Source organism: Aristolochia californica, unplaced genomic scaffold (genome assembly GCF_029961685.1).
Source record: "Aristolochia californica isolate CCGP_79_NKW_82.1479 unplaced genomic scaffold, dmAriCali1.0.hap1 SCAF_11, whole genome shotgun sequence".
Taxonomy (NCBI): domain Eukaryota; kingdom Viridiplantae; phylum Streptophyta; class Magnoliopsida; order Piperales; family Aristolochiaceae; genus Aristolochia; species Aristolochia californica.
In genome coordinates, this window is record NW_027181782.1 from 9,334,516 (window position 1) to 9,403,058 (window position 68,543).

At 37.6% G+C, this 68,543-nt stretch overlaps 1 protein-coding gene across 1 annotated transcript; it reads right to left on the reverse strand.

The window, feature by feature from the left end:
• Positions 1-33,197: 33,197 nt before the first annotated feature.
• Positions 33,198-60,192, reverse strand: LOC137944453 (lysine-specific demethylase ELF6-like). The gene is made up of 7 exons (XM_068790139.1): positions 58,675-60,192; positions 58,496-58,574; positions 58,219-58,286; positions 57,842-57,992; positions 56,446-56,993; positions 52,156-52,527; positions 33,198-35,519 (listed from the first exon to the last, which is right to left on the reverse strand). Exons 1-7 carry the CDS (start codon positions 59,720-59,722, stop codon positions 33,433-33,435), a joined length of 4,353 nt encoding a protein of 1,450 aa, XP_068646240.1. The 5' UTR covers positions 59,723-60,192; the 3' UTR covers positions 33,198-33,432.
• Between the last annotated feature and the right edge of the window lie 8,351 nt (positions 60,193-68,543).

Genomic DNA, 68,543 nt, shown 5'->3' on the forward strand with positions numbered 1-68,543 from the left:
ATGCCCTTAGGGCTACAACTTGATAAAACAAAAGACATAAAAGGAACACATATTTACACCTCTATGCCATCTTTATGGAAAGTACCATATTTTACACATATGCCACTCCTTTGACGTGTGGGCTTGTTGTCTTGACCTTGTGGGCTTGAGCCCATCTTCCAACATCCTCCATCACGATGTCCCAATTCGGGCACCAACTCTCAAAGGTAGAAATGGGTGATAAGTGGGTCATGCCTGTCATTCACAAGATGGCGATAAAAAACCCACAGGTATATATAAAAAGCCTCAATGGACTTAAAACACCCATATACCCATATATATATATATATATATATATATATATATAAAGGTAAACCAACTAAAGCAACACACAAGAGGTTGGTCCAAGGTGGTATATGAGAGTAAAAAAAGGATGGTATGAGAAAGGTAATCGAAAAAGTGGTAAGTGATATTTTCCTAATATAGTTGATCAATAATAGTAACTTAAAAAGTGATGCAAAAAATTCGGTTTAAATTCTTATTTTCAATGCAACAGGATACCAGCATGACCTTTGATTCTTCCAATACGACTATATCCTTAAATATAGATAAGATTAACATGAAATTTTTTCCTTATAAAAATAAACTTAAATACCTTTCATGCAAGTATAACATATCTTCATAAAATATACTTAAGTTTAGATAAATAATCTGATATATTTTGGTCTTTGTAATCTGCCGATTTAAGTAGTGTTTCTCCTTTTTGCCAGTATGACCATTGACTCTTCCAAGATCAATATCTCCATATAAAAAAATCTGATCAAGAATTGGTTGAATCGGTAAGAAAATAGACATAAATATATATATATATATATATATATATATATATATATATATATATATATATATATATATATATAATTCTTCATATAAAGTCTCGTTCTTAATAGCATAAAATAGCTCGGAAGTTGAAGTTTTCTACTATTGCTCGAACCTCTTTTGCAATCTGACATTTGCTGCTTCAAATATTGATTTCTCTTTGTAAAAAACTCTGATTTCAAAAATTCATTTTTCTTTGGAAATTAGACACAAATATATTTCCATAAATATATAATATGTAATATGAAAATCTAATTATAGAGGTGAAAAATCAAAAAACATTGGGTAAAGGGACTAAAAAAAGAATAAAAAAAGATAGATATGAACCTAAACTTGCTAGCGATAATAGATCGAAAAAGGATCACATTATCTCTATGGGTTGAGCTAGTCAACCCACAGAACTTGCTTTGATACCATGTTGAATTTATGAAAAAGATAAAAACTTCATTGACTTATTGTAATCCGAGTACATGAACCTTTATTTATAATTGAGGAAAGTAGTAGAGTCCAATTACAATTAAACTACATTTTTCCCAATTACACCCAAATTCTAATACTTAAAGATAAGTCCTACCATAATTAAATAACTTAAAATAAATAGAAGACTAGCATAAATAAAACACCTTTAAATTGAAACTCTTTTGTGAGACCTCATTCCATAATAATTGTGGCTCTGTATAACTTCTTATTATGAGATCCATATAAGACTCTTTCATATTTTCTAAGGTTCATCACACATGCTAAGGTTCATAATTTTTTATAAAAAAAAAAAATAGAGAAAGGCAAAGCTGAAAGAAGAAGATTGTTTTTTGTGCAGAATGTTGTGCAGAGTTTTGGCTACTTGTTCTTGAAAAATCAAGGATGGAATATTGTTTTTTACATACAAGGAAGCAAGCACAATATAATTAAAGAAGTGGTCCTTTGGAAAGTCTAGTTGGCACCAATCTATTTGAAGAAAGATTGTTTTTTTTAGATCTCACATTCAATCAATATCTTCTTGATTAGGCCTGATTTGTTTACTTTTCGATCAATCATATCTTGCCTAACCCATGAGGGATTGAATTTAGATTGGTTTATTCCGTTGGAGTCAAATATATTTTTGGAATGATCTTGGAAAGATCTAACTCGAAATGCCAGCTCACCTTACTTAATTTCATGTTTATTGATTGATTTTTGTTATTTTCTAAAAGGAAGATAAGAGAAATAATTATAGAAATTTTTGGCCAGCAAGTTTACTTGCCGAAGAGGGTTCCCTCCTTGCCATAAAAGTCTTCATAAGCTCGAGTTCTCCTCCCATATACATGAGCGAGTCTTGGCTTCATCTGATTCTACAAGAAGCTTACTTAGGCTACTTCACATTTGAGTACACTATTACCCTTGAATTGCCTCTTATGGCTGAAGAATACATGGGTAGCAAGAATGATATTCTCAAGATTACTACCATACCCTTGTGAGGGATATCAAATTACTTGAGCTGGTCCACATCGGTTCAACGGTTCCTTAGTACAAGTGACCTACTTGGTTACCTAATCAAACTTGGGCCACCTATTAATGAAGAAGATGTTGCTTATGCTGAGTCGTTAAAAATTGACACTTTGGTAAGTTTTTCATCTCAACTTTTCCAAGCAAATTTATGAGTCATGTTCTAAGTTGTACTCTAGCTTCGATAACTTACAAAGGTCATATGATATTCTCCAAAGTATGTTCAATACTAAACAAGGAGAAAATATCCATGCATATTTGGCTCGATTTAGAGTCCTTCTTCAAGAGTGGAAGCTAGCTCAACCTAACTCCATTGATGTATGTGTCCTAGACAAGCAAATGGCAGCTTTAGCCATTGCCATTGCCATTGCCATTTGCCTAGCAAATATTGAGCCATATCCCGAGGTTGCTAAAAGTCATCTCCTTAGCGCATTGGCTATTCCCACCTTTGATAATGTATGTGCCACATTACTTCATATTCTATTGAATTTAGGATCCCATGAATAATACCTCGAGCAAGGGGAGAGAGAAAGAAAAAAATGGAAAAAGAGAAGAGCTTTCGGGTAGAGAGAGAAGAGAAGGAAAATAAAAGAGAGAAGAGAGAGAACACTTCACATGAGAGAGAAGAAAAAAAAAAGAAACTTTCTAGATGAATTCTGAGTTACAATCACCTCTATTTACAGTTGAGGAGGTGATAGAGTCCATGTACATGTAATTTTAGGACTCGTAATTCAATTCCAACTAGAACTCTCCAAGATAAGCCTATCATGATAAGATTCATTATCTATTTAAGAGACTAATTTAACTCAACTACTAACACCTTCTTTAAGGACGTGAATCAAGCTAGAGAGCCAGCTCTTGGACTTATCTTGTAGGTCCCACATGATCTTCCAGCTCATGTAGATAGAGATATCAGTTCATGGTATCTTCGTGGGTCCCACTTGCTCTTCAAATCTTCTCTTTAATTCCAGCACATGTTCCTTATCTCTTAGCTAGAGCCACTTTGTATGAGGACACTTTTTGACACCTCTCAAGCCCATGGTGGGTCCCACCAGCTTGCGGGGCCATGGTGGGTTGCACATTGTAACATATTCCAGACTCTTCTTCCCCTGCTCCCACTGAAGTATCATCCGCTATGTACTCCAAGTATAGGGGAACATCAACCGACCATGACCAAGTCTGTGGAAAAAATTTAAAGGAGGATGAGCAAGAGTTGGAAGGAATGATTCCTCCAAAATAGAAGGAAAGGAATGTACCCACTGTGGGAAATATGGCCACACTATCGATTAGTGTAAAAGGAAAAATCCATGGCACGCCAAAATGGATTAAGGTAAATCAAGCCTTAGTAAGTGGTGCAAAGGCAGACAAGTCTACCCCACCAATAGAAAATAAAACCCTTGCCGATGATGAATATGACTTATTCCATAAAATGAAAACTTTGATGGTCTCTCCTCCAAGTTCCTCCTCCTTACTGCTGCCACCACCGCTTCAGGTATGCTCTCTACCACTTCCTCCTCTTCATCCTAGATAATTGACTCAGGGACCTCCGAGCATCTCACAGGTAACAAAAATGTACACCACTCTGTTTCTCCTTGTCTCTCGAAAAAATTTGTTACCATAGTTGATGGCTCCCAAACTAAAGTTCTCAGGAAAGGATCCACCTCTGTAATACCATCACTTTCGTTCACATATATTCTTTTTGTTCCTACCATTCCCTTGAATCTTTTATCTATTAGTCAACTTATACAACAATTCAACTGCTCCATTACTTTCTCACCCACTTCTTTGTGTGTTTCAAAATCTTACAATGAAGTAGGTGATTGGTGGAGGCCATGAACTAAGGGGGGGCTCTTCTACCTAGATGTGCCTCAAATAAATGCCGTCTCAACCAAGCACACTGAGACAAGTCTATGGTACAATCATTTGGGACATCCATCCGCAAAACCTCTTCATCTTATTTTTCCTACCTTTAAGGATATGTCAAGTTTAAATTGTGAAGTGTGTCAAGTGAGCAAACACCAGAGGACCACATACTCTCCTTGTCCTAAACTTGAAAGTGTTGCTCCTTTTTCGTTGATTCACACAGATGTATAAGGACCCTTGAGTGTCTCGAACATTTCCCAAGTTAAGTACTTTATTACCTTTATTGATGATTTTACTCATACCACATGGTTATTCCTCCTTAAAGAGTAATCTAAAATACCATCAATTTTTAAAATCCTTTCAAGTTATGGTGCTATGGTGGTCACTCTAATTTTTTTCAAAAAATAAAAGCACTTAGGTCTGATAATGCCAAAGAATATACTTCCAGTGATCTTGACTATTTTTGTCATCATAAGGGCATTATCTACCAAACATCATGTGTCTACACCCCTCAACATCTTGTGTCACCTTCTTGAGGCAGCTCGCGGCTTATTGTATACCACAAAAGTACCATACTTTTATTGGCCACATACCATCCTTACTGCATGTTTTCTTATAAATAGGTTACCCTCTTCCATTCTAAGTCATAGATCCCCATATTCCTTATTTTTTCCACATGGTGATCCTATTTTACTTCCCTTGAAAGTCTTCGAGTGTACATGCTTTGTTCATATTACCTCTGCACAACATAGTAAACTTGATCCAAAATCTGTCAAGTGTATCTTCTTAGGATACTCTCGCATGCAAAAGGGTTATGTTTTCTACAATCCTACTCTCCAAAGCTTTCTTGTGTCTAGGGATGTAACCTTTTTTGAAGACTCTTCATACTACTTTGAAAACTCCCCTCTAGGTCTCTCCTATGTACCAGCCTATCCTCGGCCAGTTGTACCCCGTGCTACGGAAACTATTCAACCCCTTGAAGCACAAGCAAACACCACACCTGCGGAGTTTGCGGATCCCATCGAGGTAAGTCCATCTTCTCCTTTTCCTTTTGGACCACAATATGATACTTGACCCATCACCTTAAGGAAAGAACCCAGAGCTTGCACTAGGCCCTCTACTTCTCTCCCCATATCCAATTTTGTGTCTCACCATCGTTTATCTTCTTCATGTTGTCAATTTCTTGTGTCTATCTCCTCCATCTCTGTCCCATAGTCGTATTAGAAGGCTCTGAGACAACCAAGGTGGAAGGCGGCAATGGAAGAAGAAATGCATGTACTCTATGAGAATTAGACATGGGATCTAGTTCCTCTTCCATCAGAAAAAATACATGTCAGTTGTAAGGGGTCTATACAATTATACACAATCCAGATGGGTCAGTTGCTCACCGTAAGGCCCACCTCATTGCCAAAGGCTATATGCTATGTTATGGGATCGATTATGAGGAACTCAGTACATATCTTATTTTCTTTTGCTAGTAATTCTTCTTGGCCAATCTATCAGCTTGATGTGAAAAATATTTTCCTCAATAGGGATAAAGGAAGAAATATATATGTAACAATCACCTAGATTTTTGGTTGAGATGGAGTTTGTATGTCCATTGAAGAAATCCCTTTATGGTTTGAAACAGTCTCCTCATGCATGGTTTAATAAATTTATCCAAGCACTGATACAATCACCTATGTTTCTTAAAGACAAGCCTAAAGGGAAAGTGCTTTTGGTCATCTATGTTGATGATATTGTCTTAACCGGTAGTGATCTCAAGAGCATACAGAAAACCAAGGAAAAGATATGTGAAGAGTTCAAGACAAAAGATCTTAGACTACTTAAATACTTTTTGGGTATTGAAATATTACAGTCCAGACATGGAATTATGGATCCAAATACAAAATTATCTTCAGTCACTGGAGAAGATGTGGATATCGGAAAATATCAAAGACTTGTGAGAAAACTCATTTATCTCTATGTAACAATGCCGGATATATTATATGTAGTAAGTGTGGTGAGTGCATGCACAAATCATAGCTTACTCATTAGAAAACACTAGAAAGAATATTGCAATACTTGAAAGGAGCTCCAGGAAGAGGGGTTATCTATAAGAACCATGGTCACTTCAACATAGAAGAGTCTTTAGATGCAAACTGGGCCAGCTCCCCAAATGATAGAAAATCTACTTCGAGATATTGTACAATGATTATAGGGAACTTGGTTACATGGAGAAGAAAGAAGCAAAATGTAGTTGCAAGGTCCAGTACATAAGCAAAATACAGGGCCATGGCACACACACACTTAGTGAGCTTCTATGGATCAGATCCCTTCTCACTGAACTAGGATTCTATAAAGAAGCTCCTATGGATCTACATTGTGATAATCAAGCGGCGATTCATATCACCTCAAATCCGGTCTTCCATGAGAGAACAAAGCACATTGAGGTGGGTTGCCACTTTATAAAAGGGAAATTCCAAGATGGCATATTATCCGTCAAACATATCTCCTCACAAGGGCAAGTTGTAGACATGTTCACCAAACCAATCACTCATAAAATCTTGTCCATCATCTGCAGCAAACTGGTCATCTATGATGTTTTCTCACCCCTAGCTTGAGGGGGAGTGTTAGAAGGTGGGACCAAACCCACCATTCCCACATGAGGTGGCATGAGGAGTCATCACAAGAGGTGGCATAATGAGTCATCACACGAGGTGGAATTCTCATCACATGAGTTGGAAGATTTCCAGGTGGAATCCTCATCACATGAGTTGGAAGACTTGGCAATCTTCCTTGATTAATATAATTGATTGATCTTCCTTTGATTGGTGTATTTAGCTAATCATGATTGATGTAATTAGGGATCGTAATTGATTGAAGAGTTTCCCTAAATATATAATGGAAATAGTATAAATAGGAGTCTTGGTTGAAGGCATCAATTAAGTTTTCGTCTTCTCAAATTCGTGGAAGAATCACTCTCCTAGCCTAAAGTCTCTCTTCTCTACCCGAGCTCTCTCTCTCTTTGCTCTTTTCTTCTCTTCTCTCTCCACTCTCTTCTCCCTCTCTCATCTTGCTCAAGGTTTCAAGCATGGGGTCCTAAATCTAACACTATGAAAGTTTTTCTTTTTTACTGGTCATGCCACCCTTACACACATGAGTGCCTTTTAACACTATTGTCACACACGCTCTGGTACGCCCACGAACTGCATAAGTAGTTTGTCACCTCTTTTCATAGTAAAAAACTTAGAATAAAGCTAATAAATCCAAGAAAGATTCTTTTCTTGAAGAATAATTTCTCGAGAGCACTCTATATCTCAAAAGTTGTCACAAAAAATAATTTGGTTACTTACATGTCCTTCCACACTACCCAAAATCCAAGACATAACTTGTAAATTTCCATCTCTCCATTCCATACTTATCCAAGTAGGTAGTTCCTAAAAAATAAATTTATCATTCATCCTAGCACAAGTTTTATAGAAATCCTAACGCAAAGTAGTTTCAGAGTTCTCAACCACACATTATCACCATCCAAACAAGGGAGAGTAAGAAGAAAGTTTATTAAGAGTCAAGAGTAAAATTCTACATGGATTCAAACATTCCATGAAAACCCCCTCTCTTTCCTTTTGTTTAAGAAACCACATCCACAAGGACTCCTAACCAAAGACAAACATCATGCAGCTGAATTCTAGGTGTCAGCTTCAACATCTGGTCTGGTGTAATTTAAAGCGAATAATTCAAGAAATGAAGACTTCTCCTTCCTTCATAACCAACAATATTCCAAACCTTAACTACCAATCCTCTGCATGAGAATTTTTCACACTACAACAAGCTGTAGAGTTCAGCAAAAGCAAGCTCCATGCTTGGCCTAATATATTTACCCTCCACAGGATAAACATCCAATAAACAAAAGAAGAGATAAAGATAAAACTCCTTACATGATTACTCTTCTAAGAAACTTATCCTTAGAAATAAAAATTTGACTTGTAATTGCTGGGAAAAAAAATAATTCGTGAGCTTCCATTGATGGTCCTTCTCCAATACCGTGATATTTTGGTCTAGAGAATATGTTAATCAACTCAGATTAGGCTCAATTTGAAGCTAATGACCATAAACCGAGGAGAGAGAGAAAAGAGAGAAGAAGAAAGAGGAAAGAAGAAGAAAGGGATGGAAGAAACAAGCTCATAACCTATCAATTCAGATCCCTTGTCCAGCTCAACTGCATTATCACTATTTAAAGTTCCAAATTACCTATTGACCATAATGCCCATGATGTGAACTGATATAAACTAAATGGAAAGTCACATCAAAGTTTATACCCCTAATGCACATAAGAACCTACTAGTCGTCTAACAACATCCATTGATCATTTGAGCAACGAATATAAAGAAAATTTCAAAGTAGTTCTATGAATATTAGTGGAAGAAATATGGAGCTAGGAAATTTATTTTTTTAGAAAAACATAAAACTAGTTATTCCCAAAAATAACCATGCCTTATTGGTCAGGCAACTTTACAAGAAAATGATGGGATAATTTTGATCATGATTCCCTTTCATTGGTAAATTTTGTTAGCTCAAGTAGCGTCTCAAGTGGGGTGCATTAAGAGCTTTGAGTGTGATAAAATTCTCTTTAAGCCAACAGTAGAATGCAACTACACTATTCTTATCTCTCCCAAAGAGATTCTCATAAAACTAGATTCTAGCTCTAGTTAGGAGTTCCCGTCTAGAATTAAGGCTCTAGAAATCCTCTTAATGAAAGTAAAAATAAAAACTTACAACTCTCTTTGGAGAGCTACCAAACTCCTAGTGAGAGCCAAGCTTCCAAATCATTAAGCATGAGCAACCAAGCGTAGGAGCTTGCTGGAACTAGGATCGCAACGAAGCAATGCTAAGATTTTTGAAAATTTGCAAATTTTAAGCTTTTTCTCATATAAGAGTCATAGTGGAACTTTGTGGCACATATATCCCGATAAAATGGTTAGTAACAACAATGAAGACTCATAATTATTTGGGATAAGCTAAAATCCCATATTTACAAATCTGGAAGCACAACTAGCCATTTATGATAGTTATAAAAAAGTTGCACAGAAGGGTAGATCAATCATACTTCTTTGTTGATGGATCTATCACTCTCCAACGACTATATTTTTTAGTTCCTATAGCCTTATGATCGATTATGGCATCAATCAACCACTTTTTAATTGTTTGCAAACTTGGTTGATTGATCATGTATTACAATTTTTACCTAACTGCTTATAGGATGATCAATCATATTGCAAAAGGAATGATCGATCATGCTTATTGGAAGTCTATAAAAATAAGTTCTAAGCATGATTGTGGCTAATTCTATGTGATTTAAAGTTCTAAAACATTTGAGTAAGCTTCAAAATCATGGTTTTAGAAAGCATTGCATTTCTTAAATGCTTGAAACATACTTTTACCTATGATTTCGAAATTGCCTATCCATTCCCTACAAAGCTAGAGTTCGTGAGATTTTCTATGACTTTGACTTTTAACTCTTAAATTTTTCGTGCTCTTCTTCTAGTAAGTTCCTCGTAGCATCAATTCTACAAAGTCCTCTTGCAGTCGTCTTGACTTGGAAACTTGATTTTTAATGTATTATCGTGAGCAGTTAAAATAGAACACCTATGCTTGTGCTACAAGGCATGTATTTAAAATACATTGATAGCGATCCACTTTTTTATCATTATAACAATGTAGGTCAACATGATTTTATCATTAGTTTAAAAAAATTACCCCTTCAACCACTAAGTCATCACACTTTGATTATTTCCTCAAAAGGAAGACAAAATTAATCCAATAATTCAAATAAGACGTCCCAACCTTAAGCATTGAGGTCATTCAACTTAAAGCTCGGGGCACATTGTTCAACCACCTTTGTTGGTTTCGAGATCCCCATTGAGATAAATGTGATGATAGCAAACACTTAAGTTACTAATTTTTGAATTTATGGAAAAGAGAAATACTTCATTGACTTCATTAACTTATCATAATCAGAGTACATGAACCTCTATTTATAATAGAGGAAGGTGGTAGAGTCCAAGTACAATAAAACTATCTTTGTCCCAATTACACCCAAACTCTAACATTTAAAGATAAGTCCTAGCATAATTAAATAACTCAATATAGATCAAAGACAAACATAACTCAAACTAGAACTCTTCTAGGATGTGACCAAAAGATAAAGATGCCTTTGTGAGTCCTTCTTGATCTTCCAAATTATGTGATAAGGATGACAACTCATGGTAATCATGATGGGTCCTACTTCTTGTGCTTGGGCCCATCTTGTGGGCCTTCCTTTGTCGTGTAGCCCATCTTATAATACTCTTAGATATATGGGCCTTCCTTGGTCGTGTGGGCTTGAGCCTATCTTCCAACACTTCCCCTCAAACCGGGGGTGAGAAAAAAACATGAACTCCCAGCTTGCTGCAAATGTTATATATAATGTTTTTGTATAAAATAACACATCTTCCAATATGACTTCATCTTCCAACACCCCCCTCATGATGTTACGTCCTTCCATGAGGCTCTGCTGACAGAATATAAGTGAGAGTAAAAATCACTCCTAGAAGTTAAGACATTGCTCCATACTCTAGTCCTAATGTTGGATGTAGGGCACACTCTGTCTTCTATAGGTATTGTGTCTATCGGCATTGCTCTGAAGTGTCCACCACCGTGTCCCTCCATAGGACAACGACTCTCAAGTGGTAGGAGTAATAAAAGCCATTACAGGAGGTAGTGGGTTTATTTATAATGGTGTCCTAATCCGGACACCCACTCTCATGGTATCCCAACTGTGATATTTTTTAGAGTTAAATTTATCATGGTGTCCCAATCCGGGCACTGACTCTCATGGTGTCCCAACCGTGATATTTTTGTACTTCTTCTACTTGTCCCCCTCAAGTTGGGACGTAACAACCGTGATCCCAGCTTGAACCAAATATCATAGATGTAGCAATAAACCCACATAACATAAATGTAGTATTAAGCCCTTAAACTAGGGAGAAGTGAGATATTTTCCTCATATAACAACTCAAATAGTGACACAAAACAAAGGGCATAAATTTGGATTTTTCAATACAACAGAATACCAGCATGAACTTTGATTCTTCTAATGCAAATATATCTTTAAATATAGATCAGATTGACATAAAATTTTCTCTTTCTGAAACTAGACTTAAATAGCTTTCATCCAAATATAAATTCAATTTAAAATATAATTAAAAAAAGATAAATAATCTGATAGATTTCGGTCTCAGTCATCTGGCCGAACTAAGCATTGTTTCTCCTTTTTTTTCCAGCACCATTGAATCTTCCAAGATCAATATCATCGTATAAAAAACTCAGATCAAGAATTGGGTAAATAGGTAAGAAAATATACTTACAGGTCTTTCTTTTGATATATAATTTTTAATATAAAGTCTCTTTCTTGATAGCATAAAATACCTCGAAAGTTGAAGCTTTCTGCTGCTGCCCTAACCTCTTTCACAATCTAACCTTAGCACATTCAAATATAGATTTCTCTTTGTAGATAACTCAAATTTGAAAAAAATAATTTTTACTTGGAAAGTATACTCAAATATCTTTCTGTCAATATATAATTTTCAATATGAAAATCTCAGTATAGAGGTCAAAACGGAAAGAAAACTACAGGTGTAGTAACTGGAAAAAATAAATACGGACCTATACTTAGGGTTTAGGGTTTAGAGAAAAGAACCTGCTCTGATACCATGTTGAATTTATGGAAAAGAGAAATACTTCATTTACTTCATTAACTTATCATAATCAGAGTACATGAACCTCTATTTATAATACAGTAAGGTAGTAGAGTCCAATTACAATAAAACTACCTTTGTCCAAATTACACTCAAACTCTAACACTTAAAGATAAGTCTTAGCATAATTAAATACCTCAATATAGATAAAAGACAAATATAACTCAAGCTAGAACTCCTCTAGGATGTGACCATAAGATAAAGATGCCTTTTTAAGTCCTTATTGATCTTCCAACTTATGTGATAATGATGTCAGCTCATGGTAATCATGATGGGTCCTACTTTTTATGTGATTGGCATCTTGCGGGCCTTCATTGGTCGTGTGGCCCATCTTATAATACTCATAGATATGTGGGCCTTCCTTGGTCGTGTGGGTTTGGGCCTATCTTCCAACACTAATGATGTATACTTAGAATATCTTAAAACTTAAAAATCCCCCACACAAATGTCTTGTTGCTCATATGTTCGATCAACAATGACTCAACCGAATGACCCATGCAAAAGGCAAGCAACTCATGCCAGAAACCACACTAGCCAAATGGCCTAACAAAACCATTTGACTAAGCAAGAAATCTTAGCTCAGCCCAGCACTACAAGCCCATAAAATCGACAAAGACATGCATTCATTTTTCCAAAATAAAGAAAGAGAAAGTACGACAAAGGCATCTAACTAGAAATCCCTCATCCAATCAAACAAAAGAAGGAAAGAGCCCAATAGAGGTAGGAAAAGAAAATAAGAAAAGAAGACAATGCAAAGAAAGTCGTCCGATCAAGTATGATCAATTGGACGTCATATAGAAAATTTTCAAGAATAATGTTGATGGCTGACCACTTCGTTAAAAGTCAACAAAATAGTTAGAGAAAGAAAGTTCTCAATTAGAAGAAGTATGCCTAAATGACCAAATGAGAAAACTCACGAAGGCTTGGAGAAAAAAGAGGCCTTTTAGAAAGACAACCAACCAAAGTCAAGTCAACCAAAAGAGATGAAATAGAAAAGTCTTTGTTTGAAGTCACGGTGGCTTAACAATTAGCGACGGGGTCCAGGTCAGCAGCCCATACTCCCTTACGGAGCCCGCGTTTGGAATTTGCGATCACCCACACCGGGACTCCCCTCGGGGATTCGAACTCGCGACGTGGGAGCCCGCTCTGATACCAAATGTTAAGCACCTAGCCAATACATCCCAAAAGACCGGCCTATTAGGAGTGAAGGCATAGGTACTTAACCCCAGGACCATAACATTCACCAAGATAGTCAAACGACCAGTTCAAATGAAACCAAATATCTAAAATAGAAGAATAGAGGCATCTAATGAAGATCAACTCTATCGACTGGCAGTCGACCGATCACGTTATTTTTATGCTTATCTATTGAAGTTCATGTTTACTTATTATCTTTCATTCCATGGTCTTTACTCTTACACTTAGAAATTATATTGTGCTAGCATATTGACTTGTTGGGGCATTTGAGAAAAAGGTATTATTGTATATTAGTTATTTTGGAGGAGAGCTTTTAAAATTCAAGTATCATTGAGCTTACACTTTGAAATTCTTGATTGGTCTTGATCTAGAAATTTTGAATTGAAGATACCTTACTAGTAAGTTTTTCTATTGCAATCAATTTTAAGTCAAGTAGCTTTATGATTTTCACCAATTTCAAAAACGAATCCCAATTTAATTGATATTTTCTTCTAAAATCAGGTCAATCAAGGACATATTGAAATGAAATTACATTATATAGGTACTTAGAATTCGTATGCCTATCTTGTTGTGCTTGAATTGTGAAATCTGCCTATTAGAGAGGCATTTTCATATGTTGAAGTATAATAAAGTGACCTTTGAAAGTCAAATTAATGATAAAAGCCTTCTTGGTAGGGACTTATCTTCTTTACCTAGTGTGTGTAAATAATAAAATGTGAGGTTTAAGAAAGAGAGAGGGAGGAGCTCAAACTCGTGCTCTCTCTTAACCCCTAAAGTTTCTTTCCTCAACTTGTGTTTTGCCTTGTCCTTCTCATCTTCTCATCTCTTCTTCCTTCTATCTTCTTCTTTCTTCTTCTTCCTCTCAAACCAAGTTATCCATGGATTAAAACCAATAATTCAACCTAGATATCCATGGATTAAACCCTATATTGACTCCACCTTATGTTATTAGGCTCATTTCTCTTTGCAAAGAACCCCCGCTCACTACAGTTAGACCTCCATCGACTTTGCACCCTATCTCTCATTATGTTTCCACTCACTATTTGTCTCCAAGTTGTGTCTCTTTTTTGTCCCCAGTGTCTTCTTCAACCATGCCTACTTGCCATGAGGAGGCTTTTACTAATCCAAGGTGAAAATCTGCCATGGATGAAGAGATTCAGGCTATGTACCATAATTCCACTAGGCATTTGGCACTCTTCCTCCTTAAAAAAAGGTAGTCAAGAGAATATGGGTTTTCTGCCTAAAGTATAATCCAGATGGTTCTATTTCTAGATAAAAGATTTGGTTGGTTTCTAAAGGTTATACCCAGTCCTATAGTGTTGATTATGATGAAACATTTTCTCATGTTTCCAAGATCAACTCAGTCAGAGTTCTTACTTCTCTAGCAGCCAATTTTAAATGGGATTTACATAAGTTGGATGTCAAGAATACTTTTATGAATGGTATACTTTCTGAGGCCACTTGGTTATGTGGTTGAGGGGGAGAAGGTATGTCAACTGAATAAAGAAATATATGGGTTGAAACAGTCTCAACGGGCTTGGTTTGATAAATTTATCATTGTGGTTACAAAAGTTGGATTCAAGAGTTGTGAAAGTGTTCACTCAGTATTTACCAGAAATTCCACTAAGGGCAACATTCTTTTGGTAGAATATGTGGATAATATTGTTATTACGGCAGTGACCTTTGTGGCATTCAGCAGGTAAAGCAGTACTTAATAAGGAGTTTCAAACCAAGGATCTTTGGCTTCTCAAGTAATTCCTTGAGATTGAAGTTATTCAAGCCTACAAACACACCAATGGAACCTAATGTTATGTTGTGTGTAGGAACTGGTAGTGATGTTGTTGTTAATCGGTTTCAACCGTTAGTTGGGAAGTTGACTTATTTCACATTCACAAGACCAGATATTTCCTATTCGGTTAGTGTTATGATCCAGTATATGCATCAACCACAACAATCACATTATGAATCATTGGAAAGAATCCTTCGGTATCTCAAGAAAAGTCCAGGTCAAGGGCTGTTATATAAATGTCATGGTCAACCACAAAAATCATATTAGGAATCATTGAAAAGAATCCTTTGGTATCTCAAGAAAAGTCCAGTTCAAGGGCTATTATATAAATGTCATGGTTAACCACAACAATCATATTAGGCATCATTGAAAAGAATCCTTCTGTATCTCAAGAAAAGTTCAAGTCAAGGGTTGTTATATAAATGTCATGGTCATACACAAATTGAAGGCTTTGTTGATGTTGACTGAATTGGGTCCCCTGATGATAGAAAAACCACCTCTGGTTATAGAACAACTATTGGGGGCAATCTAGTCACCTGGATAAGCAAAATACGAAAATGTAGTGGCTAGATCGAGTGTGGTAGTAGAATATTGAGTTATGGCACTTGTAGTAAGTGAATTGTTATGGTTAAAGTCGTTCATAATTGAGCTTGGGTTCTTGATAGCCAAGCCTATAAAGCTTCACTGTGTCAATCAGACAGCTATCCATATTACGACTAATCCAGTCTTTCATGAGACAACCAAGCACATTGAGATAGACTATCATTTCAAACAAGAAAAACTTCAAGCCAGAGTAATATCAATGCAATATATCTCTTAAAAGAACCAATTGGTGGACATCTTCACAAAGGTTATTTCTACAAAGTCACTCATAGAAACCTACTCCAAGCTGGGGAATATTTGATGTTTTATCCCCAGCTTGTAGGGAGTGTTGAAGTAGTTTGAGTGGTATTCTATGTAATTAAGAGAGGGAGTGGCATAAACTATAATTAATGGTTAATTTAAGTATTCTTTTTTATTCTTATGCACTAGGGCATCCATGGCCCACCTACATAAATTTGAAAGACTAGGGGAGGGGCTCAAATTCGTGTTCTCTCTTAACCCTAAAGTTTCTCTCCTCAACTTGTGCTCTTGATTTCTTCTTCTCATCACCTCTTCTCTTCCTCTTTCTTTTTTCTTCTTTCTCCATCTTCTTCTCAAACCAAGTTATCCATGGATTAAACCCTAGAATTCAACATTCCTTTACATCTATTACGAAACTCCTGCTTCAAATAGGATTTCTTATTACATCAATCAAGAGGAAATAGAAAGAAATTACTACATTGAAAAAGATCCTATCTCTAGAGAATAGAATAATAATTAGAAACTCAAGATTAATTTTTTTTTTTTTGCTTTGACCAAATATAGAAATCTCATCTTTACCGAAGAGTTCCTGCCCCCGTGAAAATTTACATTTTTTTCTAATTTATCTCTTAAGCATTCACCTCTCTTTCTTCTAGCTTGTTGCCCCTTCCACTTTCTATTTCTTGGTTGGCACTCTTCCATGTTTCAAATTTCTTGTTTTCTTCTTCTTCTTTTTTTTTTTTTTTTTGTTCTTTAAGGAGATAAATGAGTATTCTATCATTCGGCTCCTTGGATAGCAACCTTGACTTCAAGGTTGAAGAATGCAAAATTATTGAAGGCTTTCTTCTAATCAGGTCACCTAATATTATGCTACAAAGAGGTGGTGCTTGATGATTTTGAGGGCAACTACATTCTGAACTATTATAGTTCAAAACAAGGCAAAGATTTGTCCATCCTCGGAGGTCCAATTAGTTGAGTGCTCATTGACATTGTATACATGAAAATAAAGTTTAGTCAACATGGGTTGGAGGGATTTAGAATATGGAGGTGGTTGGTTGAGTGGTGGTTGTGGTGAATGTGTAAGGGATATAGGTGTGACATGAAGTTAATGTTGGAAGGTTGGTATGAGTGAGGTTTTATTGGTTGGAATGAATTATTTAATTGGGAAGAAGTGATAATGGCTGAGATAGGTGGAAAATTGGACTGATTTGGGTGGGTTGCTAAGGATAATCTTGGTTTAGTGGAGAAGTGGTTTGAGGATGGTTAGTGGAGAGGTAGGTCAAGAAGGGTTAGTGGGGTAAGGATGTGAAGAAAATTTTTGGCGGAGAGAGAAAATTGGCTTGGTAGGTTTGGGCAAATTTGGTAGTGGTGAACTTTAAAACTTCCCATAAATGAAACAACTAGAGTCTTATTTGTACAACAAAAGGTCTAAAGACCCTCTTCTTTATGAGCTTTTATAATAGATTTTTCAACAACAAAAAAAATCTATCTTGTCTCCTAAGCATGAAAGTTTCTCCACTTTTGTGCAAAAGAATTGTCAAATTTTAGAGACTAAAATTATGAGTATTATCAATCATATGTTTTTTTTGTTGTTTCATGCATTATATATTCACCATAGTGAAGAGGATCCCAAAAGAAATCCTATGTGAAGATGTAGTAGTACAGTTATAGTGTATTTTTTTTTATTTGGTATATGATATTGGAAAAAGGAGAGTGTTTAGGGAAGGTGGGATGTGATTTAGAAAGGTCTAGGGTCATTGGATTGGGTGAGAATAACTTTGAAGAGAAGTTAGTGAAGGTAGGAGAAAATATAGAAGGTGGGGAGGAAAAAAAGGTAAGAATGAGTTGGTATCTACAAACATGTAGAGATATAGATTTTTGTGGATGGATGTGAACCTAATGGACTATAATTTTTAGAATTTTATTGGGTAATGGGGTAGAGAAAGAGAGCTAGGTCGAGTGGGTTCATGGTGTTGGCCTATGTGGCTTCTCAAGAGCAGGTGGATTGAAATTTTCAAATTAAAAGGCTTAACTTAGGCATGTAATTAAAAGCAGGCAATATATCGAATTCAATGTAAATAAGCAATCCCATGCCATAGGAGACAAAAGAATTTTTTTATTTATGTATTTACTTCCCAAGAACCCGTGCTTGCCAAATTTCACTATTTTAAAGCTCTAATAGTTGGAATTACACAAAGAGAATTTGGCTCTCTTGAAGCCACGTGTAGCTCAAATACAATCTTGTTATAATTACAATCTCCCCAAGAGATTGGATGGATTCTAGCTCTAGTTAGGTCTTTCTATCTAGATTAAATAGGTTATAGATAAATCTTTCACTAATGTTGAAAGATGGGCCCAAGCTCACACAACCAAGGAAGGCCCACATATCCAAGTGTGTTGGAAGATGGTTCCAAGCCCAAAAGATATGGACACACGAAGATCACATGAGCCGGTGGGACCCACCATAATCACGTGAGGTGGCATTATGAGTTACACAAAAAGAAGTCTTACAAAGCCACAATTATTATGGAAGGAGGTCTCACAGAAGAGTTTCAATTTAAAGGTGTTTTAGTCATGTTTGTCTTTTATTTATATTGGGTTATTTAATTATGCTATGACTTATCTTTAAGTGTTAGAGTTTGGGTGTAATTGGGACAAAGGTAGTTTAATTGTAATTGGACTCTACTACGCTCCTCTATTATAAATAGAGGTTCATGTACTCTGATTACAACAAGTCAATCAAGTATTTCTCTTTTCCATAAATTCAACATGGTATCAGAGCAAGTTCTGTGAGCTGACTCAGTCAATCCACAGAGGTAATGTGATCTTTTCTGATTGATTATCTAGCAGTTTAGGTTCGTATTTCTCTTTTTTCAGTCCCTATACCCATTATTTGATTTACGTTTTAACCTCTATAATGAGATTTTCATATTGCATATTATATATTGAAGGAAAGATATTTGAGTCTACTTTCCAAGGAAAAATGATTTTTTTTAATCGGAGTTATCTATAAAGAGAAATCGATATCTAAATTAGAAAATGTCAGATTGTAAAAGAGGTTCATGTAGCAGCAATAAAGTTTCAACTTCTGAGCTATTTATGCTATCAAGAATGAGGCTTTATATGGAGAATTATATATCAAAAGAAATATTTGTAAGTCTATTTTTCTTACTTATTCAACCAATTTTTTATCTGAATTTTTTATTTAGAGATATTGTCTTGGATAATTCAATCATCGTGATGGAAAAAGGGAAAGAGTACTTAGTTCGGCAGAGATCGAAATCTATCAAATTATATCTCAATATAAGTATATTTTATGAGGTAAATTATACTTGGATGCAAGGTATTTAATTCTAGTTTTAGAAGGAGAAAATTCCATGTCAATTGGATTTATATTTAAGGATATATTCACATTGGAAGAATCAAAGGTCGTATTGGTATCTTGTTACATTGAAAATTCCGAATTTAAGCTGAAATATTTCATGTGTCCTTATTGCTCTTAAGGACTTTCATTATTTACCGGTTATCTACTGATATACTACTGCAAATTTGGTACATGTTATTTTGGTATTAACCCATTTCTGTTGTTGTTATTGTGTCTCTTAACTGAGATATTATTATGAAAGAAGGACTCCTCGGTTGTTATCTATTGTCAGCATTGGTTATCCTGCCCCATCATCTTATCTTCATTTGATTCCAATTATCATGTTATTGTTATTATTATTACTATATCTATGTTATTTGGTTCAAGCTGGGATCATTGCCATTACCTCCCAGCTTGAAGAGGAGAAGGACAAGAAGAAGTACAAGAAAGAGGTATTTTATATGTTGTGGTAATCTTAATGCGACAAAAATATTCAAGAAAAGGGGGAACGCAAAGATGAAGCTTTTGCATCTAAGAAGAATTTTTTACAGCAAAGAAAAATGAAGACCAAGAATCCTGACTCACAATAATAATTGTGGTAATTATTGGTGATACCTGACTCTGCTTGACTCAATTCTATTTCTCAGGCAGGATTATTATTTTGAGGTATTCGCAAAATATTCCTTTCTCAACATATTATTTTGTGTAGATACTCGCATCATATTATTTCATGGGGTCCTTCTACAAGGATTTTTATTATTTTGGTTCATGTTATATGGGCCTAGGCCCATTTCAACTACATCTATTGTGTCTCTTTGGATGAGACATTATTATTGAAGAAGTGGTGGCATCAGCATCCTATCTTCCTGGTTATTTGACAACCTTACTTCTACCATCCTTTATTTGACTCTGACATACATCTTTGGGCCAACCTTTTGCTTGTTGCTTGTATTGGGAGTTTAAGTCCATCACGTATATGAGTGTTTAAAGTCCAGAGAGACTTTTTTATGTACCCATGGGTCTTTTCTCCTCGTCTTGTGAATGACAAGCATTACCCACTTATCATGTCTTTTATCGCAGTCTTGTGAATGACAGGTATTTATCACGTATAATGTCACCTTCTTGTGAATGACAGGCATTTATCACCTATTTCTACCTATGAGAGTTGGTACCCGAGTTGGAACACCGTGATGGAGGAGCATATGACTACATACATGCTACCCCCCCCCCCCCCCCCCCCCCTACCCTTAGTTGGCATTTATTACTCCTACCACTTGAGAGTCGTTGTCCTGTGGAGTGACACAGTGTTGGAGGAGTTTTATTAAACTTTTGAGCATTGCTTATAGACGATGTCATACGGCTTAGAGTGATTTTACTCTCACTTATCTTAGCCCAGTTGGACCTCATGGAAATGAGCACCGACATGAGGGGGAGTGTTGGAAGATATGGAGAACTGCCATTTTATACGAGAAATCCTATACATCATTTGCAGGAAGCTGAAAGTTCATGATGTTCTCTCATCCCCAACTTGAGCGGAGTGTTAGAAGATGGGCCCAAGCCCATGGGATATGGACCTATATTGATCGAATGAGCTAGTGGGATCCACCATGATCACGTGAGGTGGCATTATGAATCTTACACAATAAGAAGTCTTACACAAGAAGAAGTCTTACAGAGCCACAATTATTATAGAAGGAAGTCTCACATAAGAGTTTCAGTTTAAAGGCGTTTTAGTCATGTTAGTCCTCCATTTATATTGGGTTATTTAATTATGCTAGGACTTATCTTTAAGTGTTAGAGTTTGGGTTTAATTGGGCCAAAGGTAGTTAAATTGTTATTAGACTCTACTACCTTCCTCTATTATAAATAGAGGTTCGTGTACTCTGATTAAAAATAGTAAATCAAGTATATCTCTTTTCCATAAATTCAACAACAAATAAAAACAAACAAAGAAAAAATCACTTATACCCAATACTTGGAGAGTACCTTCTCCTTGAGAGATCCAAGCATCCACTTCTTTTGTAGCACAATGTAAGGGAGTTTGTCTAATATGAAATACAAATAAAGGTGGATGAAAGAGTAGGAGGATTTACTAAGAAGTATCTCTCTTTCACTCAAAAGCACTTCAGAGAAGATTTGCAAGACTTTGAGAATAAAGGCTTATGGATTTGCCAATAAATGTTCATTAACTTCTCAATGAGAGGTTTGGTGGGGTATTTATAAATTCCCCAATCCAAACTAGCCATTTTTTTGCCCATTTGAAAAAAAATACATTGATTGATCATCGTTCAACCATGTATAACGGCACTTTTTCTAGTAGGATGTGACCGATTGATCGGTCAATATTTTATCGTTGGTCTTGAAAAGTTAAGTTCATCAATCATTACCAAGGGATGATCTATCAATCAAAGTTTCCTCTAGTAGTGCAATACAATTATGATTGATCAAGAGACTTCCTATGATCAATCATGCTTTTATGCCCTTGACTGGTAAATTTTTTGTCTAATCTATCATTTCATGTAAAGTTTTATTTCTTAGACACTATTGATCAATCAATTTTTTGACCATTGGTTGAATCCCATGTTTCTTTTGATGATAACAAAACTTAATTGATTTATTAATTTGCAAACCTAAGTATTTCAAAAACTTCACCTTCAAGAGACAATACATCTTAAGGTCTAAAGCTTCAAAATGATCAAGCCTGACTCAAGACCTCAAGCATCATGGAAGGACGTCTCAAGAAGAAGTACCCACAAGGAAGAAGACAACGAGAATACTAAAGTTCAAGTGTAATAGTCAAATGTCCAAACTAAGTCACAATGTAAGAGAGTATTCTAAACTCCCTTCTTTGAGTACAATTGTGATTTTGGAGCTTTAGGTCATAAATAGCATATAGACATATTTAGGAACATCATAAACATCATTTAGAACATGTTAGAGCACAGTAAAAATCATTCTCATCATTTAAAAGACATGTTTAGGACCATCATAAATCATTTAGAACATGTTAGAGCACATAGAAAAAAATATTCTCATAGTTTAAAAGTCAACAAAGTTGAACTAGCATTGGAATGATCGATCAACCATTGGCAATGATCTATCATCTAGAATTGTACAGGCAATGATCAATCAGCCACTGGTAATGATCAATCAACCATAGTCAATTGATTTTTCTTCCATAACATGGCCATTTTTTTATATAAAGCATGATTGATCATCCCACTTGGATTGATCGATGAATTTTGCCCAAGCAAGCAAATTTCACATGAAATGATCAATCATGCCACCTAATTGATCGATCATATAGGATCTTGCTATTAAGAGACATAAAGCATGATCGATAAAATCAAATGCACTAGTCGATCATATTTGGATTGCACATTTAGAGCGAATACTAATTTATCGATCATCTCCTTGTCTATGATCGATCAACTTAACTTTTTTGGACTAACGGTAACATATCGATTGATCAATCTATCGATCAATAAGTCCTTGTCTGATAGAAAAGATGTTATTATGATCAATTGATTGATCGATCAATCACTTTACAAAGATCAATCAATTAAAGTACTGACTTTTGCAAACGGGTAAATAACGGCTTATTTGAGTTGGGGAAGTTAAAAATACCCCGCCAAACCATGTATTAAGAAGTTAATGAGCATTTATTGGCAAATACTTCAAGCCTTTATTCATAATCTTGCACATTCCTTCAAAAGTTCTTTAAAGTGTAAGTGAGAGTCATACACATTGAAAATTCCACATCCCTTTCATCCAATCCTTGCATTCATATAATCAAAGCTCCTTCATGCTTTGCACATTGTGCTACAAAGGAAGAGAAAGCTTAAATCTCAAGGGGCAACATCCCTCCAAGTAAGGTTGTACTTTTTCCTTTCTTTTACTTAAATTTGTGAAAGGTTCATCTACAACCTATAGAATCCAGATAGAAATGCCTAGCTAAAGCTAGAGTCTAGCACCAAGCATGGTAAAATATGTGTATTGAGGCACACGTGGCTTAAAGAGAGTCGAAATCTCTTTAAGTAACTCCAGCTATTAGAACTTTTTTAAATAGTGGAACTTCCCAGGCAAGGGTTCTTGGGCGGTGAATACAACTAGGGGAACATCGATAAAAAAATTATCATTGACCCTATCATGTGTGCATGTTTTGATTTACTTTGAATTGCTTTTACGCATGATTTATTATTACACACATTCAATAATCTCAATTCACCCCACTCTTGAGAAGCCACTAGGGCACAATCCAAATGGAATGATTGATCATGCTTTATAGCATGAAATGACCATGTTCTAGATGATCGATCAATCTACTTAGGTTGATCTATCATGCTTTATAAATGTAGTTTGTGCACTTCTAGAGGATCGTTCATTGGCAAAGGTTGATCGGTCATTCCATTGTCAGTTCAACTAAATTGACTATTAAAGCATGGGTATGATTGAATCTAAATGCTCTAATCGGTTTGAAAAGAAGTATATGTAAATGCAATGAATGCCCTAAAACTCCATGTTTAACATTGTACTTTAAGAGGAGTTTTGAACACTCTTCTACATATTGACTGAGTTTTGATATACATCAATGAATCCTAAACTCTAGTATTCACATTATCTTCTTCTTCAAGGGTATTTTAATGATGCTTGATGTCTTGAGTAGGCTCAGTCATTTTAAGGTTTTAGACCTTGAGATGCATGTCTCTTGAAGGTAAAGTATCTAAAATACTTGTTTTGCAGATTGCCAACTCTATTAAGTTTTGTTATCATCAAAAGCAATAAGGGAGTCAACCTATGGTCAACAATCTCCCCCTTTTTGAGGATGAAAAAGATTAACTTGGAAAAATTAAAATACACTCAGTCCCTAGGTTTTTGGAATATTCTCCCCCTTAACCTTTGCATAGTTCTTTTTAGTCATTTGGTTTCATTTTTTTATTTCTAGAATGCATAATGAATTTTAGGTCCTGTTTTTCGTCATACTCAAAAAGAATGTTAAATTAGACATAGGAGTAAACAAAAAGATTGGCTCAAGGCTTACAAATGCTTCAAACAATACATGTGTATGAGCACGTATAAGTACAATGGAGGCAAAAAGGTATGCTCCTAAGGACTAGGGAGAGATATCTAGGCGGGAGGCAATAAACAGCTGAGAATAGTCTCAAGTAAACTCTCAATCCTCTGTTGACTCTCTCGTAGCTCGATTTGTCCTACCTTCAACAATTTTATCATAGCGAGAATCACTACCTGAGTAGTCTTAACATTATCTATAATATCCTCAAGTGCTGATAGCTTGTCGATGGAGACAGATGTCACTTCTTCAATTCTCCTCCTCCTCGCGAACTCCTATTGTTCCGCTTGAGGCTCAAGATTCAACTCATTGATAGATCCAACATTATGAGGTGCATCTATTTGTATGGTGTCCTTCTGAACCCATTGACCCTGCCATATGGTGAAGCCAAATTTTCCAACTTTCGTTTCCCCTATGACCATCTTCTTGGTGATGTCCACTGATTCTTTATCCGATAAGTCAACTTTTCATCGACATAGGATGGTTGTAATCTCTTGAGCAAAAGGAAGACCATCTGCTCTAGAGCTAGTGGCAATATCTATCATCCGACTAGCCATGAAATATCAAAAATTTAATCTTACCCTCTGGGTTAATTGCCCACATCTAGAAAATGTCAGTGGTTGTTGTTAAGAGAGAAATTTCATTAATTTTGATATTAAAAATTCCGAATTACATTATATAATAATTTAGGAAATTAATGACAAAAAAATCAAGAGATTGGTTTGCCATGATTTCCTAAAAAAAGAGAAAATCTTGATTGATTATTTATTTCTTAAATTAAGGAAATTCGAATCCTTAATTAAGGAAGTAAATAATCCCTCTTTAGCCTATAAATAGGCTTGTATTAACTGCAAAAATTCATTCTAATTCAATAATATTTTTCCCTCTTTTCATCTATGGATTAGGTACCTATGGCTCAACCAGGTAAAATTGGTTTGTGCTTTTTATTCATTTCATCTTCAATTTCATTTTTACATAGAAATTCCTCATGATATCAGAGTTGAAGGTTTGATTTTGGCTTCTTCTTTTTTCTCTGTTAAGTTTTTACTAAATTTTTTGTTATTTATTCTATTATTTTTAATTCAAATTAATTTTTGAATTATATAGATCGACTGACTACGAACATTTTTCTCTTGTTTCATCAAAATCCGTGGGGAAATAGTTTATAATTTTGTGTTTTTTACCGACGGGCATCGTGTTTTTGAACCACCTATTCATTACAATATAGTGCCTTTTTATTTAAATTAAAGGTTTAGTTTGAAAGAGGACTCAAATACAAAAATTTCTCCTCTTGTTTCATCAAAATCCATTGAGAAATGATGGTGCAATTGAGATTTCAAATCTAGAGTTCGTTTTGCATAGAGAGAAAGACGATGAGCCAATGTGGCTCACCCTAATAGGCACGGTGGATCACTCATCGAGTTTTAGAAATTGGATCTGACATAGGAACCACACGCAAACCCGATAATATGGTACAGAGTTTGCAATGCCTAACTGCGTGTCAATCTGATGTACAATTCTGAATCCGAGTTAGAAAACTAATAGAAAATCTGCATAAACATACCACATCAACTTCAGCATCAGCATCGCATTCCGCTTCTCTGATCCAAATCCGACGTGATATCCAAATACAAGATCTTACCCGTTCCGCTATCCGTTTATTATTTTTGGTCTGTTTTTATCATTTTTAACCCTAATCAGACCAATTTTTGTTCAAACAAAAAACTCTAATATGTTCCTCATTTTTCATTCAATTTTTATGAAATATTTATCATTAGTCTTCTAAAAAAAAACCCTATTTATTGTTTTGAAAAAGGGGAAAGAATTGAGAAGGGATTTATTTATGGAATCAACAGGGAGATATTTTTTGCGGTATTACGAATAGTGGTTATGTGACGAATACAATCTCATATCTTAAACCATTTTCAAATATCATATTAAAATATGTTTAATACACCATCTACCACTATTTTATCTCATTTCTTATCACATTATTTGTTTGTATAATTTTGTTTTTTTACTGGATGGTTTGTGTGCATTTAATATGATATTTGAAAGGACTATGTTTGTTATGATCTCCAGGCACGTCGAGTCCGTGTTTCTCGGAATGTCGTTATCTTTGAAAGTCAATGTTTCTTTCTATCTCAAGTTACTCTACCGTCTGCCTCTGAGCCTCACCCACTACATCGCTGCCCCCTCCCCATCTTGACCTGGCGCTTGCTCCTGATCCTCCCTCTACTCCTGCTCCCATCACTCTCTGCAGATCCACGCATCGTTCTTACCCTCCTACCAGGTATGGTTTTCCCTCCCCTGTATCTCTGGTAGCTACTTTGTCTTCTATTTCCATTCCTTGTGGCTATAAAAGGCTATGGCACATGAGTGTTGGCAAAAGGCAATGCAAACTGAACTACAGGCGCTAGAGGAGAATCACACTTGGGACATTGTAGCTTGCCCTCCTACTATTCGGCCTCTTGGGAGTAAGTGGGTATTCTCTATCAAGCTGCGTTTAGATGGATTGTTAGATCGGTACGAAGCCCGCCTTGTGGCCCAGGGAATAGGTAGGAATATGGGATTGATTATGAGGAATTCTTCTTCGTCATTCGTGTTCCTTGTTTTCGCCAAGAAACCAAAGAGCTCAACGTTCTCTCTTGTCTGGACTGTTCCGTCAGTATCGTGAGATAGTTGTGGTTCCGTCCACAACAATAGGAGCTATGAGCTCCTCTATCTGACGCTCTTCATCTACGTGAAGTCCAGAGTTCTGTGAGTCATGGGAAACCTACATTGACATGGTATCAGAGTTGGGCACCATGTTTCGCGTTCGAATCCCGGCGGAAGCTGTAGGGAACGGGAACGGGAACGATGGGTGTCAGAGCTAGGTGGTTCCGGTTCATCTGGGTTAGGTTATGTCTGCCCCTGGTCCACCTAGGTTAAGTACTTGGCTTTCGATACTTAACATACTGGTCTTTTGAGTTGTATTGGCTAGGCGTTTGACATATATGACATGTTGGTTGGATGGCCCCCTCCATAGCCTTTACCATCTCATCAAGATTTTCCCCATCCCATATGACACTTCTTTGCACCATCAACAACGCCAAGCACAAAGAAAGTCCTCTTCACAAGATGAAAGTTTTGTCCTACTAGACAGCAAGTTGTATTTCCTCTTACCCCAAATACATTTTGAGGGGAATGTTAAGAGAGAAATTTAATTAATTTATAAATTAAAAAATCGAAATTAAATTATATATAATTTAGGGAATTAGTGACAAATCAATCAATAGATTGATTTATCATAGATTTCCTAAAATAAAGAGAAAATCTTGATTGATTTTCTACTTCTTAAATTGAGGAAATTCAAATCCATAATTAAGGAATTAAATAATCCCTTTTTAGCCTATAAATAGGCTTGTATTGATTGTAAAAATTTATTCTAATTAAATAAAATTTCTCACTCTCTTTTCGTCCATGGATTAGGCTCCTAAGGCTGAACCATGTAAAATTGGTTTGTATATTTTTGTTCTTTTCATCTTCAATTTCATTATTGCACAGAAATTTCTCAGTTAGGTGCGAGTACTTCCCTGTCGTCTTATTGAGGAGATGTGTCACGATCTCACCGATCACTCTCTAAGCCATTATGGGGTATTTGATCTTGACCTCATAAGAGTTCATAGCCTACTGCCCAAACACCAGTAGTATGGCATCATAGATGCTTTGGGGGCAGTCGGAATGAAGATTGACCGGCCAATTCTCCTTAACATGCAGGGTCATCCACATGAAGGTAGTGTCAAAGGGGTCATTTAGTTCCATGAACTGAATGATGATGCTAGTCTTCTTTATATAGGAATATATCTTCAAGTTATTCGGTCTGAGTTCTTCTACTTCAAAGTTGGAGTAGAAGACCTTGACGAGTTGTGGGTATACTGGCTCTCCTCTCCCAAGGATTCCCTCAGAAAAAGGGAGATTGTTTTCCATAGGTTGACTTCCTTATTGTTTTTTATGATAAAAAAACTTAATAGAGCTGAAAATTTTTAAACCAAGTATTTTAGATACTTTACCTTCAAGAAACATGCATCTCAAGGTCTAAAGCCACAAAACGATCGAGCTTACTCAAGACCTCAAGCATCATTGAAAGACAACTCTTGAAGAAGCACCCTTGAAGAAGAAGATAATGTGAATACTAGAGTTTAGGAGTCATTGTACATCAAAACTCAATTAATATGTAAGAAAGTCTTCCAAACTCCTTAAAGTACAATGTTAAACATGGAACTTCAGGGCATTTCATTGCATTTACACCTGTTGCAAATTATCATATACATCTTTTCAAACATGTTAGAGAACTTAGATTCAATCATTCCCATACTTCAAAAGTCAAGTTAGTTGAATTGGCACTAGAATGATCGATCAGCCTCTGCCAATGATCGATCATCCAAAAGTGCACAAGTCAAATTTATAAAGCATGGTAGATCAACCTAAGTAGATTGATTGATCATCTAGAACATAGTCATTTCACGCTATAAAGCATGATAGATCATCCTAAGTAGATTGATTGATCATCCAAAAACATGGTCATTTCATGTTATAATGCATGATCAATCATCCCATTTGGATTGCACAATAAATATTGTCCATGCAAGCAAATTTTATATGGAATGATCGATCATCCTACACGATTGATCGATCACACAAAATCTTGTCATTCAGGGAAATAAAAGCGTGATCGATCATAAGAAGTCCACTGATTGATCCTACTTGTATTGCACTGTCAGAGGAACTATGATTGATCGATCATCCCCTGGTAATGATCGTTCAACTTAACTTTTTAGGACCATTGGTAACATAGTGATCAATCAGTCCATCGATCAATAAGTCTCATCCTGACAGAAAGAGGTGGTATACACATTTGATCGATCAATCCTTTATAGTGATGGATGAATCAATGTACAATTTTTTGCAAATGGAAAAAAAAATGGCTAGTTGGGTTGGGGAATCTATAAATACCCCCACCAAACCTCACATATAGAAGTTAGTGAGAATTTATTGGCAAACCACAAGTCTTTATCCTCAAAATCTTGCAAATCTTCTATAAAATGCTTTTGAGTGAAAGAGAGTTAATTCTGTGCAAATCCTCTTACTTCTTCCTCCACCTTTCCTTGAATTTGATATTAGACAAGCTCCCTTACTCTACATTGTGCTACGAAAGAAGTGGATGCTTGGATCTCTCAAGGAGAAGGCACTCTTCAAGTATTGGGTGTAAATGATTTTTCCTTTCTTTTTTTTTTATTTGTGAAAGGTTCATCTAGAACCTATTTAATCTAGATAGAAATGCATAACTAGAGCTAGAATCTAGTCATTCTCTTTGGGAGATTATAATTATAAAAAGCATGTATTTGAGCTGTGTGTGGCTTAAAGAACCAAAATTTCTGTGTAATTCTAGGTATTAGAGCTTTGAAATAGTGGAATTTCCTAAAAAAGGGTTTTTGGGCGATGAATACCAATTGGGGAACATCGATAACGAAAAAAAAAAAACTTGTCTCTTATGGCGTGTGATTGCTTATGTACATTGAATTTGATATATTGCAAGTGCTTCATTATAGGCCTAAGTTAAGCCTTTCAATTTGAAAATTTCAATTCACACCCTCTTGAGAAGAAACTTGGGCCAACACAAAGAAGAAAGAAAACATTTTGGTAGAAGTAACCTTTTATGGCTTCCAATGGTAGTATCTCACAGAATATACCTTCTAATAACAACCAGCTTATTTCTCCTGAATGTAAACTCAACTATATTTAATTTATATGAAAAGCTATTTCCTTGAATATTTTCTAGATAATTAACTTGATTTATTTTGTAGCAAGACCTTTGTCGATTCCAATGAGGATATCTTTTTATAGAAAGATTGGATTGATTAAGCCTTTTAATTTGAAAATTTCAATTCACACCCTCTTGAGAAGAAACTTGGACCAACACAAAGAAGAAAGAAAACATTTTGGTAGAAGTAACCTTTTATGGCTTCCAATGGTAGTATCTCACAGAATATACCTTCTAATAACAACCAGCTTATTTCTCCTGAATGTAAACTCAACTATATTTAATTTATATGAAAAGCTATTTCCTTGAATATTTTCTAGATAATTAACTTGATTTATTTTGTAGCAAGACCTATGTCGAATCCAATGAGGATATCTTTTTATAGAAAGATTGGATTGATTAACCCTTTTAATTTGAAAATTTCAATTCACACCCTCTTGAGAAGAAACTTGGACCAACACAAAGAAAAACGAAAACATGTTGGTAGAAGTAACCTTTTATGGCTTCCAATGGTAGTATCTCACAGAATATACCTTCTAATAACAACCAACTTATTTCTCCTGAATGTAAACTCAAGTAGATTTAATTTGGTATATAATTTCATATGAAAAGCTATTTCCTTGAATATATTCTAGATATTTAACTTGATTTATTTTGTAGCAAGACCTTTGTCGAATCCAATGAGGATATCTGTTTACAAAAAGATTGGGTTGATTAAAACTTTTTACGTCCGAAATTGGAATTAAGTATCTTTAATTCAAGTCTAACTTTGTTTTATAAAATATGTTTCTTCTAAAGTAGATAATTTGGTAGATTTCTAGCTCTGCAACTAGCTGAACTACTCTTCTCTTTAGTTAGCAGTTGAAATGGGAAGGTCCTAGAGAAGGATTCCTCATATATCACTTGATAAGGGCCTTCTTAATAGGGCCCTATCTTCTTTTGCCTAGTGTGGGGAAATAATGGAAATTGAGGTTTAAGAGGTTAGAAAAATTAAGTTAAGGTAATTATTAGAGGAGATGAAGACATAAGTGAATGGAAGAATGGAAAGAAGAGATAGGGAGATTTGACTGTTGAGAGGAGAATCGAGAAAGTTAGGGATAGTGTAACTGCTGAATTGAGATAGAAAAATTAAGAGGGCTTGAGTAAAAAGTAAGTGACTTGATGAGTATAAAGAATTGAGAAAATAAGAGTAGAGAAGACCAGAGAATAGACTCATGAATGAGAAGAGATAACAGGAGAGAATTACGATTTAAGGAATGAGTAAGGAAGTAAGGAGAAGAGGAAGGTTAGAGAAGATCATTATGGAAGACTAGAGAGGAGAGGAAGAGAATTAGAGGAGCACATGAGAGGGGCAGATTTTTGAAGAGGAAGAGGAGAGGCAGAGGAGAGGGAAGTGTGAAAAGAGGGAGAGGGTGGGTGTAGAGAAAAAAATTGACAAAGATCCTATCTCTATTGAATAACACAAGAAATAGTAACTCAATAATATTTCTGACATGCTTTGACCAACTATAGAAATCTCATTTGTGGGCTTAAGTTGGTGCTTCAATGCAAATTTGGCAAAAATTTCCAATTCTGCCCCTTAGCTCCATAATCCTCTTTCTTCTTGCTTGGTGGCCCCTTCCACTTTCTATTTCTTTGTTTGTTCTCCTCTATGTTTCTCAATTCTGGTTTTCCCCTTTTTTTCTTCTTTTTTGGTTATTTTGGGGGACAATTGACTATTCTATAAGTAAAACATTCATAAAGCAAAACATCCTCATCTCAATTTGATTGTGAGAGTAGTTGAGTGGTTGTGGAGAAGTTGTAAAATTCTTTGTAGATCTAAGCTATCGTTTAGTTGGCTGATGCATTCCTTAGAGGGGAAAGATTGAGAAGACTTATTGCAACTATTGCTATTGTATTCTTTGTATAGGGAACTGATTCTGAAAATTCTGATTTATAGGTGTAGATCTGGTCTGCCTAGCGAAGTGCTACAATAAATCTTGTTTGGGTTAGGCAGGATTGTCTAGTTAGCTGCTCGAGAATCCCTTCATAGGTTGGATAACCAAGTTTGTTGTATTCTTAAGTGAGGTGAACTTTGGTAAGTTGGTTGTTATAGTTGGATGTAGACCCTTGTGCATGCAACATTGTAATTGGTTTTAGAGAACTTCTATAATAAGTGTTTCTTGGCAGCCCATGCTTAGTGAAATTTTGACTCCAATGTGTGTTAAGTTGTGGAACCTAATTAACTCTTTATACTGAGTTGGTCACGGATCGACGTGGGGGTTCTCGAGGGTGTGGGGGCGGAGCCCCCACCCGGTCTACAATATATTAATTGTTATTTCATTAAAAATAGTTTGGAAATTTTACTCTTGTATCACGGTTGCCCTAATTTTTTCTTTATAATTGAAGAACGTTGCTATTAGGGTTTTATCATCTTAATCCAAGGAGCATCTCAGGTTACAGCCCGAGAAGTTAGAGAGAAACACTTGTAAGTATGTGTTTTCTCTTGTAAAGTATTTCATTTCATAGTAAATTACTGCAACGGTGAAAGATAAGACGTAGTTTCACCTTGAGGCGAACCTGTATAAATCTTGTTGTGTTTTTTCATGTTTGTTTTTCCTTTCCTCCGCATTTATTATTATTACTCTCGTTAGTTTATAATTAAGGTGTTTAATTCTTAGTAATGTGAAATATTCTTGGGAGTGCATTAGCGATCTAAAATAAAATTGTGAGCCACTTTATCATATCCAAGGGCTGGGAATAATGTACACTTATGTAGTTGATCGGGAACTGAATCAATGTTTTAACTGCCCGTGAGATTATTGAGTCACATCTCAGCATGATCTTACATTCAAAACCTCTTTCCACTTCCACGGGGTGTTCCTCTCCTCTTGTAAACAGCTAGTACCAGATAACATTGAAGCTCATACTTTCTACAACTAAGCCAGATGGACGATCTTGGCGGATGGAAACAGGCCAATCTAAGTGACCAAAACTTCATGATACAAAGCAAGGAATGCTCATTCATAGGGAGCCACTGAACACAAGCAAGAGAAAGGCAGTGGACCCAGATTCTTACCTCCTGCTTGCTTCCAAATTTCTGGAGGAACCATGCACAGAAAACTGGTTTAAGTGCCTGAGCAATTAATCACATTTATTTTCCCAATGAATGAAATAATCCATTTTGATTAAGTTGGGGAACAACAGAATGTCCAGAAGACCCGATCAAAGATCCATGGAGAAACAAACACATCGATTACACTCAAGTCAGATTGGATCATCTACTGCTAATCCAACAAATGTTTCCTACAACTAGCATGCCCCAGAAAAAGGAAGCTGCCGTTATAACTAATTGCCTCCTTCCCACAATAAAATTAACATCCTTAAAATGTTACAGCAGTGTAGCTAGTCTAAATAAGTGTGTCCAGTTTTTCTTCTGTGGCGGCTGAAGTCTGAAACAAATCTAAAAGTAAGACCACAACCCTCAAACTTACACTGATACGGTCTCTCGCCTGTATGAACGCGTACATGTTCAGTTCGTGCCCAAGCCCACTTGAATGACATTTTACACCCCTTCCATGGGCACTTCAGCGGCCTTTCATCGGTGTGAACCTTCTGATGGTGCATGGCATACTTGTGACAACTGAACCGCTTCCCACATCCCTTGTGGGTGCATTGATTCTGCCTGTGGAGATTTAATTCACCCTTTGTTAAGAAACTCATGTGACATCCTTCTATATCACACTCATAAGACTCTTCACTAGCCTTGTATTTTACCCTCAAACCTGCTATACCAATTTGTTTCCTGGACTTCTTTTGCACCTTCTCATCCATTATTCCACAACTTGGTATACTAGCCACCATGGTCCCTGTTCTTGGTCTCAAGCCCTCACATGGGCTCTTTATAAAACCATTACAGTCAGCCTTTTTTGACAATGTTGAATCATTACAATTAACTGGATCCTTACATTTCTTGTCTGATTCTCTTTTCTGCTTTTTTGAGTACACGAGGAAGATAGGTGCGGCATTTGCAAGAACCCCCCGTGAATGAGTCATACTAGCAATGTTTCTTTCCTGCCCAGTATGAACATTTTGCTGCATTTCCAAACCACTTGTCACAGTAATGGCAAGTTGACCTTCCTGATTTCTGGAATTATGAGCTTTCTCCACTCTTGCTTCATAGAAAATCTTATTGTTGGCCTGCTTTTCAGAAACTTCTGCAGTTGAGTTTGCAATATAAGGCATTCTCTCTGAATCTGTTGAAGCTGGCAGATCTGCTTCACCAGCAACATCGGCCTGAAGTTGTTCACAACTTTCCATGCTTGAAACAGAAGGAAAACCAGATAAATTTTCAAACTTACAGACTTCAGTCTGATAAATTTCCATGGGTACTTGCGAATCTTGGTGAGTTTCAGAAGCACCAGATGAGGAACCAGGAGGATTGAAATCTACAAATTTTTCAGAACCACAAACTTCAAGTCCCTTCCTTTTCCCCTCAGAATGTAGAGGCTCACTTTCACTTTGAGAATCTTCAGGTGACAAACTGGGATTGCCTGGCTTTTCAGAAGAACAAACTTCATTATTGGTATTAGCTTCTTCTGCACCAAGGGTTACACGAGAAGTTCCAGAAAGTTCAGCTGGAGGTACAACAGAAATAGACGATCTAGAAGCTGGGCCAATATTAGAAGGTTGATTGTCCTTGTCTGCTTCACCGCTGAGTGGGAAGTCTCCATCCAAATTCGAAGTGTCAGTACCCCCAACATTGACCTCTTCTAATATTTTTGGATAGGAAGAGTCCACAGACTTGTGTATCTCACCCACCACATCTATTACATGAATTATTGGCTGATCTTCTGACTCTGATTTTTCAGATATTTCAGAGTTTGAGATAGCCACAGTGGGCAAAGCCAAAATAACTGAACCAGTATTAGCTTTCTCATTTACATTACTAGTTCCATTGTCAGATGCAGTTATATCCCCACAAAGCTCTTCTCTAGGTAGGCATCTTCTAGGGCGGCCACGACCACGGGGCTTACAACCTAATTCTTCAGGTGCAGGTTCACCAAAAGAACTTTCCCAATTCTTAGCTTCATTAACTAAGTTCTCTGCAACTAAATCACTCTTATGACCACATGAATTCAGGTTACCAGGATTTCGTACCTTGCTATGTGTTCGAGATTTTCTGGAGATCCATTTGAGGCTAGGCATACTCAGAGAAGGAACCTGCTCAGAGAACAACCCACCTAATGCCAGTCTGTGCTGCTCAAACTTTGACGGAGATAGCTTGCGAAGCTTGACACAGTACTTGAGATTCAGACCTAGTTTTGAGGTCCAATCTTCTCCACATTCTTCGTGTTCCTCAACATCAATTGCAACATTAATCAAGTTAAGATCCTCTTCTGACGCGAGATTCAATGTTCCATCTGCAAATTGGAGATGAACACCAACTTCTTCAGCAATGAACCGAGCTTCTTCTTTTATTTTTGGGAAATCTGCATCAATTAAAAATGTACATGACAGTCTCAGTATAAATTGATTGTTCATACAACCAAAAGCAAACAGGAACAGAAGTCAATCACCTTAACAAATCATTTCAACAGACTATAGAGAACCATCTTGAAGTAACATTGGACTCCATAATTCACTTTTTGAAACTCTGTTTTAGTCTTGTTCTTTACAACAGTTTTGTGGCTTTTAGATAGACTATTGCTGCTAGTACTGATGTCCCCATAAATCAAACTCTGAATTGTTTTAGAATCACCTTCTTGTTCAGTGTCTCTTAATGCCAGTCCTTTCCATTATTCTGCTCATGATGCATGAAAAATTACAGAAACAAGTTGGACGGCTCATTGGTATTAAGGATTCCAATCAGAATGAAGTCTCTATACAAATTTGTAAGAGAGTCTAGCTTCATAGGCAGGGTCCAATTTGAACTATTTTCATTTTTTTTTCTCTATGCATGTAGCCCTAAGAGCATTCATTTCATTACTCTCATAACTCGTTTAATAGTAACGAGAGGTTGACTCCCTGTCTCCTCATACGACCCAACTAGGGTCTTACAAGTCCTATTCCAACTCCTTTCTTTAATCACTTGTCTTCTTTCCTTTCATCTTTCTTTTCTTCCACTCTTCTTTTCCCTCTACACTTAATCTTTAATTTTCGGGATTGTAATTATCTTCATGGTATCAGAGCAGATCTGATATTGCTCCTCAATTGTACGATCATTAAGAGAAGGAATTGAAGTCGCTACATCTCTATGCCATCATCTTCAACTGACAATCAAATGAAAAACTTGTGTCATGTCTACTTGCAGGTCTAGTAAAAACAATGTTTTCTGGCCTGATAGTTAGAATCATGGCTGATGGAAAAGCTGTCATCAACCCCTTATGGGCTTGAGAAGTCAAGCGAGAGAGACGAGGGAACAGGAAAGGTTACAACTATCAAGCTTGATGGTCAACTATCTCATGTGGACTCCAGCATCAGAGATTTATAGTAGTTTATGGAAGAAAGATAAATATGTTTATGAGGGCAAGACAATTTGCTGGTTCTGTTGTGGCTTTTAAAAGGAGTGGAACGGCACATAGGTAACCAAATAGTTTTTTTGTCAGACTGCCAAGGGCATCAAGGTGGTTCTAGAAAAAAGGTTTTCACATGACAAGAATTTGTCTCATATTTGTGACTTGTATAAGTTTTTTTTAACACGGGAAGAGGAGATAAACCTCCTCTGCAGTTTGTTGGACAGACGGAAGGTGTGTGACTGGAGATCAATAAATATCATCCCCTGCTCCAAGAAATGGACAAGCTTAACAAACAAAGAGAGGAAGTTTATAGTGACCTGACTTCTATATGCCACAGGACTTGGTTATGAAGCCAGTGGGGCTCAAATTCTAGCCAATACGACAAAGTGTTCCTTTCAGTAAACAATTCCAAGTTTAATGCAAGCAGAGTCAGCCATCCCAACTTCAGGTGTGAAACGTGATACTACAGCCCTTGTGAAGAGCACATGGTCAGAGAGGCAAGAATGGGGGAGGTCGGTGCAGAAACAAAGAAAATCTAATCAGAGTCCATACTAGTATTGGAATAAGTTTGGCAGACTTCCAGTGTTGGCAAACCAGGAATTTCAAGGTAATGGCCTAGACTTAAATGTGGTAACATGAATAGTTAATGCAAGTCCCTGTGACTCCACATGAGGAGCAAGCTCCATCGGCTTCTGCTAGTGCCACTTTGACATTCATCTGCTTTCCTTGCTTTTAGGACCTCTGGAGAAGAGGACAATTGGTGAAGGCCGTTGTTGAAGAGCAAATATGGAAGAGTCTTACATGACTCTCACAATAAGAAGTCTTACAGAACCAAAATTATTATGGAAGCAGGTCTCACAGAAGAGTTTCAGTTTAAAGGTATTAGTCTTCTATTTATGTTAAGTTATTTAATTATGCTAGGACTTATCTTTAAGTGTTAGAGTTTGGGTGTAATTGGGACAAGGGTAGTTTAATTGTAATTGGACTCTACTACTTTCCTCTATTATAAATTGGGGTTCATGTACTCTAATTACATCAAATCAATGAAGTTTTTCTCTTTTCCATAAATTCAACTGTCGTGAGAAAGATGGACTTTGCTATCTCAAGGAAACTTTACATTCATCGCCTATAGCCTTGTAGACTTTTGTTTCTACATATGAGTCGCACCTCCGTCCTGCTCTCAAGCAGCTGACAAGTTAAAGAAGCATATTATATCTTTGGTATCCTCCTTAGAGTTTACTGTAACACTTGGCAATCAGGCAAATACCATAGAGATTTTTTTCCAATTAATAGTAGCTTTAATAGTTCTTGATTTATTTCAATTAGTAGATTCAGATGTTTGGAGTCCATGCCACATTCCTAATAAGTGAACGTAAGTACTTTGTTACTTTTATTGATGATTATATTCATGCTACTTGGGTGTATCTATTGAAAGATTCTATTAGATTGGTGGTGTACTTATGCATTTTTTATGAAGTAAAATCTCAATTTCTTCAATCTTAAAATTCAATAGCTAAATGAGTAAGTAGTTCAAGGATTTTTGCAGATGATGGCATTGTTCACCGATCATCTTGTTCTCACACCCTTCAACAAAATGGGGTAGTTGTTTAAAAAAAAAAAATGGGATAGTTGAGTGCAAGAATAGTTATCATTTGGACATAGCTCGTGGTTTATTGTTCCAAATGAATGTCCCTCGCCATTTTGGGGATAAGGCAGTGCTTACTACCTACTCTCTTATTTTATTTTATTTTTGAAATGATTACCTACTCTCTTATTAATCTAATGCCCATCATCTATCTTTAATGGTCATGCCTCCTTCCAGATTTTACACCCTAATCTTCCACGTTTTTGTCCTCCAAAACCGTTTGGTTGCGTATGCTTTGTCCAAAATTTCAGACCGACTTGTAAGAAACTCTCTCCCCAAACTATTAAATGTATTTTACCATCATTATTCTCGTGTACAAAAGAGGTAATAGATGCAATGATCCAATGATCAATAGTTTGTGTTTGCAAATGTCACTTTCTTTGAAGAAGTTCCTTATTATGCTGTTGTGGCCAACAAGTTGTTGTCTTCACCATTTTTGACACATGTTATTGTGCATGAGACTGTGCCCTCACCTTTGACTGGTGTTGACCATCCAACAAATACTCATGGCATCTTTCCTACCTCCTCTTCTGAGGTTGGTTTCCTTATCGGGGCCATACCTCTTACCATTGTGTCTCTTCCATCTGATCTCATTTTTTCCATTGCTCTAAAAAAAAGAGTAGAAGAATGTACTAAGCATCCCGGTGGGGACACCAGTGTGCCACCAGTCACACAAGTTTACACTCGGAGGCATCAGGCCCACCAGGACCCACTACCCCGATATTTTTGTAATATATTTATTTCATTTTATTTTTGTTTTAATTTTTCTGATTTTACGAGATTTATCAGTTAGTGATTTATCTCTTTGTTTTTTAATTTTGAATTTCAGTATTGTTTCTTTATTAAGGGATTGTAATCAAATTAGTGAGACAATTTTGTTGATGAATTGAAATTATCCTTCGTTCTCCGCTTCCCGATCCTTCTCTTCTTCCTCTCTAATCTTCTCTTTCTTCTTCTTCTTAATTCCTCTTCTCCTTCTCTGATTTTCCTCTTTTCTTCCCCAATTGCAAAGTCAAAATCGTTAAGATCACGTTGTTCCGCATCAGTTTGGTATCAGATCAAACATTCTTATCACTGAAGACCCATCGCCAAAGACCTCCCAGAGCCAAAAGTGTTGAAGCCTACTGCAACATCGAAATTCTTCCGAAACATCTCGATTCTGTTTGTCACCCACTTTCTTTCTCCCATCTCTATGTTATTCCATCGCCGGCCAATAGAGCATCCGGGCAACAACCCCTCTAACCAACCCAACACCGTCATCGACCGAACCGTGAGCCCAGGTACACTCACTGAGCCCCATCCCCTCTTTCCCTTTCTCTTTCCCGTAGCCAATGTCATCAGCTCCCACCAGCGACCACTGCTCCACCGCCTAGCCACCATCCGCAACACCTAGGAACCACCGACGACACCCAGACTAGTTCTGAAGTTCGTCGCACGGAAGAAAACCCCCGCAGCAGCTACTAAAGGGTTCACCGCCACCGTCGCTAGCAGCAGCCGCTACAGCCAAGCCTTTGAGGGCCATCAGTCGCAGCCGCCGCTGCAGCTGAGCCTCCAAGGGCCATCCGTCGCAAGAGTCGATTCCCCATCGGTCTTCCTCCCATCAACTTCACCATCGAGCTTCTGATTAAATAGATGCACAGGAAGAGAACACCCACACGTGAGAATTTGAGAGAAAGCTAGTGACTCGCGTGCTAAGGAAAAGAGGGTGGTTAAAAAAAAGAGTCATCATCAGCTTGTTCACTCCAGCTTCAGTTCCAACCCTGGCTAGCCGTCTACATTGCATACATTGCTATGGTCCACCCCAACCAGCCTACCAAGTTATGACGTTCTACCCCCCTTTCTGGTATTACACAGTTTGTCTTAGATTGCATTAATATTTATTTTTGTGCTGGTAGTTTGTAGTACCAACATTACTTAAACCTCGAAATTCATACAACAAAATTTGTGCCAAAAAAAAAGAGATTTCAATCACTGCTTTAGTTTCATTCTTTCCTTTATCTTATTAGTCTGTGCACTTTTGTCTTGCATCTTTGTTGATTTGAATTAAGTAATCACAAAATGAACCATAAGCAAGACACTTTAACAAGCATAGAATTTGTTTGGGCTTATTTGAGGGAACTCAATAGTACATGCATTTACGTAGTGGACATCATGACGGGAAATGCGTTATCCTCCATTATAGACACCGAAGATGACACCCTCAAACAAATTTTGGATCTACTTGGCACCATTAATGATAGACTCACGGCCTTAGAAATTCGGTCAGCCAAAGGGAAAAGCCATGTAGAAACTAAGCATCCTAGGGGTTTTGATACCGAAGAGGAGGAATTCCCTCGTGCTCGTTTTCACATATTCCCTCCTTCTAGGAATCATGTATCCTACCCCCAACACCATGAGCGACCCAAAGACAAAATTTTGAAACACAAAAGAGTCGAGGCCCCTACATTTGATGATCATTTGGATCCATGGGTATTTTCCACGTGGATTCATGAGATGAACCGATTTTTCAGGTGGTACAACCTATGTGATGATAGAAAAATCAGGTTCACGAAAATGAAATTGATAGGCATTGCTCAACTTTTCTAGGAAAACATTGAAAGGGATACTACGAGAAGACACAAGCCACCTATTACTCACTGGGAGGAAATGAAACTCAAACTCTAGATAAAATACGTCCCCCCTTCCTATAGAAGCACCCTTCTAGATCAGTGGCACAATCTTAGGCAAGGGAATAAATCAGTCACTGAGTACATTGCTCAATTTGATGAGTTCCATATGTGGTGTTCTGTTATGAAAGACAAAAACATCACTTTAAGCAAGTTCCAAAAGGGCCTAAATGATGACCTTTGACAAGAGATGATGCTTTGGGGTGTCACTACTATGGAGGATGCTTATGCAATTGCCCATAATTATGAGTTAGCCACCAAATTCCCACCCACACAAGGGACAGACACCCATACAATGCCTTTTAGGTCTTCCATGACCGGTCCTCAAGTTTTAGGAAAGTCAATTTTAGGAGCTCCCCCTTAGAGATTGTGTCGCAATCTAGACACCCCTCCATCAGGGGCAGGAAAAGAATTGTCAAAATTCAATTCGAGGATTCTATGTCATAAGTGTCGAGGATTTGAGCACATTGTATCCAGTTGTAGCACTCAAGCCCTTCTTGTCGAGAATCAGGTATACCCACAAGAAGACCAGGAAAACATGGAGTACAATCCTGATCCCTCCGATTTTGATCTCCTAGATGAGACAGGTGAGGAAAACACAACCACCATGAATTGCGTGAGGCCCGACCACACTCCTCTTAACAGGCTGAATGTTGCCCAATGTGCATTGACTCAGCCAAGGAGTCGGACCACTATCTTTCACACTTACATCAAGTATGAAGATAAGGGTTGTAAAGTCATCATTAATAGCGGCAGTTGCATCAATGTCATTTCATCTTGCATCATTGCCCACCTCGGCCTAAAGACAGTCCCACATCCCAAACTCTATTGAGTTTTGTGGGTTGATGATACCTCCATTTCAATCGAGGGTAGGTGTCCAGTTCCTATTCAATTCCTAAGACTACAAGGAAGACATCTGGTGTGATGTAATTATCATGGATGTGGGTCACATCATTTTGGGCAAGCCCTGGTTGTATGACCAAGATGTTCCTATTTATGGGCGCTCAAATATTTCCTCCTTGTTTAACGAAAAGATCATCCACCTTAAACCATTGCCTCCACAACCTATTACGCAGGGTAAAGAACAATCGAGCTCCCAAATGAAAACCTTGCATTACATCAGTCCCAAAGATATGGAACAAGAAATACTGCATCAGTCTGTAGTTTTTGTAGTGGTAGCCCGCGAGGTACCCGTGAAATCCTCAGGCGACCCCCTGCCTAAAGTTGAGTCCATCTTACGAGAATTCTAAGATGTCTTTACCAAGGAGCTTCCAGATACACTACCACCTATGCCAAATCTACCACATTATCGAATGAATCTCGCTAAACATGGATGTTGAATTTATGGAAAAGTGAAATACTTCATTGACATCTTTAACTTGTTGTAATCAGAGTACATGAACCTTTATTTATAATAGAGGAAGGTAGTAGAGTCCAATTACAATAAAACTACCCTTGTCCCAATTACACCCAAACTCTAACACTTAAAGATAAGTATTAACAAAATCAAATAACTCAATATAGATAAAAGACAAATATAACTCAAACTAAAACTCTTCTTTGACATGACCATATGATTAAATATTTTTGTGAGTCCTTGATCTTCCAACTGATGTGATAAGGATGCCAACTCATGGTAATCATTGTGGGTCCTACTTCTTATGGGTTTGGGCCCATCTTGTGGGCCTTCCTTGGTCGTGTGGCCCATCTTATAATAATCTTAGATATGTGGGCATTCCTTGGTCGTGTGAGCTTGAGCTTATCTTCCAACACTCCCCCTCAACCTGGGGGTGACAAAACAACATGAACTCCCAACTTGCTGCAAATGATGTATAGAATATTTTTGTATAAAATGGCACATCTTCTAATATGCCTTCATCTTCCAATAATCCCCCTCACGTTGTTGCATCCTTCATTGAGGCCATGCGGCATTATATAAGTGAGAGTAAAAATCACTCCTAGCCGGTAAGCCATTGCTTCAGACTCCAATCTAATGCTGGATGTAAGGCACACTCCACTTCTATCGGTAGTGTGTCTATCAGCATTGCTCTGAAGTGTCCACCACCGTGTCCCTCCATAGGACAACGACTCTCAAGTGGTAGGAGACATAAAAGCCATTACAAGGGGGGATAACGTAGATGTAATAATAAGTTCCTCCGTCATGGACTTCCAACTACAAATAAATTTTGATCTTTTTTACGGGGATGAAGTTCCTCCGTCATGGACTTCCAACCACAAATAATTTTGATTTTTTTTACGGGGATGAAGTTCCTCCGTCATCGACTCCCAACCACACATAATTTTCATCTTTTTTACGGGGTAAAATAAATGATGACATGAGACCACCTCTTCTTCAATAATAATGTCTCCAAATAGACATAATAGTTGCAGTTGAATATAACACAACCATCTTCCAACACACATAACATGAACCAAAATAATAAACCTTGTAGAAGGACCCATAAAACAATCATAATCCGATATAAATATTGTTTCTTTGATGCACAAGCTTCATCTTTTGTGCTCCCCCTTTCTTGAATATTTTGGTCACATAAACTTATCCACAACATAAGGAATAAAATACTTCTTTCTTGTACTTCTTCTAATTCTCCCCCTCAAGCTGGGATATAATGGCAGTGATCCCAGCTTGAACCAAATATCATAGAGGTAGCAATAGGCCCAAATAACAGAGATGTACAAATAAGCCCTCAAACCAGGGAGAAGTGAGATATTTTCCTGATATATCCACTCAAAAAGTGACGCAAAATTATTGACATAAATTCGGATTTTTCAATACAGTAGAATACCAGCATGACCTTTGATTCTTCCAATGCGAATATATCTTAAAATATAGATCATATTGACATAAAAAAATTTCCTTCTGAAACTAGACTTAAATACCTTTCATGCAAGTATAACTTCTCTTCATAAAATATAGTTATCAGAAGATAAATAATCTGATAGATTTCGGTCTCTGTTATCTGGCCGAACGAAGCACTGTTGCTCCTTTTTTTCCAAAATGACCATTGATTCATCAAAGATCAATATCTCCTTATAAAAAGATCATACCGAGGATGGGTTGAATAGGTAAGAAAATAGACTTACGGATCTTTCTTTTGATATATAATTCTCCATATAAAATATCTTTCTTGATAGCATAAAATACCTCGGAATTTGAAGCTTTCTGTTGCCGCTCAAACCTCTTTTTCAATCTGAACTTTGTTGCTTCAAATATCGATTTCTATTTGTAGATAACTCAAATAAAAAATTGGTTGAATAGGTAAAAGAATAGACTTACAGATCTTTCGTTTGATATATATTTCTCCACATAAAGTCTTGGTCTTGATAGCAAAAAATACCTTGAAATTTGAAGCTTTCTGCTGCCGCTCGAACCTCTTTTTCAATCTGACCTTTGCTGCTTCAAATATCGATTTCTCTTTGTAGATAACTCAGATAAAAAATTGGTTGTATAGTTAAAAGAATAGACTTACAGATCTTTCTTTTTATATATATTTCTCCGTATAAAGTTTATTTCTTGATAGCAAAAAATACCTCAGAATCGGAAGATTGCTACTGTTGCTCGAACCTTTCTGCAATCTGACCTTCCCTCATTCAAATATCGATATCTCTCTCCGTGAGTTGACCAAGTCAACTCACAGCACCTACTTTGATACCATGTTGAATTTATGGAAAAGTGAAATACTTCATTGACATCTTTAACTTGTTGTAATCAGAGTACATAAACCTCTATTTATAATAGAGGAAGGTAGTAGAGTCCAATTACAATAAAACTACCCTTGTCCCAATTACACCCAAACTTTAACACTTAAAGATAAGTCCTAACATAATTAAATAACTCAATATAGATAAAAGACAAACATAACTCAAACTAAAACTATTCTTTGACGTACCATATGATTAGATACTTTTGTGAGTCCTTGATCTTCCAACTGATGTGATAAGGATGCCAACTCATGGTAATCATTGTGGGTCCTACTTTTTATGGGTTTGGGCCCATCTTGTGCGCCTTCCCTGGTCGTGTTACCCATCTTATAATAATCTTAGATATGTGGACCTTCCTTGGTCGTGTGGGTTTGAGCTTATCTTCCAACAATGGAGAATTACAGCGGCAGGTGAATGAACTCCTTCAAAAGGGATTCATCAGGGAGAGTATATGTCCTTGCGCAGTGCCCTACTCATACCAAAGAAGGATGGCCCTTGGCAAATGTGTGTGGACAGTAGGGCCATCAACAAAATCATCGTCAAGTATCGATTTTTGATTCCCCGACTAGATGATATCATAGATATGTTGATGGGTCCCACTATATTTTTGAAGATTGACCTTAAAAGTAGTTACCACCAGATTCAAGTCTGCCCGGAAGACAAATGGAAGACAACCTTTAAGATAAAAGATGGGCTACATGAATGGATGGTTATGTCTTTTGGATTGTCGAATTCACCTAACACTTTCATGCACAAGATGCACAAGTGCTTTGACCATTTTTTGGTAAGTTATTGGTGGTCCATTTTGATGACATCCTCATTTATAGCCAAACCAAAGACTAGCACCTTGACCACCTCCGCCTAGTTTGCCACACGCTCCGGAAGGAACAGCTTTAAGCAAATCTCCGAAAATGTTCCTTTCTAACTAATCAGGTGCTTTTCTTGGGCTTTGCCTTAACTCCCGTTGGTCTCACTATAGATCCCCGGAAAGCAAAAGCAATTGTTGAGTAGCCAGAACCTTCTACCATTCATGAGGTTCATAGTTTTTATGGTTTAGCCACTTTTTACAAACGATTTATCAGAGGATTCAGTTCCATCATGGCGCCTATGACTGATTGCATGAAGGACAGTTTTCATGGTCGAAAGCCGCCTCTCGTGCTTTCCAAGATATTAAAAAAGTGTGACAGAGGCACCTGTTATGAGATTACCTAATTTTTCTAAGGTTTTCTAAGGTGTACTGAGTCAAGAGCGACATCCGATCGCGTATTTTAGTGAAAAACTTAACTACGCCAAACAAAAGTACTCAACCTATGACAAGGAATTCTTTGAGGTTGGACAAGCTTTATGTTATTGGTGTCACTATCTCCTTCCACATGAATTCATCTTGTACTTCGATCACGAGGCTTTTCAATATCTCAATTCATAAAAGAAACTTAATTCTAGGCATAGGCGATGGGTCGCGTACCTACAAGCATGCTCTTTTGGTCTTGAAGCACCAATCCGGGAGTGTGAATAAAGTGGTTGATGCCCTCAATCGCAAGATTATCTTATTGTCTAAGGTGAGTGTGCAAGTTACCAGTTTTGAGAATATGAACGATGACTACGATTCTTGTCCCAACTTTGGTAAGGTGTACACTGAATAGTGATAGGGACAGCAATGCCCCATCGATGACTTCTATCTCCAAGATGATTATTTATTTCGATCAGATAAGCTATATGTTCCTTGTACATCGGTGCGAGACTTTTTTATTTTGGGAACTCCATGTGGGAGGATTCAGAGGACATTTTAGGCAAAATAAAACAATTGAGGAGGTGGAAAGTCAATTTTACTGGACAAGCTTAAAAAGGGACGTCGCAAAACTGGTTGGACAGTGTAGGACATGTCAATTGGGTAAACATAGAGCATCAATTTTGTCTTAGGTCTACAACGTACCTTTCGGAAAAACGACTCCATCTTTGTTGTGGTATATCGTTTTCCAAGATGGCTCATTTTATCCCTTGTGTTAAAACTTCCGATGCATCAAGAGTCGCTCGACTATTCTTTGATGAAATTGTCAAACTATACGATCTTCCTCAGACCATCGTTTCTAACAATGATGTCTACTTCATGAACTACTTTTGGAAAACCTTGTGGCACTTAGCAGGTACACAATCGAAATTTTCTAATGTCTACCATCCATACTACCATTCATAGATTGATGGTCAAACTGAAGTCGTTAACCACAGTTTAGGGAACCTACTTCGATGCCTTGTTGGTGACCATCATCGGACATGGGACTTAATTCTTCCAACTGCACAATTTGCATACAACGATTCGGTAAATAAGTCAATAAGTATGAGCCCATTTCAAGTTGTCAATGGGTATCAACCTAAGAAATCTTTAGATCTCATACCAATGTCTCCCCAAGTTAGGGTTTCTAAGTACGTCGTTTCGTTTGCACGTCAAGTCCAAAAATTGCATGCTAAAGTTAATAAACGTATTCACGCAAATAATGCCCAATACATAATATATGCTGAAATGCGCAAAAATGTTAAAGACTTCAATGAGGGTGACTATGTCATGGCTCAGATTCAACCCAAGCGGCTACCTTCGGGGCAAGCTCAAAAGTTGCAAGACCATTTAAGGTGCTGAGAAGAGTGGGAACTAATGCTTATATTGTTGATTTGTCACCTGAATCTAGCATTAGCTCCACTTTTAACATTGAGGATTTGATCACATACAGGGGTCCTTCATCCATTCCTGATGATCCATTTTGTTTGACCCCTTCTGACTCTACCACTTCATCCAATACAGCACCCATTCCCACCCCTGCAGACCCTTTGACTCCTTCCCCTTTTCCTCTACCACCAGCACAAAAAGATCATATTGATGCTATTTTAGATGGACAAATAATTTTAACCAAGAATGGTGCATTTCAATATTTCTTAGGTACATTAAGCAAGGCGTCCAGATTCAGACAAAACTTGGATTTCTTACGAGACACTGCAGCAGTTGGATTCGGATTTGTTTGAGTATTATCAGAGCCTCCAGGAGCTACACTCGACAAGGTTGAGATTTTCTTACCCCAGGAGAGTTGGTGGGGACACCAATGTGCCACCAGTCACATGAGTTTACACTCGGAGGCATCGAGCCTCACCAGGACCCACGACCCCCATATTTTTTTATTTTTATTTTTTTCCTGATTTTACAAGATTTGTCAGTTAGTGATTTATCTTTTTTTTTTATTTTGAATTTCGGTTTTTTTTCTTTATTAAGTGATTGTAACCGGATTAGTGAGACAGTTTTGTTGATGAATTGAAATTATCCTTCGTTCTCCTCTTCCCGATCTTTCTCTTCTTCCTCTTTAATCTTCTTTTTTTTCTTCTTCTCAATTCATCTTCTCTTTCTCTGATTCTCTTCTTTTCTTCCACAATTTCACCATCAAAATCGTTAAGATCACGTTGTTCTGCATCACATCCAATTTCTTAATTTGATTTATTTCATAAATTCTCACCTTATTATGGAGTCTTTTTGTCCTCTCTTACTTCAATGTCAATTCCTAAGACATACTGAGGCACTACACAAACCTGAATGGAAGGCGATAACAAAGGTAGAGATGATAGCATTACACTTAACAGGGGAGTTGGAATTTACGTTCTCCACTGGTAAAGGCCAAGATTGTAGGTTGTCGATGGGTTTAATAGTCAAACACCATGTTAACGCGACAATTGAGGGTTATAAGGCTTAGTTTGTTGCAAAAGGCTACACTTGAACCTATAGTGTCAACTCTGGTGAAACGTTTTCCCCCCTAAATCATTCAAATTTTGTTTGTATCTTCACATATTTGTGGTTGTTAATAAAGGTTGGTGGTTGCATCTATATTTGATGTTAAAAATGTCTTGTTGTGTGGTGATCTAAGTGAAGAGGTATATATGGAGAAACCACCAAGATTTGTTGCTCAAATGGAGATAGACAAGGTGTGGCATCTCAAGAAAGCATTTAAGGCCTCAAGCGGAATCCTCATGCTTGATTTGACAAGTTTAGTCATGTGGTGATGATGTTCAGGCTCAAGAGAAAGTGACTTGAATCAATCAGTATTTATTCTAAGACATGAAACTAGGTGAAGTATATTGATTGTTTATGTGAATGTCAATATGATTTCAAGGGATCATAACAAAGGCATAATGGAGATGAAAAAGTATCTTGGGCAACAATTTCAACATAAGGAAGTCGGGTCATTAAAATACTTTTTGGGGATTTAAGTTGCTCAGAAATAGTCAAGTATAATCTTATCCCAGAGGAAACACAATCTTAACTTGTTGAGTGAAATAGGGTTGCTAAGGGCAAGAACTGTGGATACCACAATGGAAATTCACTCTACCCCACATAATGAGGTGATATTGTTGAGTGGCAAAGAGTCCAACATTGAATTTGGACTCCCTGTCCAAAAGGACCTTTCTCCTCATCCTCGGCCCATGCACTCTTAAACAACCTCTCAGATCATCCTAAGCACCCAGCGGCTCAAGCTTGGTATCTGCTAGCCCCCCCCCCCCCCCCACAAGCCAAATTCTTCATTTGGTCTACCTGCAGAAACAAAATATTAACCTTTGATGCTCTAACTCGTAGAGGTGCCTCAATCTTGGACCATCACTGCCCTTTTGCATAAATACCCCAGAAACAGCAACTCACGTCCTCATTTCTTGCCAGTATGCCTACCAAGTTTGGACAACCCTTTTAAACAAAATTGGCCTCCAATTTTGTGCTTTGAGTAACCTTGCTGACACTATCCTCTCTCTGGTCAACTCGCAGCTTCCAAGGCTAGGGAAAATAATTATATCTTGTTGCATTGGGCATATTATCCGGGCTCTCTGGAAAGAACGCAACAAAAGAAAATTCAAATTCAAGTCCTGCCCTATTGAGGTTTTGACTGACCAAATAGCAAGCCAAGTCTCTGTTTGGCTTTTAAACAAAAAAGAATTCAAAAAATTCAGTGACTCAAACTTCTAGGGAAATTGGCTATCCATTGCCGAGATGTCCCTTCCCGTTCGCCCCCCTATCACGGCCACATGGACACCCCCTCCACCTGGATATATAAAGCTCAACTTTGATGGCAGTGCTTCAGGCTGCCCTGGTCCTGCGGATTTCGGTGGTGTTCTTGACAATGGACATAGCGAACTTCTCTTCTCATATGCTGGCCCCCTTGGCAGGTCAGACTCTACGACTACAGAACTCGTTGGACTTCTGCACGGGCTCAAGGTCTTCTCCAACCATCTCTCTGGCCCACTCTGTATTGAAGGCGACTCAGCAGTAATCATCAATTGGTGCGCAAATCATGGTCACCCCCCCTGGCAACATTGGGATATGTTCAAGGAAATTTGTAATTTACTTTTTGGGCTAATTTGTATGTGGAAACACATTCCATGCTCTGCTAATCACTTAGCAAACTCTCAGGCTAAAGCGGTGTGTCTCTCCAACACTTTGTTGTGGAGTCAGGCCCTTAAAACTAGGTTTGTATTTCTCTCTGTTTATCAATATACGTACTTTCATAAAAAAATAGTCCAACATTGAGAACTATTAAGAAAAAATGATTTAATTATAAGTTTGAGCAATAGGCCTCTTAAGTGGCTAGTCATTTTGGGATGAAACTGGACTCAACCCAACAGAGGTACCAAAGCAAGTAACATGTGTAGCCGAGGCCTAGTGTGTGTTCTCCAGGTTATTTGTGTTGTATGGGCTCCATGAGGGAAGAGCCAGGTCATTTGTGTATTTTGGACATGTGGCAAACCCGTTATGTGTAATCCTGGACGTGAGAGGGAATATTAAGTAAACAAAACTCCCACATTGAGAAATGTTAAGAAAAATGATTTAATTATAAGATTGAACAATAGGCCTTCTAAGTGGCTCGAACCAACAGATACCTATTTCAAAAGATAAGACCCAATACTAGCAAACTTGGAGGTAAGTTGATTTATGCCATGGTTACGAACACGAGCGTCTTGCCTGTTGTTAGTGTGGTTAGCCTCTTCATGGAAAAAGGCCAAAATTTACACCTTGAAGTAGTTTACAGGATTCTCATCTATCTCAAGGGAGCTCCATTTACTATATAAGAATCAGGGGCATGTTGATGAGTCTGGCTATCCTGATGCTAACTATAGGTTCTAAGACTAACCAAAGATCAACAAGGGGCTATTGTACTTTCATTGGAGGTAATTTATTTATATGGAATAAAAACCAATTAGTGGTTGTAAGGGTCAAGTGTTGAAGCCAAATATAAGAGACATGGTACATACTGCATGTGAAATGATTTGGGTCCAGTCCTTATTATCTGAGTTTGGCTTGGAGACTACCTTATCCATGGAACGTAATAACCAGGCAGCAATTCTCATTGCAACCCAGTCTTTCAAGAACATACCAAACACACTGAAGTTGACACCACTATATCTGAGAGGTGCTGTTTGGTGGAAAGTGTGCAACACCCTTTATTCTATCTAAAGCCCAACTCAGAGATTTCTTTATTAAGACTTTACCCTGGTCTCGATTTAATTTGTAATATAAAATAGCTACGTTGTATAATGCCTATTCTCCAGTTTGAAGGAGAGTGTACGAAAGTCTAGCTTCATAGAAAGGGTGTTGCATTGTTTTTTCTCTATGCGTATAGTTCAAAAGACAGCCTTCTCATTACTCTCACATTACTATGTTTAATAAGAAGGAGAGGACAGTCATTGTCTCCTCATATTACCCAACTTAGGGTCTTACAATTCTTATTCCAACTCCTCTCTTCTGTCCTCTCTTCTATAGCTTTTCTTCTTCCTTTTCCACTTTCCTTTTTTTCTACCTCTTCATCATCCCCCTCTTTCACTTGTCTTTAGTTTCTGTGATCATAATCATCTTCAACATCAAAAGGAAGTAAATAAATATTAATTGTCCTGTACTCAATTATCTGGTCAACTAAATATTAGTATTCCTGTACTGACCAAAACAAACTTAAAATCATCTCATACTCTAAATATCTTTTACCACTTCTAGTTTCAAATTTGGAAAGGCCCGGTTGGATAGACTTTACCACTTCCACTTTCAATTTTGGAAGCAAAAAGTTTTTGCTTCTCCTGTTTTTTTTTTTTTTTATAAAAGTTTTTGCTTCTCCTTGAAAACCATCTTTGACTTCCTACACCAGCATCCTTAAAAACCATCTCAAATAGGGAAAGATCCTAAAAAAGATTCACAAAGTTTGTAAAGCTTAATAAGCAAATGAAATGGCAATTCCAAGAGTACTCAGGTCATAAGAGATTGCAAGCCCTCACCACTTCAGAAATTTTGCACAAACAACAAATTTTATGGAGTGCAACTCACAGATATACACTCCAACAATTTAAATTAAAAGCTTTTTAAAAGATTACTGATTATTCCCCAAGCATCAGAAATCTGGAGAGGGAAAAATTTGAGGTATAAAAAGGCATCTCCAAACAGTAGGAAAAACAGAACACCTGAATAGAAACCTCAAAAACGAATATAAAGCTAATAAAAGCAAGGTAAAGATGGAGTATAACCATAAAATGTATGAAGTATAAACAATGTGATCGAAACGCCATCTTTTACCTGAATGGCAAATAATTAAAAATTTTGCACCACCTTTGCTCTCCAACAATTTCTCAATCTCAAGTGCATGCTCCAGGCAGAAGATCCGTGGCCTTAAAATCCTACTAGTTGTATTCCATGGCTTTCTAACCTTCTTGCAGCTATTGTGCCCAGGGGCTTTAAGACACCCCTCTGTGCCAAGAAGACAGGGCTCCAAACTATCAAAAACGTTACTACAGATGTTAATCCCATTTAAGTTGTGAGGGTCCACATCATCTACTGTCATATTCTGACACTCATTTGTGTTGGTCATGACCATATTCTCGTCAATTGTCAGAATAGTCAGTCCAGATTCCTGATAGGAGTTATCTTTTTGGTCCTCACGTACTGCTCCTGTTTCAAGAAATTAAAATCCATAGACATAGGTAACTAGAATTAGATAGATGTTTCAATAGACTAGTTATAGAGGAACAAACGGATATGACTGCAATTGGCTGTATTTTAACACCAAAAGATACAATAAGAGATTCTTGTGGCCTACCATTACTCACATGAAGCCAATACATGACAGCAGGAAAAATCATTCTGAGACAGTTCCCAACTTACCTCAAATGCAGCTAAAGTTAATGGCAGTGGGTGGTAAACATTGAATAGAAAATAGCCTGATGCATGGCAGTACAAAATACAATTTTCAAGAAGCACCCAAAGAAAAGGTAATCACTTTGTCAAGATTTGAACATAGTGAATTAGTTATTTTTATTTAAAAGCATGAATGATAAAAAGGAACTTTTTCTTTTCTTTTTGGAAAACAGCAGGATCTGAACCTGATGTGAAATCAGCAAGCAATCTTTGGATCTATAATCAGACACAGACACCAACACCGCAAAGTAGTAAGCAGAGGAGACCAACGACAACATAAGCTAAGCAGTTCCAGGCCCTATCTGTTGTTCAAATGGCTAATGGTGACCATAGGAAAAACAACTGGAACTAATGATGAAAGTGACACAGTTGAACATTGAGCCCATTTGCAGCAAAACTAGGAGAGATAATATTATTCTTTTTATTTTTGAATGTTGATTACACATGAACACTATACTCAATACCCATGCTGAGATTCAATGAAAGACCTCACTCTAGAAACCCTACCACTGAGCCAATGGCCCGCTCCACTCGGAATGATAAAATTTGAAAAGTAACAATAGACAAGTGACATAAGCTGTTTGAGATAATTGACAAAAGAAATAACCAGTTATGTCAGTTGGACAAGCAAGGACTACAAGAAGACTACATCTTACGTAAATGAAAATTGTGAGCAAAGACTTGAAAAATAAAAAATAAAAGAAATAAAAATATTATTAAATGACAACGAATATATAAAGCATGTTAACAGTAAAAGAAAGCATCGCAAGGATAAGAAGACACAAATCAAAAAATAAAAACTGCATCACCGATAGGAAAGAAGTCACCAGAATAGGATGCATTTAAAAAAAGTCTTTACAATCTTAAGAATCAGTGACTAACTTGCCAACACTAGTGGAATGAATCGTGGCTCTAGATATCAACACATGTAAGCCCATATCAGGTGATTCATATCCATGGAAACGAGAGCTTCAGGTACTATTCCTTTTACCTAATTAAATCCCTTGCTATCCTATGTCATCCTTTACAGAGCATGTTGCAGATTAGAACACAAGCACATAGATGGTCATGAGACTGACAAGAAGAATGTACCAAAATTTGTGGCTCACATGTAACGCAAGAGGAGTTTTTGGCCCAAAAACCTAGCCAATGCAACACTTCTTACATGAAAGGAGATCCCTGAAGTGCAACAGTAACCTACCAACCGACCTGGTACTTTTAAAAAAGAAATAATAGACCTAACTTGTTGGGTATACGACCAAAGTCCCACATTGGCTAGAAGTGGGGAGGATCTTGGATATATAAGTGTGGACACTATCTCCATTGGTATGAGGCCTTTTGGGGGTAAAGCCCAAGAGCAAATCCATGAGGGCTTAGGCCCAAAGTGGACAATATCTTACCAATGTGGAGATAGGTGGTGTCCATAGTCCTTTCAACTGGTATCAGAACTGAGGTTCAGATCTGAGGGAAAACGATGGCAGCAGAGAGGGCTCAAAGGCAAGTGGGAGCTGGCCAGGTGTTACACTTGAGAAACTAAAGTTATGCACAACTTCAGTTGGTCTTCTAGCATGAAGACAGGGGCAGTGAGTTGCAGAGGTGGAGATTATCATGTTTGAGGAAGAGCTGCTGCATTGATATGTGTGAAGACAGATTGAAATCAGTCTTCAAGTGGGAGATTGTCAGGAAGTAATGGGGTTGGTGCCAGAGAGGTGAGCCCCTAAGGATTTTCTCTCTCGTTTGGCGTGTGCTTCACTCAAGGGAAAAACTAAGTTTTCCCTCCTGTCGTTGATATTTTTTCTCTTTGATACTTACAGACAGACAGCCAGGAAGACAAAGCAGTGAGCTTCGGTCTCGCCGGGACTTGCCGGTGCCGAAAGAACAGGATTAGCGTCAGTGGGAGCTGCGGAAGAGAGAAATCGAGAGGTTTCGGCCTCTGACTCTCGTTGGGACAACGCCGCAAAGAGAGGCTTGGGACTCTCGTCTAGACGACGCCGCAGAGAGAGCGTCGTCATGTTACGCTGCAAAGAACCACTCGGTATTCGTTGCCGCTGCCGGAAAAGAGCAGCTCGAGATGAGCATCGCGGGTGCCGGAAGAGAGGAGGTTTCTCACTGACGTGAGAAGTGACGCCAATGTCAAAAGAGGGTAAGCTCGGGACTCGGCGCAATGAACACTGCCGCTCGGCGCTGTTGTTGAAAGACGGAAGTCGATGCCGTTGCTGCTAGAAGAGGGAGCAATGGAGGTTGGCTGTTGCCGAAAAGGAGAGAGTCGTGGAGGCTCACCGTTGCCGAACAAAGGGCTCGAGGAGCGACGCTGCTGCTGAACAGTGTCGTTGTGCGTCGCTGTGAGAGAAAGCAAATAGAGGGGAATAATTCCGGTGGGAGTCGTTCCAGCAAAGAGGCTTTCCAGGTGCTGCTGGTAGAGGCAGCAAGGAGGCTTTCCAGGTGCTACTGGCAGAGGCAGCAAGGAGGCTTGCCAGGTGCTGCTGGTAGAGGTAGCAAGGAGGCTTTCCAAGTGTTGCTGGCAGAGGCAACAAGGAGGCTTTTCCGGTGCTGCTGACAAAGGCAGAAAGGAGGCTTTCTAAGTGTTGTTGGTAGAGGCAGCAAGAAGGCTTTCCAGGGGCTGCTGGCAGAGGCAGCAAAGAGGCTTTCCAGGTGTTGCTGGTAGAGGCAACAAGGAGGTTTTCCAGGGGCTGCTGGTAGAGGGAGCAAGGAGACTTTCCAGGGGCTGCTGGCAGAGGCAGCAAGGAGGCGTTCCAAGTGCTGCTGGTAGAGGCAGCAAGGAGACATGCAGGTGCTACTGGTAGAGGCAGCAAGGAGGCTTTCCAGGTGCTGCTGGTAGAGGCAGCAAGGAGGCTTTCCAGGGGCTGCTAGCAAAGGCAGCAAGGAGACGTTCATGTGCTACTGGTAGAGGTAGTAGGGAGTCGTTGCTGTGAGAGACAGTGTCGTTGCTGTGAGAGACAGTGGGACGACGTTGCTGCTATAACAGATAAGCCTCCCTATTGTATTGTGATCCTCAATTGATTTGAAATGAAATCCTCTACAGCTCACGTGGACGTAGGCAACTTTGGCAACTTGCCGAACCACGTAAAAATATTGTGTCGTGCATGATTACCCGTTTACTTGCCTTGTTTGTCATCGACGATTTTTCCCTAACATAACTTTATGAAAGCTCAAGAGTGGAAGAAGAGGATTAATATAACTGTGTTGTTGTTAGGGATCTACTCCCTCTTCCTTTGTAAAATTTTCTCTTGTTAATATAATACATCTTTATAAAAAAAATGATTAATATAACTATGTAACATAGTTGGGACCATATTTTCATGATAATGATGATTAGTTCCTCTGCTTTTATTTGTCATCTCCAGTAATCATATGGCACGCAACAAGTCGCATTTTTTTCAATCAGTAAAGTGGTACGACAAACTCAGAAAATATCCAGAACAATAGTCTCAAGTTGTGAGCATATAAACCTATTTTTGGTAAAAAATCTAAAAAAGCCAAGAAGATTAGAATAGCTCATACTTAGAGTATCCACAATAGAATTAGAAACATGTAGCTATCATAAACAACATAGTGAGAGTTTGGAGAATCCAAAACTAAGGAAGAACTTAAGCTGCTATTAGTACATGATCTGACTAAGCTATAAAAAAAAAAAGGTTCAAGATATGGCACCTGAATCAGCAGCCTTGATGGTCTCATTACGATAAATATTGCCCTTCATTTGTCCCTTGCATGCTTCTCCCTCTCCAGACAAAATGTCTTCTAGAGCTTTGTCTGAAGGTTGGACTATTGACATAAATGGAAATCCTAGAAGTCCGCAAGCCACACAAGCCAGTGCCCCTGAGTCCATATGTAAGCCACATGGCAAATCATCTGCATCGTAATATAAATTGTTCAATTGCTCCATATGGGAACTTGGACAATTGACATCATCCACAACCCCATCATTCTCTGGATTAACTGAAGGAGTTAATTGGCCATCAATTTTCTTTTGTTTGTCAACCAATAAACCTGATGAACCATTACTTGCGGAAGGCAGCATTTCAGGGTCCCAGAGCACTGCACATTCAGCCACCTCCTTTTCAAGGAAACCCTTTAATAGACAATTTTCTCTCACAATATCATCAAGAAATGCTTTCTTAACTATATTTTCTTTTTCTTCCTTCTTACGATCACTGAGGCGAGAACTTCGTATCCCTGGGAGTAAGTCTTTAGGTATTCTGGCATTAAAAGAATTTCCAGCAGATTCAAACTGGAGAACAAGATTATGATTAGGTGCCCATTTCAGACACCAAATATATATGTAAATATATATAGAGAGAGACATGGACAAAGAGAACAAAGAGGAACTAAGTCAAGAAAAAAGAAAGAAAAAAGAAAGAAAGAGATGAAAAGTTAAAAAATAAAAAAATTGGCTAGTCTTCTACATAAACAATATTGCAAAAGCTTTTGAATCTTAGAAGTCATTTGAACAACCTCCATTACATCTCCAGACCAAAATAATAACCAAAACTTTACCTAATAACTATATGAATTAATGAAACAAAAGAGAAATATATCCTAGTTAATTTACTGTAAACATTTGCACACTAGTAAGCAGCTAGAGGATTCATAATTGACCATCCTGCAGCATGGTGGTCCACAATTGTTTCTCTACACGGTCATCAAAACCCAAAAAAGTCCTTGACTAGAGAATTCTGTTATTAGTACAGAGACCTCCAGAAAACAAAGTTGGAATGATAGAGCACATAGTTTAGACAGCTCAACTGGAAAGCCCAAAGAGGGTACTTGCAAGATGTACTTACAAATCCATCATTTCAAATGTTAACCTCAATAACAGACACAACGTCCATGCATGCAATGAAGTTTTATTCTTCCTGTATGCACTGACTAATTAATGCAGTAAGTATGGCATTCTTCTAAATCAGAACTAAATACACAAGTATATTAAATTAACAATTGATACAACATATCTTCTTATAATCAGAGAAAAGAATCAGCATGTTGACTTTTGCCCATAGATATTATACCCAAAAAGAAACAAAGAAAGTGCACAAGATCAGTTAACCTTGAAACAAAGGACACTGAAAGCAAGTACAGCAGCTGCTGATGAGACAGCATCGGCAAATAATTCATTGCAGCTCTACGTACAGCAGCTTCCTTTGCTACTTTAAGCCACTGTGGAGTGGCAAAATTAGCAGCTTCCCCACAATTAAACCCTGTGAACATAAAGATTGGCCAAGAAAACTACATAAATATAAGGACATGAACAGTTCTATTGTTCTCCAAACTTTGAGCCAAAAAATTCAAAATACATCCAAGAAAGTTTTGAAAAGGGAAGGACTCAAAACATGCAAACTTTCAAAGCCATTCATAGAATTACAGCAACTACAATAATGAAAGGAGGTACACAACTAAAAGATAGAAAATATACAAGACTATTACCGTGGCTGAATCCTACATGATATGCCCTTGGAAATGTCACGACAAATTCACCAGGATTTTGTACCAACCTGAGATAAAAACCATAAGCATAAATAGTACAATGCAATACTGATTATTTTCATGTTTAATTATGTCTCCTTAAAATAAGACCATGACATGGCATTATTTCATTAGCATAAAAGCCCCAAAATCTAGTTCAGTATGACATTGGCCCTCTCAGAGGTTGAAAGGCCTGAAACACTGGGAGTTAGCAAGTAAAGTCCCCAATTAAGCTTACCTGCAACAAGGAATCCCAGACGCAACAATAATCTCAGGTGACATCAAAGTTGTTTTCTCACCTAGGAGAGCGAGTGCAGCTGGCAATGTGTTGTTAAGAATAGAACCAAATCAAATTAAAAATACAAATGCATAAGTAATCCAAGAATTCTATCTATACAAGAAATTATAGGAACATACCTAATCGATCAAGATTTCCACCATAACCGCGGAATCCAATGAATTCTTCCAATGCAAAAGCAAAATCACCAGGAACTCCATACCAAGTCTTTGGAGAACCCGTATGGAGGAAGTTCAAACTATGAAGCTCATGATCTTCCACATGCCAAGCAAACCAACTGAACAACATTCCAATATAAACCATGGGAGAGGTAACTCCAGGTACTTCATCAGGCATAAAGCGAGTAAGTGAACCTGCAGATCTTGCAATTACTTGCAAATTCCAAGGGCTATTTGAAAGCTTCCAACCTGCAGTACCTTCTCTATCAACACTACAGAAGGTCTTAGAGGAAGAATCTTCTTCTGTTTTAGCTTGAGATTCTTCTACACATTCCAACTTTTCTTTTTCATTAGTAACACTTTCCCCATTGAATTTCTGCTTTCTCATTCGCTTATGGAAAAATAGAGCTGGTTCTTCTGGCTCTCCAAAACCAGAGCCTGGCATGTCATTTGCATACTCGACATAAATGGGCTTATCAGAAGCAGCCTTCCAAAATTGAGCCTCCACAACTAATGGAGACACTTCCTTCAAGCTACTCAACTGACTTCGTGCAAAAGCTTTTGATTTTGATTCAAACTGATCTAATGTATAAAACTCCCCACTTTGCCAAACTTGCTTACAAACATCTGGTTGCCTAGCCAACATGGGTCCTTTATGTCTTTTTAAACTATGACCAAGCTCTTGATGTCTTGTTGCGAACACAGCCCGAACCATTCCATCATTTCCTTTATCTCCTGAACCAATTTGGGAAGGTGAAGAAATACTGGAAGAATCTGAGTTGGACCCCAAATCGGGGCATTTTGATAGTGACTTGTTTAAGTTTGATAAAACATATTTTTTTGAAGGTTTGGGCAATGGCGGAACCACCTTGCAAATACCAAAGGAGCTTGCTTCCTGTTCAATTTTGGATATGTATGCAATGGGATCAGCAAATTCGGTTTCAGTGGGGTGATATTCAGGTGCCAGAGGCAGCCTTTGCAGCCAACTGGGTATCTCCAAATCACTCATCAAAGTCAATATCTAGAATATTAATGCCTCGTATTGTAGACAAAAACCAACGTCTTGGACATCCTGCAACTTCTCTCACAAGTTTATTTGAAAACCATTCCAATCAACCTTTTCCGCCTCTGAACCTAATCCGAGAAAACACCAAAACAACAGCACCACTGTAACGAAAGATCAAACGGAATGTGTATCATTCCCCAGGTTCAGGTTCTACAGAGAGATTTAATATAGTTCTCTCTGCTGGCTCAGGAATCAATATCCTTTACTTGCGTCAAAAGCCACATTGCAAATGGGTGTTTGGCCCATTATTATCAGAGTGCGCACATCACCAGCTTGTTAAAGAAGACGGGGAACAAGGATGCAACAGCGAAAAAAAAAAGAAAAAAAAAGTACGAAAGAGAGTAGAGGAAGTCCAAAAACCTGAAGTGGCCGAAACGCCTTTCGTTCTGTCAGAAGTGTAGTTCCTATGCCGAAGGAATGCAAGAGCGAGGGATTTTGGGTTGCTACAGGTTGAAAGCCAAATCGATTTACTTGTAGTGCATGTAAAGTGAAAGCGAATTCAATTTCACGGGGAAAGTGGCCCCAAAAAGATATCTAAGTGGCGAGTAGAGAGCACGTACATGGCGTAATGTGAATAAAACTGAAAGTGAATTACAATGAAAATGAAAGTAAAAAAGTGTAAATGAGAGTGAAAGTAACACTGTAAGTGAATCACAATGAAAATGAAAGTAAAAATGTAAATGAAAGTGAAAGTGTGGTAGATGTAAAGTGTACTGGAAAGAATTTTCCTGTATTAGTGTCAAAATGAAAAATATACAGTAAACAAGAGAATGAGTTACTTTTATGATATACGTAAATAGATCATATATCTAAACAGATAATTAACATAAACATACATGGTTACTAAGTAATTGAATGTAATATTAAAATATATTATTCTACTAATTAATTAAATAAAATATTTTATTAATAAATTAAGAAAGATTGCGGTTTAGTCTAAATTAATACAATAATTATGTGTGATAATTATCTAGTGCCCTAATTAATTATAAAAATAGATAAATAAAAAATAACAGTAATGAATATGATAAATAAATAAATATAATATTTTATTAATAACATAAGAGATATTTTGCGTAGTATAAATTAATTATGAGAAGTTAAAATCTATCTTTTAGTTTATTACTAAAAAAATATGTAAAAGCTATAAAAGTTAAATTTATCATAATATTTTATTAATAAAAATTATCTCTACACTTTTCACTGCAATTTCTATTGTGTACACTAGCACAAAAAAATATTTTACACCGCACTTTTCATTGTGCACACTAACACCAAAAAACAATTCGCTTTCTCTTGCACTTTACTAGAAAATTCACTTTTAGTTTTACTTTTACTTTATACAGCTCTTTCAAAGTGGATTAAACACACCCCCCCCCCCCCCCCCCCCCCCCCCCCCTCCCCCCCTTATCAAAGTGCACTAACCCCCTTATCCCTGATCCGATATGGAAATTCAAAAACAATCATCGCAAGTCAGAGGAGGGGTCATTTTTTTCATTACGTATGGCTCAAATTGGTTGATAAAATATCAAACTTTAAGAACACCAACATGATACACAATACACCTGAAAGGGTTCTGAGAAGCGAATAGGGTTTGCAACAAGGTTTAAGGAAGATAAAAAATAGAGATATGAAGTCAGAATCATAGTGCAAGTGCTGAAAATACTTCTCCAAACATAGAAGGGTAGAAGAGAATCAAGAGATTGGTGCTAACATCAAATAAACTTTGATCATACACTTTGTTGTAAGCAACAAATAGCAACAACACCAAAAGAAAGAAGATAATCTCAAAGGCTCACATGCAATAATTTCAAGGGTTGGAAGTGCTATAACACTCCTCGATGATCATAAACTAAACATATATAGCTACTGCCAAGTCATCTCCTTTACTTTGTTGTTGTATCCAGTCAGATAAAGTGGAACATTGTTATTTTCAAATCCAATGTTGAGTTGAACTGAGAATGACTTGATAAAGATTCTATCTAATTAATGTAACTTCCAGAGAAGAAACCGCACAACATAAAAACTACAATGTCGTGGCAAAAAATATTTTTTTATCCACGTCGATAAGGTTACAGGTAACCAAGATCCATAAATCAAAATTCTAGAATAGCAAAGATAGAGAAAAAAATGGTAGATCGATCATCATGTTGATCATCCACTGAGCATCGGTAAACAAAACAGAGAAGAAGACGATTCTCCGGATAAGACTCCGTCAACTTTCTTCAAAATAATAACGCCTTTATGATGCATAATCTAAGCAAGAAAAATAATTGAAATCCTAAAACTCCATAACTACAAGTCTTGATAATCAATGCACTAATACCATGTTGATTTTCATGACTCTATGGATTTAGCTCATGGAGAAAAGGAGACACAACATATTGGGAGAAAATAGGAGGAAGAAAGAGGTTATGGACTTGTGTGATGTTACAATGTGGGACCCACCATGGTGCTCGAGCTGGTGGGACCCACCATGAGGACATGGGACACCAAGAAAAGTCTTCACCCAAGCTAGCACGAGTTAAGGAGTTAAGAAGCACAAGCTGAAATGAGTTGGAAGACTTGAAGATCAAGTGGGACCCACAAAGATACCACGAGCTGGCAACCTTATCAATATGAGCTTGAAGATCATGTGGAACCCACAAGGATAAGGCCATGAGCTGGCCTCCTCCCTTATATTCACGTGATTGAAGAAAGAGTTCTAGTAGATTGTTTTTAATAGACTTATCTTAGAGAGTTAGAGTTGGAATGTAATTAGGAGATTGAAAGGCTAATTATATAAGGACTCTATCTCTTCCTCTACTATAAATAGAGGTGTTGTAATTTGGAATTAATCAAGTTACACATCTCCTTCTTGAGTTAATCTCTCTCTCTCTTTGCTTGGCGCATAATTCTTTTTCTCTTTTCTTTTTTCTTCTCTCTAGCCGAGAGCTCATCTTCCCTTTTCTCCTTTTTCTTTCTTATTTCTCTTACTCGGAATATTGGAAAAGGGATCCTAAATTCAACATGTCATAACCGTCCACCTGTGGCTCAATTTATAGATGAATAAAGTCATAATATCAATAATACTCCTAAAACTTAAACTAATTACATCAATACCATCTTTATGAGGTGACTCTTTATTTACCATTATGTCATCATAGTGTGGGCCTATGAGGCCTGTTCATTGGTCTATGGGCCTTGAGCCCATCTTCCACCTCTCTTGGATGTGTGGGTCTTCCTTGGTCTTCCACACACTTGGACTTGAACTCATCTTCCACACACTTGGACTTGTGGGCATTCCTTGGTCATGTGGGCTTGGGCCCATCTTCCAACACTCCCCCACAAGTTGGGGGTGAGAGAACATCATGAACCCCAAACTTGCTGCAAATGGTGCATAGGATCTTTCCATATAAAATGGTAGTCAATCTTATCTTCCAACACTTTTTTCTTACTTCTTGTGTTTTTCACGTTAGGAATTATACACCCTAACTCCAAACAAACGAGAGCAATAATAATAAACACAGAACAAGGAAAAAGTAAGCACCTCAAGGTGGGACTACGTTTTGTCTTCTTCCACTATAGTAATCTACTGTAAAGATAAAATAATTTACAAGAGAAATCGCACACACTTACAGGTGGTTTTTCTCTAACCTCGCTCAGCCATAACTGATGATCTTACTCTGTGTGATAAAACCCTAACAATGACGCCCCTAAATATAAAGTGAAAATTAGGGCAACTGGATTACAAGTGTGAAATCCCCAAACTACCTTTAATGAGATAGTAGTCGATATATCATCGATCTGGTGGGGACTCTACCCTCGAATGGGGGTCTTCCCGCCCCCTTCCAACTCCCACAACGACCTTATCTCAAAGGTAGATCTGCGTACCGACTTAGCATAGGGCATTGATTAGGCTCCACAACTTAACACTTCAAGATTTGCAGACAAAACTGGAGATTGGTGGAGCTCGTGAACATAGGGGGCTATTATCTCAACTCACCAATAGTTACAACCACATCCAACTCTCGACATATGACTCTTTAGTGGCATAATAGACTTGTCCATCCATCTTTGGAGTCTCTAAAATATATGGTTCCCTCCTAGCATTCCATTTCTAGTCTGAATTGTGAAGATTATCAAGTAAACACCAGCGGAGTACTTACTCTCCTTGAGGTGAATCTAAAGGTGATGCACCCTTCCTGGGAACCCTTTCAAAGTACTTTATTACAGTTGTTAATGATTTCTCTTGGGTTACATGGTTGTTCTTACATAAAGATAGATCGGAGGTATTACCTACTCTCAAATATTTTTGTGTCATGGTGTCTACTCTGTTCAATACTACCTTGACGATTGTTCACTTAGATAATGCGAAGGAATATATGTTAGGAGACTTCTAATCCTTTTACATAGATAAAGGAACCCTTCACCAAACTTCTTGTGTCTACACACCCCAACAAATGGTGTAACTAAAAGAAAGATAAGCACCTTCTTGAGGATGCCTAAGCTCTTCTGTAACTTATGCATGTGCCTAATTTTTACTGGCCACATGCCATCCTACTACCTATTTTCCCATTAATAGGTTGCCTTATTTGGTACTTGGTAATAAGACACCATACTCTCATCTCTTTCCTGGTGATGAGATGTTTTCTCTTCCTTTGAGAGTCTTTGGGTGTACTTGCTTTATTTATGTTACATCCCCTCATACTACTAAATTGAATCCCTGGGTGATCAAATGTATCTTTTTGGGCAGTTGATTTTCAGGAATCCGTGGATTTAACTCATGGAGAAAAAAGGGAGAGAAACCCATGGGAGAAAAATGGAGGAAGAAGAGTTATGGACTTGATGTCCTAGCCCTCCCTTTGAAGCTCTATTTATAGATTAATGAAACTATTGTATTACATTAATACCCCTGAACTTAGGGTTTAAGGTTTTAACCCTGGAACTTTAATCTAATTACATCAATGCCATCTCTATGAGATGACCCTTTATTTACCATCATGTCATCATTGTATGTGGGCTTATGGGCCTTCTCTTTGATCTGTGGGCCTTGAGCTCGTCTTCTATATCTCTTGGATGCATGGGTCTTCCTTGGTCTTATGGGTTTCGGCCCATCTTCTAATACACTTGTCGTGTGGGCTTGGGCCGTATCTTCCAACATTCCCCCTCAAGCTGGGGATGAGAGAATAGCATGAACTCCAAGCTTGCTACAAATGATGTATAAAATCTTTTTTTGTATAAAATGGCACATCTTTCGATATGCCTTCATCTTCCAACACTTCCGCTCACGCTGGTGCTCTCGTACATGAGGCCTAACTGGCATAATATCAGTGAGAGTAAATAACTCCTAGCAGCTAAGACATTGCTCATTACTCTAGTCTTAACTCATGTTGGATATAGGACACACTTTGTCTTCTATAGGTAGTGTGTCTATCGGCATTGCTCTGAAGTGTCCACCGCCACCACCGTGTCCCTCCACAAGACAACAACTCTCAAGTGGTAGAGTAATGTATGACATTAATGGGGGGAAGTAACATAAATGTAATAACAAGTTCCTCCGTCATGGAATCCCAATCGCAAATATTTTTTATATTTTTTACGGGGTATTAAGTTCCTCCGTCATGTAATCCCAATCGCAAATATTTTTGATATTTTTGACGGGGTATTAAGTTCCTCCGTCATGGAATCCCAACTGCAAATATTTTTGATATTTTTTACGAGGACAAATAAATAATGGTATGAGGCCACCTCTTCTTCAATAATAATGTCTCATCAAAAGAGACACAATAGCAATAGTTGAAATGGCATGGGGTCCATATAACATGAACCAAAATAATCCTTGTAAAATTTACCCATAATATAATCTAATGCACATATTTGTACCAAATAATTTGCTAACCAAGGAATAATCTGTCTATTCTTCAAAAATAAAAATCCAGCCAGAGAAAAAATTTACCGAGTCACGTTGAAATATGTATAAAACTTGGACATGTATATCGAGGCAAAAAATAAGTTGGCCATTTCTGGGTTGACTCACTGAGTCCGAGTTGGTCTGGGTTGACTCAACAGACCAAAAGCGTCGCTCCGATTGGCAAGTCCGTTGGGTTAACTCGCCCGATCCGGGTTGCGGTAGAACAAGCGACCCGCCCGGATTTAATCAACTCTTCCAAACTTAGGAAGAATTAAATTGGGCAACAGTGCTTCTACACTGATGTCGAAGGACTCTTGGTAGACTGGTGTGGCTCAATTTCAAGTGGCAGCAAAACAATCCAGTAGAGAGATCTTGAAGACAAAACGGAAACGGAAACTTTTCGAAATAAGAGACATCACCGAGAATCAAGCAGAGCGTCGAAGGTAAAATTTTGACAACAGCAACTTCCAAAAAACAGCAACGCAAAATAATTTCCTGAAGATTGGTAGCGATGAATTTTTCAACAATAATAACGAGAAACTTTCCGACAACAGTAGATAGAAACACAACATATTCATTTTCAACCTTAAAAAATGGAAACTACAGCAAGACATCTCGGATTGTAAACTTCAACAGAGCAACGCTCAGCGACCTCCTCGTCGTGAGAATTGTCTTCTCCAGCGCAACGAATAAAAATACTTCTAGTTGCATCAGAGCCTACCGGTAGAGTAGAGTGAAGGTCAGCGAAGAACTTCGATAATTTTTGGAGAGAAATAACTCAATGGCAGGTTACTCGGAGAGTTCGGCGGGAACAGAGTCTGGTTGCCAGTGCGACTTCCTCGCCGTGAGGAGTCGTCGTCTCCAACGCTAGTCTCCAAAAACAGTAACATGAATCTTTTGTAAGCGTCGCAGTGGCCTTCTCAAGATTTTCCAAACACCCCATAAAACCCGCAGGCAGAGACTTTCGGCAACTGTGGGTCGAAAGTCGGGAGATTTTTCCATTGCGTATGCCTTTGCACCAGTGATGAGTATCGATGCAAGCAGAGACTTCGTCGGTGGAACCAAGAAAACTAAGGCTCAAATCAGAGACTTCCAGACTCAAATCACTAGTTTCAATTAGACAACCAAGAAAACTAGTAACAAGATGACGAAAGACTAAGCAATAGTAGAACAAAGAAAAACTTTACTTGCAAAATCAAAAGCTATAGTTCAGGGAAGCAAATAACAAGAAAGAAAAAAAAAGATTTAGAATTCTACAAAGAAACAATAACTACTAGTCCTAAAAATCAATGCTCTAATACCATGTTGATTTTCAGGACTCCATGGATTTAGCTCATGGTGAAAAGGGGAGAGAAACCCATTAGGAAAAAATTGGAGGAAGAAGGGTTATGGACTTGATGTCCTAACCCTCCCCTGAACTTCTAGTTATAGATTAATGAAACTACTGTATTATAATAATACCCCTGAACTTAGGGTTTAGGATTTAGGATTTTAACCCTATAATTTTAATCTAATTACATCAATTTCATCTCTCTGAGCTGACCCTTTATTTTCCATTCTGCCATCATTGTATGAGGGCCTATGGACCTTCTCTTTGATCTGTGGGCCTTAAGCCCATTTTTTATATCTCTTGGATGCATGGGTCTTCCTTGGTCTTATGGGCTTGGACCCATCTTCTAATACACTTGGATATGTGGAACTTCCTTGGTCGTGTGGGCTTGGGCCCTATCTTCCAACATGGGCTACTCATGTACTCAGAAAGGATACGTGTGTTACAATTCTTCTCTAAAGAATATGTTTGTTTCTAGTGATGTGACATTCTTTGAAGAACAACCCTTTTATTTATCCAGCGATGCCCCCACCAAGTTTCTTTGCATCTAATGAGTTTTCTAAGCCTATCATGCCAATTGATGACATAGCAATTCATGGTTGTGATGACGTATCTACTCCACCCCTTGAATCATTGGCTGAAGCTACATCTATTGAGTCTCATGGCCCCTCTAAGGTAATTTCTCCTTCTCCCTCTCGTATTTTTGGTCCTCCATTTGATATTCGATAGATCATTCTTTGGAAAGAGCCTAGGTCATGCACATGACCATCTACCTCTCACCCCATCTCTCATTTTTTTATCAACTCATGGGTTATCCTCATCTTGTTCTTAGTTTCTTGCCTCTATTTAATTTTTCTCTATCCCTTAGTCTTATCAAGAGGCCTAACAACATCCAGGATAGATAGCAGTGATTGATGAAGAGATGGCTGCCCTCCATGGGAATCAAACTTGGCAACTTGTTCCCCTTCCATTTGATAAAAAGTCAGTGGGATATAAATGGGTATTCACTATAAAACATAATCCGGATGGCTTCATTGCCCACCTTAAAGCCCGACTGATGCGAAAGGTTATTCTCATTGTTATGGGATTGGTTATAAAGAAACTTTTTCACCCATCGCCAAGATCAACTCAGTACATTTTTCATTATCTCTTGCTACTAACTCTTGATGGCATGTTTTTCAACTAGATGTGAAGAATGACTTCCTCAATGGTGATATAAAGGAGAAAATTTATATGAAACAACCACTTGGATATGTGGTTAAGGGTGAGTTGGTATGCCTTTTACAAGATTCTTTATATGATCTTAAGCAATCTTTGTGGCCCTGGTTTGACAAATTTCGTCAAGCTATGCTCTGTTTCAGGTTCACAAGGTGCTCTATGGACCATTATGTATTTGTCAAGCATACTAAGAAAGGTGTGGTACTACTTGTTGAGTACGTGGATGATATTATTTTGACAGGTAGTGATACTGATACCATCCATCAAGTCAAACATAAGATATGTAGTGAGTTCAAGACAAAGGACTTGGGTCTCCTAAAGTA

Excerpts from the sequence above, each read along its gene's own strand:
- LOC137944453 (XM_068790139.1), bottom strand. The coding sequence starts at position 59,722 with ATGAGTGATTTGGAGATACCCAGTTGGCTGCAAAGGCTGCCTCTGGCA. Across the intron at positions 57,993-58,218 it reads TCATGTAGGATTCAGCCACG|GGTTTAATTGTGGGGAAGCT; the intron begins GTAATAGTCTTG and ends TTATGTTCACAG. Across the intron at positions 56,994-57,841 it reads TCAGTGTCCTTTGTTTCAAG|AATACCTAAAGACTTACTCC; the intron begins GTTAACTGATCT and ends TTTTAATGCCAG.